Source organism: Peromyscus eremicus, chromosome 6 (genome assembly GCF_949786415.1).
Source record: "Peromyscus eremicus chromosome 6, PerEre_H2_v1, whole genome shotgun sequence".
Lineage (NCBI taxonomy): Eukaryota > Metazoa > Chordata > Mammalia > Rodentia > Cricetidae > Peromyscus > Peromyscus eremicus.
In genome coordinates this window covers 94,448,215-94,520,303 of record NC_081421.1, presented here as the reverse complement: position 1 = coordinate 94,520,303, position 72,089 = coordinate 94,448,215, and the positions used below count along the sequence as shown (strand labels likewise).

Here is a 72,089-nt window from a genome sequence, read left to right as displayed (position 1 = left end):
AACACAATTCAACCTCAAAGATAGATATTACCTCATAGTAAAGGGTTTGGAAAAGATTTTCCAATCAAATGGACCTGAAAAACAAGCTGGTGTGGCTATCCTAATATCTAACAAAAGAGGCTCAAATTAAAATGAATCAAAAGAGATGGAGAAGGACATTTTATATTCATCACAGGAAAAAATCCATCAATAGGAAGTCTCAATTCTGAACATTTATGGCCCAAATACAAGAGCACCTACATTTGTAAAAGAAACATTGCTAAAGCTTAAATCACACATCAAACCCCACACACTAATAGTGGGAGACTTCAACACCCCACTGTCACTACTGGACAGGTCTGCCAGAGAGAAACATAACAGAGAAATAAGGGAACTAACAGATACTATGACTCAAATGGACCTAACAGACATCTATAGAACATTTCACCCAAACAAAAAAGAATATACCTTCTTCTCAGAACCCCATGAAACCTTCTCCAAAACTGACCACATACTTGGTAACAAAGCAAATCTCAGTAGATACAAAAAAAAAAAAAAAAAATGGAATAATCCCCTGTATCTTATCAGATCACCATGGCTTAAAGTTAGAATTTAACAACAATATAAATTGCAGAAAGCCTACAAACTCATGGAAACTGAACAATGCTCACTGAGTCAAAAAAAAAAAATAAAGAAAGAAATTAAAATCTTCCTAGAATTCTATGAAAATGAATGTACAACATACCCAAACTTATGGGACACCATGAAAGCAGTGCTAAGAGCAAAGTTCATAGCACTAAGTGCCCACATAAAGAAAGTGGAGAAATCTCACACTACTGACTTAACAGCACACCTGAAAGCTCTAGAACAAAAAGAAGCAAACTCACCCAGGAGGGGTAGACAACAGGAAATAATCAAATTGAGGGCGGAAATCAACGAAATAGAAAACAAGAGAACAATACAAAAAAATCAATGAAACAAAGAGTTGGTTCTTTAAGAAAATCAACAAGATAGACAAGCCCTTATTCAAGCTAACCAAAAGGCAGAGAGAGAATATCCAAGTTAATAAATTCGGAAATGAAAAGGTAGACATAATAACAGACACTGAAGAAATTTGGAGAATTATTAGTTCATACTTTGAAAACCTGTACTCCACAAAATTGGAAAATCTGAAAGAAATGGAAAATTTTCTAGATAGGTACCACATACCAAAGTTAAATCAAGACCAGATAAACTATTTAAATAACCCCTAAGGAAATAGAAACAGTCATTAAAATCTCCTAACCAAAAAAAAAAAAAAAAAAAAAAGGCCAGGGCCAGATGGTTTCAGTGCAGAATTCTACCAGAATTTCAAAGAAGAGCTAATACCAATACTCCTCAAATTGTTCCAAACAATAGAAACAGAAAGAATGTTGCCAAACTCTTTTTACAAGGCTACAGTTACCCTGATATCCAAAACACACAAAGATGCAACTAGGAAAGAGAACTACAGACCAATCTCCCTCGTGAACATTGACGCAAAAAATATTTAATGAAATACTGGCAAATCAATTCCAAGAACACATCAAAAAAATCATCCACTATGATCAAGTAGGCTTCATCCCAGAGATGCAGAGATAATTCAACATATGAAAATCTATCAATGTAATTCACCATATAAACAAACTTAAAAAAAAATACATGATCATCTCATTAGATGCTGAAAAAGCCTTCAACAAAATCCAATACCCCTTCATGATAAAAAGAGATCAGGGATACAAGGAACATACCTAAACATAATAAAGGCAATATACAGCAAACCAACAGCCAACATCAAACTAAATGGAAACTAAAAGCGACTCCACTAAAATCAAGAACAAGACAAGGCTGTCCACTATCTCCATATCTATTCAGTATAGTACTTGAAGTTCTAGCTAGAGCAATAAGACAACAAAAGGAGATCAAGAGGATACAAATCGAAAAGGAAGAAGTCAAACTTTTAGTATTTGCGGATGATATGATAGTATACATAAGTGACCCCAAAAATTCTGCCAGGGAATTCCTATAGCTGATAAATACCTTCAGTAATGAAGCAGGATACAAGATTAACTCAAAAAAATCAGTAGCCCTCCTATATACAAATGATAAACAGGCTGAGAAAGAAATTAGAGAAATATCACCCTTTACTATAGCCACAAATAACATAAAATATCTTAGGGTAACTCTAACCAAACAAGTGAAAGGCCTGTATGACAAGAATTTAAGTCCTTGAAGAAAGAAATTGAAGAAGATATCAGAAAATGGAAAGATCTCCCATGTTCATGGATAGGTAGGATTAACATAGTAAAAATGGCAATTCTACCAAAAGCAATCTACAGTTCAATGCAATCCCCATCAAAATCCCAACACAATTCTTCACTGACTTCGAAAGAACAAACTCAACTTCTTATGGAACAACAAAAAACCCAGGATAACTAAAACAATCCTATACAATAAAGAAAATTCTGGAGGCATCACCATCCCTGACTTCAAGCTCTACTATGGAGCTATAGTAATACAAACAGCTTGGTATTGGCATAATAACAGACACATGAATCATTGGAATAGAATTGAAGAACCTGACATTTATCCACACACCTATGAACTCCTAATTTTTGACAAAGAAGACAAAATTGTACAAGGAAAAAAGAAACCATCTTCAACAAATGGTGCTGGCATAACTGGATGTAGAAAAATGCAAATAGATTCATATCTATTACCATGCACAAAACTCAAGTCCAAGTGGATCAAAGACCTTAACATAAACCCAGTTACACTGACCTTGATAGACGAGAAAGTAGGAAGTAGCCTTGAACGCATTGGCACAGGAGACCACTTCCTGAATATAGCACCAGTAGCACAGACACTTAGAGCAACAATTAATAAATGGGGCCTCCTGAAATTTAGAAGCTTCTGTAAGGCAAAGGACATAGTAAAAAAGACAAAACAGCAGCCTACAGAATGGGAAAAGGTCTTCACCAACCCCACATCGGACAGAGGACTGATCTCCAAAATATATAAAGAACTCAAGAAACTAGACATCAAAATACCAAATAATCCAATTAAAAAATGGAGTGCAGATCTAAACAGAGAATTCTCAACAGAAGAATCTCAAATGGCCGAAGGACATTTAAGGAAGTGCTCAACATCCTTAGCCATCAGGGAAATGCAAATCAAAACAACTCTGGGATACCATCTTACACCTGTCAGAATGGCTAAGGTCAAAAACATGGATGACAGCTTGTGATGACAGAGGATATGGAGAAAGGGGAACACTCCTCTACTGTTGGTTGGAGTGCAAACTTATACAGCCACTCTGGAAATCAGTATGGCAGTATCTCAGAGAATTGGGAATCAACCTACCTCAAGATCCAGCAATACCACTCTTGAACATATGTGGTGAGCCACAAGAATATATTATAGAGATTCAGCTGTGTATTAAAACTATATTTTGACTGGCCAAGGGTCTGCCAAAAGGCAAGCCATTTATCATGAATATTTGGTGTTATCCAGCCTTTAATATTTCAGTTGACTTCTGCTATGAAATTCTTGTGTGCCCAAATATTTTCAGACCATTTGGCTCCCCAGACCTGCTGAACTTCTAGGTAACTAACTCCCTTGCTGAGTCTAGGAGACAAGCTGGCTGGAGACATATAGCTTTGCTTCTTGTGCAAATGATGCCTTGAGGCCTAGTGGCTCATCAGAGCAATTGACTGAGAACAAGAGAGGTTTTTACATGTCAGGGTGGAAGGTAGAGCAACATCCCTGAGGAGGCAGAGAACTGCATGACCAGGGAAAGAAAGGACAGGCATTTTTTGTAGAGATGGACAGAACAGCATGGGCAGAAAGAAGAGAGGAAGACAGAGGTAATGTAGATGGTAAGGCAGAACTCTTGTAGAGTCCATCAGTGCCAGGAGTAGAGAGTAATAGAGATGGAGAACGAGGAAACAGAGGACGAAGATGAGGCTGGAAGCATAAGAGCTTAGTCATTAGCAGGACTATGAGAGGGAACTGGACAGAACTGAAGCTCCGTAGACATGACTTCAGACCAGAGAAATAAAGTAGATAGATAAAGAGCTTGGTGCATCTATATTTATTCTTGTTCTGAATGCCTGACAGAGAGAGCTATAGCTATATTGATAGAATTTTGTCTTAGGGGAATAAAGTTAACAGACATAAGAGCATAGTAGTGTACATAGATTTTTTTTCACTCAGATATCCCATGCTGGACATAGAGAAATTCCCCAGGACCCCTGGGTAATCAATAGGCATATACTTAAAAGATACTCAACCATACCACAAGGACATTTGCTCAACTATGTTCATGGCAGCATTATTCATAATAGCCAGAACCTGGAAACAACCTAGATGCCCTTTAACCAAAGAATGGATAAAGAAAATGTGGTACATTTACACAATGGAGTATTACTCAGCTGTAAAAAACAAACAAACAAACAAAAACAAAAACAAAAACAAAACAATAACATCATGAAATTTGTAGGAAAATGGATAGAACTAGAAAAAATCATCCTGAGTGAGGTAACCCAGACCCAGAAAGACAAACATGGTATGTACTCACTCATAAGTGAATATTAGATGCAAAGCAATGGATAACCAGTATACAATCCACAATCCCAGAGAAGCTAGGTAAAGAGGAGGAGCCTAGGAGGGACATGCATGGATCACTCCAGGAAGGTGAAAGGATTAAGATCTCTTGGGTAAACTGGGAGGGGGGAGTAAAGGGGAGGAGATGGGTGGGTGGGGTAAGGGATCTAAATGACTGAGTTTGGGGAGGGAAGGAGAGGGAGAGCAATGAAAGAGATACCTTGACAGAGTAAGCCAGTATGGGGTTAGGAAGAAACCTGATGCTAGGGAAATCCCCAGGAACTCATAAGGATGTCTCCAGGTAAGACTGATAGCAATGGTGGAGAGGTGCCTTAACCAGCCTTCCCCTGTATTCAGACTGGTGACTACCCTAATTGTCATCATAGAACCTACATGCAGTGACTGATGGGAGCAGATGCAGAGACCCACAGCCAAGTACTTGGCCAAGATCCTGGGTTCAGTTGAAGAGAGGGAGGAGAGATTATAGGAGTAAGGGGGAGTCAAGATCATGATGGGAAAAACAACAGAGACAGCTGAATCAAGCTAATGAGAGCTCACGGACTCTGGACTGACAGCTGGGGAGCCTGCATGGGAGCAAACAAGGCCCTGTGAATGTGGGTGACAGTTGTGTGGCTTGATCTGTTTGTTGGGCCTCTGGCAATGGGACCAGGACCGTCCGGGATACATGAACTGGGTTTTAGAGCCCATTCCCTATGGTGGGATGCCTTACTAAGTCTTGATGCAGGGGGAAGGGGCTTAGTCCTGCCCTAACTTGGTATGCCAGACTTTGTTGACTACCCAAGTAAAACCTTACCCCATATAAGGAGTGAATGGGGGGTGGGATGAGGAGAGGTGGGGGTGGAACAAGAGAAGGGGAGCGGGGAGGAACAGTAGTTGCTTTCTAAATGAAAAAAAAATGTTTGAATAAATAAATAAATAAATAAATAAATAAATAAATAAATAAAAGAAACTTAGAAAATCAGGGGTGGGGTGGGGGATTGGTATTAAACAGTGTTACAGGGAAGGGGCCAGCAGAGACCTGGGAAAGTGGTCACATGACAGCAGCTGAGTTCCCATGCTGCTCAAGTCCACATGAACTGTTCTATAAAGTGTATCATGTATTACTGCACAGGTTGTTTCATTAATTTTAAGTAGATTGAAATTAGACACAATATCCTGTTTGACCACTAGCAAATGAAACTGGAAGTCAACAACAGAAGAGAAACTGAAAAATAACAAATACGTGAAAATCTGGCACCCTCATAAACAACCAGTGTGTCCAAAATGGAATGAGAAGAACTAGGTACCAGGTAAGTATTTCAGCAGATAAAAACATTTATAAGCCACAAGAGCCTGACTACCTTAGTAACACAGAACAGAAAGAGAACCAACTTCTAAAAATTGTCCTCTGGCTCCCACACATGCAGTGTGGTTCATATGTTCACATACACACGTCATATAATACTAATAAATATTATTATTTTATAATAATATTTAAATAATAGTATAATGATAATAATAAATATTATTTTTATTAGAAATAATTTAGAGAATACTTGGAGACAAGAGATAAGATGAAAGTCACATCCCAGGTAGACTAGATGTACTTTGGTAAGAATAGTGCTGCGGAGGAAATGTGTGTCTATAAATGAATAAAGAAAAGCCTGAGATTGCAGCCTTGAAAGGCAACATGGATTATCACCATAAAGAATTCCTTGAGGAAATTGAGGAGAACCAGTCATTTCAAAGGAAACAATAGAGCTGAGCAGAGGTAAAGGAACTCGTAACTAGAAAAACAAGACAAAATCAATGAAACCAAAGCTGGTTCTTGAAAAGATCAAGAGAGTGACAAATGTTTACACAGATCAATGAGGAAGAAATGGAAAAGAACCAGATGTAAGCCATGCAAGCCTGAAAGTGTCAATATTGCTCCCAGCCTCACAGAAATGGAGGATTGTAAGAGAATATTGTGTTTACCAACAAGTTTGATAACCACAGTGAAATGCACATATTCCCAGGACAATCACCTCAACTGACTAAGGAAGGAGAAATCTGAGTAGACCAATTAGAAGTAGTGTCTGAATCAGCAATCAAAACCTCTCAAAGTTGGGGACTGGACCTGCCTGGACTGAGTCTACCCGGTTGATCTCAGTCCGCGGGGGAGGCTTTGCCCTGGAGGAGGTGGGAATAGGGGGTGGGCTGGGGGGAAGGTGAGGGGGGCGGGAGGGGGGAGAACAAGGGAATCCATAGCTGATATATAGAACTGAACTGTATTGCAAAATAAAAAAAAAAAATTCTTAGAAGTAAAAGTTAAAAAAAAAAACTCTCAAAGTCAAGACAAAACCATTTTTGGGGTAAATTCTACTAAGATTTTTTTTTCTACCCAACAGGGTGTCATATATCCCAGGCTAGCCTCTGACTTGCTCTGTAGCCAAGGATGACCCTTCAACTTCTAGTCTTCCTGCATCCACCTCCTGAGACCTAGACTTCTAAGTCTGTCCCTCCACCTGGCTTTAAGCAATGTAAGGAAATAAAGTCAGCACCTCCTACAGGTCAGGCATGCTTTCTACCAACTCATCCCGTTCTACTAAACACTTACAGACACACAAATGTCGGTCCTTTTCAAGCTCTCCTTAAAAGAAAATAGAAGCAAGAGAACCCTTCCTGACTCATCCTGGGAAACCAGTACTCTGATAACGAAGCTAGATGACGACATCACAAGGAAAGCATAGGTACTTGTGTACCCGTGTTTAATTGCAGCTTTGCTCACAACAATCCAGTGTCTACCAAGACGAATGGACAAACAAAACGTGCTACATAGAAACAGAGGAAAACAGCCTCGAGGGATATCCTGTTCCCTTGCTACAGCTTGGATAAACATGGAAGACATTACGCCAGGTAAAATAAGCCAGTAACAAGAAGAGACATACTGTATAATCCTATTTAAATGAAGTATCACAGAAACAGTAAGGATAACGGTAGGGAGAGTTTGAAAGGGGAATGCTATGTAATGGGCTTAGAATCACAGATGTGCAAGACGAAAGTGTTCTGGAGACTTGTTTCCTCATAGTGTGAATATATTAGATACGACTAAACCGTGCAATGGAAAACAGTTAGTATGTAACATGTGTATTGTGCACTTCTACCACACTAAAATAGGCACTAACCAGTCTCAGGTATCATTTATTTATTATTATTGGTGTGTGTGTGTGTGTGTGTGTGTGTGTGTGTGTGTGTGTGTGCGGCATATACTCACATGCCATACATAGTACATGTGTAGAGATCAGAGGACAACATTAAGGAGCTGGTTCTCCCCTCCCGTCATGGGTTCTAGGGATTGAACTTAGGCTGTGAGACTTGCATAGCTTTAAAACTCCATTTCCTGTCCCTTTTGGCAGTCTCAGGTGCTTTACTAACTGGGACTCTCGAGACTCCATTCACTCTGATCATTTTGTCTTAATGGAATTCCTTTGCGTCTTAATATGTGAACTTTTGAAATGCTGAAACAATTAGGGTGGGAAAGCTGGGAGACATGGGATCTTGGAAGGTGGAGGACTGCAAACCCTTCTAGCCCCCATGCTCAAATTTAGAGCTGCAGACATAGTTCTCAAGATGAAAGCAGGAGGCTGAGGACCCATGGCTAGACCTCAAGAGGGCATCTATGTGTTTGGATCTGATGGAAGAAGCTCAGCTGCTGCTTCAGGTAACACCTGTGCTAGTTTAGGAAATGCTTCTCTCTTACTGTCTGAAAAGCTGGTGGACCAGAAGAGCTAAGTGCTCTTGGACTGGATTAAGAAAGAGCTAGTAAACCTTGACCCAAGGACACTGAATGGAGTGAAGAGTGTATAGACTGCTAGGATCCAGGAGGATTTCATGTGAAAAAATATACTCTTTCATGTTAGAAATAAGTCAAAAGCTGAGTGTGGTGACTCATGTCTGTGATCCCAACAACTGAGGGGGATACAGCAGGAGAACTGTTGTGGGTTTGAGGCAAGCCTGACCCAGCGTAAGTCACAAAGTGAGGTCTTGTCTCCACGGCTTTTAACATCAACCAATTTACAGTGTTCTCAGACTTCAGAAGGCAAACAACAAACACTCCCTTCTTATACACAGTGTGGATGGGTGGACAGACAGGACTACGTTCACTTCAGGTGGAGCAGTGCATCTCTGTTGTCAAAGTTGGAAAGATGTTTCTTGGTCTTCAAAAATACATGAGAGGCAGACAACGACACTAAAAATGGACTCAATGAATTTGTAGACCTGGGTATAGGTTTCTGGTTTAACAATGAACAGACCTAGAAATTGCTTTAGCAGCCTTTAGCTTCTCTTTGCTTTAACATTTCCATGTAAACCAATAACTGTCCTAACAACTTTCCTTTCCTCAGTGACTTTTCCCTCGAGATAAAGGGTCCTCCCTAGAAGACTGAGAGTCTTACTTAGGTTTCTGTTGCTGGGATAAAGACCATGACCAAAAACAACTTGGACAGGGAAGAGTTTACTTAGCTTAAATATCCTGGGTCTATTGAGGGAAACCAAGACAGGAACTGAAGGAGAAGCTGCTTAAAGGCTGGTTCCCTTTGGCTTGTTCAGACTACTTTTTTTGGATCACCTAGGACCACCTTTTCAGGGATGGTGTCACCTATTGTGAGCTGGGCCTTCCCACGTCAATCATCAGTCAAGAAAATGTCTCCACAGACATACACCGGGCTTGTGCATATTGTCCTAACCACAATGACTTCATATGTGCAGCTGCCCTGTTGTGTCTGGAGAACATAGTTCCCTTGTATTAATCACTGCCTCTGGCTCTCCCAGGCTTCCCTACCTCTCTTCAGCAATGATCCATGCCCCTTGGAAGAGAGGGTGCAGCATAGATGTTTCATTTGGGACACAGCACTCAGCAGGCCCTTATTCTATGCACCTTGGCCAGTTTGTGGGTTACTATCTACTGCAATTTTTTCTGAAGAGGGTTGAGAGATACATTAATCTGTGACTCCATGCCATGTGGGCAGTAGAGCTGTTTGTTTTTGAGACACATTTAGAGAGGTGAAAGGGTACCACGTAGATGACATTTGCACAATAATCTAAAAGAAGTAAGGGAATGAGCTATTCTCAGTCTGCTCTGTACGACATCAGTTAGAGGGTTATGATAGTAAGAGGAGTCATGGGCTCATGACAATTTTAAAACTATCCTAACGTTATATTGAGTGAGATTCTAGGTTCTGTAAAATATAAATATATCGACTAATACTGTCTATGCAGTGTGGGAGCTGTAGATGTGTGTAATAGAACACGTTTATGAAACAAATCACTTTGTTTATTTTTCTTTTTAAAAATTTATTGAATTGTATGTGATGATTCACAACAAATTCCAGCATGGAGATGGACGTGAGCATTAAGTCCCATCTGCAGTTAAGGAACTAAGGGCAAATGATAGCTCCTCGAAGGAGGTAAGTCACATATCCAAGAATAAATGGACACCACAAATGGGACTGTGTTCTTTTCTGTTTGTTTTTAAGAGGACACAAAGTCAGGAAGAGGGCTTTGGTCTGGGAGAAGTTGGGTAGGGGTTGAATACGGTCAAAATTAATTGCACAAAAATTTCAAAGTACTAATAAGAAAAAGAATTTTCAGGCCACGCTTGGGGAAGGGTGTGGTGGTATTGTGTTCCCCAAAATATTGTGTACCCTAATAAACTTATCTGGGGTCAGAGAACAGAAAAGCCACTAGATATTTAGGATAGGCAGTGGTAGCACACGCTTTTAATCCTAGCGTTCCAGAGGCAGAAATCGATGTGATCAAGGATACAGCCAGGCATGGTGACTCATCACGCCTTTAATCCTAGGGAGTGGTGGTAGTAAGCAGAAAGGTATATAAGGCGTGAGGACCAGAAACTAGAAGCATTTGGCCTGGTTAAGCATTTGGCAGGTTAAGCTTTTAGGCTTTGAACAGCAGTTCAGCTGAGAGCCATTGGGATGAGGACACAGAGGCTTCCAGTCTGAGGAAACAAGATCAGCTGAGAAGTTGACCAGGTGAGGTTAGCTATGCCTTGTTCTGGCTCTCTGATCTTCCAGTATTCACCCCAATACCTGGCTCAGGTTTGATTTTATTAATAAGACTCTCTAAGATTCCTGCTACAGAAGGGGGATCAAAGAAAATCAAAGAAGTGAAAAACTCCTAGTTTCAACGGGACTGAAGTACATCTGAACTCACAGACTATGGCATGCATAAGACCGCCATAGGTTGAAGTCAGAGGGGTCCCAGCCCTGAGAGGAGAAGGGGACATGGGGTCCCACCCATAACCAAGAGGATAATTTATACCCACCGGCAAAGGGAAATCAGCTTTCTCCCCTGGAGTCTAACTGCTCAGATCCAACACACCAAAGGAGACTTCATGTCCAGGAGTACAAAAAATAAAGTCCATGGGCCTGTGTGTGTGTGTGTGTGTGTGTGTGTGTGTGTGTGTGTGTGTGTATGTGTGTGTGTGTGTGGTTTTCACAGTTTTAAAAATTATTTTTATTGGCCTTTTGCTTACTTTGACTTTTGGTTCTGTAGTTTTGCAGGGATGGGAGGGTGTTTGGGGTTTTTTGAAAGAGAAAGTTGCATGGGTAGGGAGGTGGGGAGGATCTGGGAGGAGTGGAGAGGACAAAAACATGATCAAAATACATTGTGTGAAAAATTAACTAAACAAATAAACAGAAAAAAAAAGAGGTGAAAAGCTATGCTATGGAGCACAAAGGACAAACACTTCTCTGGGCTGGAGTGTGAACTGTGCTCACTCATTCTTTCTGCTCAAATAATTTGATAAAGAAGAAAAATGCTGTGCCACACTTATGCCCTTCAACATCCTTGTTCAAATACTATTGTTACATTATCTAGCTGTGAAGCAGGAGTGGCGTGAATTGTGTGCTCCTTTACACAAAGAAGTGTTTTTCTAAATTCAGGAAGAGGTCTGTTCTTTAAGACTAAGGGAATTTGGCCAGGCATTGGTGGCTCATGCCTTTAATCCCAGCACTCGGGAGGCAGAGCCAGGCGGATCTCTGTGAGTTCGAGGCCAGCCTGGGCTACCAAGTGAGTTCCAGGAAAAGGCGCAAAGCTACACAGAGAAACCCTGTCTCGAAAAAAACAAAAACAAACAAACAAAAAAAAAAGACTAAGGGAATATGTAAGTGGTGTGTGTCTGTGTGTCTGTGTCTGTGAGTGTGTCTCTTTGTGTGTTCATGTATTTGTGTGTGAGTGCGCATGTGTTTGGAAATAAGACTTGAGGATATGGCCTTGAAACAGTGCTCAGACTCAGGAGAACTAAGGCATCTCCCTGGAGCAGGCTTTCTTTTTGGTCCACCAACCAGCTAACAAATCAAGACATGAGACTTCTGATTAGTTATCAATGCTCAGCTTTATCTTAGCTCTTATTTTAATCTGTTTCTCTTTATCTATGTTTTGCCTCAGGGCTTTTTACCTTTTTTTCTTTCTGGATGTCTTACTTTTCCTAATATCTCCATGTGTGGCTGGCTCCTGCCTGGCTTATGGTCCCTGGCATGTCCCTCTTTTTTTTTCACATTCTCTTTGTTCTTCTCCCCTGTGCCTGAAGCCTAGATTTCTCCTCCTACTTATTCTCTGTGTCCACCAGTCCCACCTATCCCTCTCCTGCCTAGCTATTGGCAGTTCAGCTTTTTATTAGATCAATCAGGTGCCTTAGGCAAGGTGAAACAAATGCAGCACATCTTTACATAATAAACAAATGCAGCATAAACAAATGGAACTCATCCTTACATCATTAAACAAATGTAGCATAACAAATGTAACACATCTTTACGTAAATATTCTGCAGCATAAACAAATGTTAACATATCTTTACAGAGTTAAAATAATATTCCACAACATTTCCCTTCTGATTTCTACTAATCTTCCACCTTCTCACAGTCCTAGACACTGACTACCAGATTGAGATTTTCCATTCCCTCTTTGATTCTTGGGAATCTGGATTCTATACCAGGGGGCCTTCTGTAACCCTGTATTCTAATGGAATCCTCAGTGAGGACAGGTGAACTGAGACACCCTCTGGAATGGTTCCTTACCATGACTCCTGATGTGCTCCATGCCTCCTGATATTCTCAGCTGCCATTCTCTTGCTGACTCTTCCCTTCCATTCAGTTCTCCAATAAAGCCAATTGTGTCACTAGCCTGAATGTTGACTGCTGGGTTCCAGCAAAGCAGACATAAACTGCCCTGTGTGTTAGCAAACGTGGTGTAACTACCCCCATTTCAAGATGGTAGTGCTACTTTGGGTACTCTGACTCAGAACTAAGATAACCCTGCATAAACTGTTAATGATGTTTCTGTTTAGTAAATGAAAGCAGCTTTGGGAAATTGATTCTGCAGGAAGAAGAAATGAACATCTGTGTTAGTTTTGTTTGTACGGAATTTGCAGCCACATAAGCATTTAATATCATTTTCAACTTTAGAACACAGTATGTCAGATGTCTTTGCAGCACAAATTTTCCAAAACACAAATGGAAATAGTCCATGTCCTTGACCAGTAGGTGGCACTCCTACACTCTAACGAAAGCAAGTATCAACATAAGGTAAACACCCATTTCATAATTGGACTATCCATCCTGCCTCCCATCCCCACAAAACCTCCTCTAGCTTCCGTTCTATATCAAGCAGCTACCTTACCTACCCATTTAGGTCTTCAAGTGCCTGTGAATGTCTTGCTGGCATTGTCTAGTTGTTCTTTTGAGAACACTTTTTGTACTTATGAACAATCAGCTTATAGGGATAGGACTGGCTAAGTAGTTTGCAGGGCCTGAATTAATATAAAGGGAACGGATATCGGATATAGCTCAGTGGGTAAAGCGCTTTCACAACAAATGAGGGGGCCTGAGTTGTGATCCCTAGCACCCACATAAAACCTGGGCATAGTGGTACATGTCTGTAACCCCAATGCTGAGAGGGCAGTAGATACAGGAGGGTCCCCAGAGATTTCTGGCCTGTGAATCACTGATGGATGAGCTCTGGATTCAGTAAGAGATCCCATACCCCAAAATGTGGTGAAGAGCAATAAAGATATTCAGTGTCAACTTCTGGCCTCCATACACACCCCCCACACACATGTATAAGCACTGCCGTACATGAACACATACATACATAAACATGTACACACACACACACACACACACATACACACACACACACATAAGCACATACACATACACACACACACACATACACACACACACATACACACACACACACACACACACACACACACACACACACGAAAGGAAGGAAGAAAAAGAAAATACAAGGGCTCCTTGATATTGAGAATCTAAGACAGTAACAGCAAGACATTGAAACAAACGTAGGGCATTTCTGAACCAGAATGGATGGTGAGCCCATGAAGGTAGCCATATTTCACAGCGTAGGATTATATTTCTCTCTCCCACTCCATGCTCTCTAACATCCAAACACTTTCTCCCCTGTGGCACATTCCCAGATGGTTGCTTAAGAAAGGGAGAGTTACTGGCTGTTGTTGTTAGTATTTTATATATATATATATATATATATATATATATATATATATATATATATATATATAAATATATATATATATAAATATATATAAATATATATATGTTGTATTATGAGAGGAGTTTAGAAATCCAGTCTGATCACCCCATTTTAAAGGTGCCTGAACTACATCCCAAAAAGATGAAGTGACTTTCTCAAGTTCACAGTAGTTAGCCTAAGACTGTGCCGTAACCAAGAGTTCTCATTAGCATGGCAAGACTGGCTCACAGGCCCAGGGATAGAGAACTGAAGAGAATTTCCATTCACTCAAAGGAAAGTTTTCAATCTACCTCTTGGACCATTTTCTGTAGAATAAAGGACACATGATTCTCTTCTATACATTTTTTGAGGACCAACTACATATAAGGGACCACTCAAGATGTTTTATGTGTGATGCATCAATTCAAAACTGTTCAGAAAAATTACAACTCAGTACCCACACACAAATAAAACATTTAAAATATAGTCATCACCAGCCACACTAGTGGAAACCCATGAACTGTGGACTGGTGGCTGTGGAGCCCCCATGGGACTGGACTAGGCCCTCTGGATATGGAAGACAGTTATTTGGATCGAACTGTTTGGGGGGCACCCAGGCAGGGGGATCGGGATCTGTCCCTGGTCCATGGGCAGGCTTTTGGAACCCGGTGCCTGTGGTGTGACACCTTGCACAGCCTTGGTGCAGTGGGAAGGGGCTTGGACCTGCCTAGGCTCAGTGTGCTGGGCTCTGCTGACTCCCCATGGGAGACCTCAATTTGGGGGATGTGGGGTTGCAGAGTGGCTTGGGAAAGAGGGATGGGGGGTGGGAGGAGGGAGGAGGGGGGAATCTGTGGATAGTATGTGGAGTGAGTAGAAAATTTCTTAATAAACAAAAATGAAAGAAAAAAAATAAAGAGCAAAAAAAAAAAACTACAGTCATCAATACATATGCCAAAAGGCTTTTTTTTTTTTAAGGAAACACTACTTATAAAGCAATGTGAGAACAATATTTATTTTCTTTTAAAATAACAGTTCATGTATATCTTAAGGAACATAAAATAGAAGAAGTCCTAATTAGCTTTTCCATGTTAGACTATGAGAAGACTGGAAATCTAGCAATGCTCATGAAAGGATGAATCTTCCTGGCATTACCACGATGGAGAGAGAAGTCTGACAACAGTGTAGCTCTTCAGTGTTGTTCTAGGCTCCAAGAAGCTTGCCTACTCCTTCTTAAAGATCCGCTTGGCTTCGACTCCTTCATATATGTAGGTCTGAAAGACGTTAATAAACATAAAAAATGTACCATTAATATAAAATCCCAAATTAAGAAAAATAATAATAGTTAGAGGCTGTCCTACCATGTCCTTGTATTTGATAGAAGCAGTTTATGAAGCTATAGGATAGAACCGTTAAAATTACATTTTGCGTTGTAGATATTTATGTCTTTTTGTTAGAATGGGAATTAATTTATGTATATATGATGTTTACTCTCCTCAATAAATAAATGTCACACACAGATATGAAATGAGTAACAGTTTAGTTATTAAAGCTGTGTCTTAGGGTTTTATTGCTATGAAGAGCTACCATGACCATGGCAACTCTTATGAAGGAAAACATCTAATTGCGTCTAGCTTGAAGTTTCAGAGTTTCCACTATCATCATGGTGAGATTTAGAGGCATACAGGCATACATGGTGCTGGAGAATAGTTGAGAGTTCTACATCTCGATCCTTAGGCAGCAGAAGTGGACTCTGCCACACTGGGCATAGCTTGAGCATAGGAGACCTCAAACCTACCCCCCTCAAGAGTGACATACTTCCTCCAACAAGGCCATAGATACTTCAACAAAGCCACACCTCCTAATAGTGACACTCCCTATTTGGGACATTTTTTATTTCAAACCACCATGTTTCACTCCTTGGCTCCCATAGGCTTGTAACCATATCTCAATGCAAAAACACATTCAGTCCAACTTCAAAAATCCTCATAGACTATAACAGTCTCAAACTTAGTTAAAAGTCTAAAGTTCAATGTCTCTTCTGAGATTCATGCAATCTCTTAACTGTAATTGCCTGTAAAATCAAAATAAAAAGCAGATCACGTACATCCAACATATAATGGCACCAGATATTCATCACCTTCAAAATCTACAGAAGGGACCATAATGGGGAAATACTTGATCAAAGCAAGACTGAAAACCAGCTGCGCAAACTCCAAACTCTGCATCTCCATGTCTAATGTCAAAATCCTCTTCAAATCTCCAACTCTGTTTAGCTTTATTGACTGCAACACACTTCTTTTTTCTTGGGCTGGTTCCAATCCCTGTTAGCAGCTCTCTTCAGGAAGAATTCCATGGCTCTGGCATCATTGACATCTTGGAGTCTCCAGGGAAACCACATAGTCACTTTCACAGCTTCACACAATGGTCTCTCTGGGACTCCATGCTGGGAAACTCCTGACACAATCCTGGCCCCAGAGGCTTTCCTTAGTCTCTGAGGAAGATTCCATAATCCTTTTCTTCTGTTCTTGACTCTAAAGCTAGAACCACGTGGCCAAAGCTACCAAATTCTGCTGCTTGCTGGGCTGGAACATGGTCCCCTTGTTCAGTTGCATCTGCATGAGCTTTCTGATTTTGATGGTTTCCTTCACTGCTTAAGCTTGGCTGTCTTGTCCTACAACTTGCTCTGTAGACTAGACAGCTGTGAACTCAGAGATCTTCAGTTACATCTTCACCAGCTTTCTGTTTCTGATGGTTTCCTTCACTGCCTAACCTTGGGTGTCCTAGAACTTGCTCTGTAGACCAGGCTGGCCTCAAACTCAGGAATCTGCCAGCCTCTGCCTTCCCAGTATGGTGATTAAAGGCATGTACCACCACACTGGAGCTAAGCTTTTCCTTAATTCCTTTTTACAACTTGGAAACTTAGTTGGGTGGGATCTTGCCCTAAGGTCACCACTCCTTTTATTACATTTCTGAATCTGTTTATCTCTTTGAACACAAAACTTAGCTCCATTGTTCCTCCTGGTGCTCATTTTCTCCCCAATCTGTTCATTTTGTATTTTTACCTGCTCATCTTGCTCTCTTGGTTTATAAATCTTCATCAGAATTAACACTAATAACCATAAGACAGAGTCCATACTAGGCTGTCTTGAGATTCCCTCTGGTAATGGAAAATTAATCCAAAACTCTTCACTTTAGTCTTAGACAGACTTTTCAAACAAGGCAAGAAGCAGTAACATTCATCACCATTATATCACAAGAATGATCTCTAGCCAACATACTAAAATTCTTCTCCTCCAAAAGCGCTTGACTTAGGCCTCCACAGTTCAAATTATCCTCATCACTATTGTCTTCCAGGTTCCTAGTTGTACAGCCCATTAAGCAGCACTTAAAGCATCCACTGCACTCCTAACCCAAACTTCCAAAGTCCAAGTTCTTCCAAACAAAAGCATGGTCAGTCCTATTACAGCAATGCCCCAGTCCTGGTACCAACTGTTGTCTTAGGGTTTTATTGCTGTGAACACCATGACCATGCATTTATTATAAAGGAAACATTTAATTGGGGCTAACTTAAGCATTTCAGAGTTTCCATTATCATCACGGTGGGACATGAAGGCATGCAGGCAGACATGGTGCTAGAGAAGAAGATAAGAATTCGACATCTTGATCCACAGACAACAGAAGTGGACTCTGTGTTACACTGGTCATAGCTGGAGCATCAGAGACCTCAAACCCACCCCCATGTGACACACTTCCTCCAGTAAGGTCATACATACTCTACCAAAAAAGCCATACCTCTTAATAGTGCCACTCAATATGGGGGCCATTTTCTTTCAAAGCACTACAAGGAGTTACTCACAGTGACAAAATTCTTGTTCATAATCATTTTTGTCTTTGGAACATAGTTAGAAATCTTTCTTACAACTTACCTGAATTAGTTCATCACCAGAAATTTCACAGATATCAATTAGCTCCTTTCCATTATCAACACGTTTGAATTTTCCAATGAGTTTATTTCCCTCGAGGCTCCAGGTCCCCTGGGTCACAATAACAAGTCAGCATTTTTATGGTCTTGCATGTCTCTAACACCATTTCCAGTTTTACAGACCCACATCTTCACTCAGTGACCCTCTGCACTCTATGAAGTAATACATTTCCTCCATTTTACATCTACAGAGGCTGTGGAATGACAGAGCGATTCCTCGAAAGTCAGAAAGAGGATTGGACATGAGCTGTGGGAGTCAAGGCTGTACTGGGAACTACTAGGCACACTCCACTGACAATGGCTATAGGCTGAATTCTACTGCAGAGGAGTAGTGATAACATTAGTATTTAAATACTCAGCATAAACTGTCATTGCAGGGCTGACGAGATGGCTCAGCTGCTGAGAGAACTTACAACACAAGCCTGAGGACCTGAATTCAAGTCCCCAGAATCCATGTGAAAAGCCAGGTGTGCTCACATATGCCCGTGACACTGATGCTGTAGAGACCAGAGGCTCATGGGGGCTTTGTGGCCACCAGCCTACCTCCAGGTTCAGTGAGACACCCTGTTTCAAGGAAGTAAGATGTACAGCAGTGGAGCAGGGCACTTGATGTCCTCCTCTGACCTCTCCATGTGCACGTGGGCATGGGCACACACACACACACACACACACACACACACACACACACACCACTGCAAACATACTTGACTAGAAAAAACCCTGAGGCAAAAAACTCTTTTTTCTTTCAGTTTTTCAAGAGAAGTTTCTGTTTAGCCCTGGTCATCCTGGAGCTCACTGTGTAGCCCAGGCTGCCATCAAACTCAGAGATCCACCTGCCTCTGCCTCCCAAGTGCTGGGATTCATGGCATGTGCCACCAACAACCAGGTTTTTTTTTTTTTAACATCCTGACCAAAGATTCCCCACCTTGGATCCTCCTGATGCACCCCACCTCCCCTCTGCCACCCGCCCCCTACCCTGCATCCACGTCTCCTCTGTTTCTATTCAGAAAAGGGCAGGCCTCCCATTGATGTCAACCAAGCATGGCATATCAAGTTGCAGTAAGTCTAGGCACCTCCCCTCTTATTAAGGCTGAAGAAGGCAACCCAGTAGTAGTAGAAGTGTCCCAAAAGTAGGCAAAAGAGCTGGAGACAGCCCCTGCTCCCACTGTTAGGAGTCCCATAAGAAGACGAAGCTACACAACTGTCACATATATGCAGAGGGCCAAGGTCAGTCCCATGCAGCCTCCCTAGTTGTTAGTTCTGTCTCTGTGAGCCCCTATGAAGCAAGGTTAGTTGATTCTGTGGTTTCTTGTGGTGTCCTTGACCCCTCTGGCTCCTACTATCCTTCCCGCTCTTCTGCAGAATTCCCTGAGCTCCACCTAATGGTTGGCGAAAGGGACATTCTTAATGACCTTACATGAATTAGACTTTCACATTTCGCTACTCACCCATTCATTAATTTTTTAATCAATGTTTATTGAGATGAGATCTCATGTATCCCACACTGGCCTCAAACTTACTCTGTATGTGAGGAAAAGCTTGACTTTATGATCCTATTGACTCTAGTTCTTGAGTCCTGGAATTATGGGCATGTGTGTCCATGCCTAGGTTTTATACAGTGCTAGAAACACAACCCAAGGTTTTGTGCTTGCTGCGCTCTCCTGATTCAATTACATTTTTGGCCTCTCAGTTTATTGTCCATATACATTTATAAACAGTTATTGTGTTTGAATATCATAATCACTAAAAGCTTGTGGTCTCTAGCATGATGAGTTAAAAATACAGAATTTTAGATTTCCTTGTTCTCAGTCCATTTAAGAGGATTACTATGAATCTGTTCATCATAGCATTTTCATAGATGCATATCATAACAAAATATTATATTTAAACACTTTGACAATGATGTTTGTAAAATAAAATATGAACAGACTTTGTTGGCCTCTTCAATAAATGAAGGAAGTTTGCATTAGTTGAACCATTCCATGAGATAAACTACTTTGTATTTGTAAAAAATGAAGAATACATTGCTTTAAAAAAAAACAAAGTCTTACTTTGAGTTCCGTTCCATCTGCTAGACTATAGTCAAAGTCGACACCGAGTTCAAACACAACGTCAATGGTTCGAAACCTGCAAGATTCTTTAATAGTGAATTTATTCCCTTCTTGCCTGATGGTCAATTTCAAATTGTCATGAGCTGCAAGCTTTCTTTTCACCAAGTTAATGCCTGCAAGAGGAGAGATTGGGAGGAACATGAAATGAAAATGCCACAGAAAGTGTTTCCCTTTCTTAGCTCTGCTTTGGTTTGCTCGTCTTTATTTTGTGGGTGGAGAAGAAAGAGCAAATAGTGTCGTGTGTGCACAGCAACACTGAGATGCTGTTAGAGAAAGGGGAAGCTCTGGCAGATGCAGAGAAATGGTTCAAACAGCTTTTCTACACTAAGAAAATGTAAATGAAGCAGCAAACTGTAGCACCTCAGCCCTGGGTCATTTTAGCAATCTAAACAAACTTTTGCTTCAGTGTTTAGTCAAATTGCAGCAATGTCAAATGAAGCATTAAGAGAGGTATTCATTTATTAAAGGAACACAAGTCCAGTTCGGGATATTTATTCATTTCCAACACTACTTTGCTTTCAAAGTGAATTTATTTATTGTTTGGTTGTTATTTGAAACTGGATCTTGGTATGAAACCCAGGCAGGCTCCAAACTTGCTGCATAGGCCAGGCTAGCCTTAATTCAAAATTCTCTGATTTCCCTCTCAAAGTGTTAAGATCACAGGCATATAACACCATGCTTTCCTTGTTTCACAATTATATTTATTTTTGTGGCATTTTTGATTGCCCCAAGCCAGAAAAATTTGAGATTTTATGATTAAATTTATTATAATATGAATGTACAAATTTTATAAACTGAAATTTGGAATCTCTAAAGTATGAGACATAACTATGCAGATTTTATTTTGGGAAATGATATACATTTTTGCCCAACTTTTAGTGTAGGTTGCCAGAATATTAGTAGACATTTTTAATATAGTCAAATTAGACCTCTAAAAAGAATACACAGCTTTTTGTGGTTATTCTTAAAGTTACATAACAAAGAGAAAAGAATTAGAGTTTATTCAAGCTGAGTTTTGATAAAAATTATATTCTTACTTTATTAAAAGTCCTTTGTTCCTTTACCTCCTATAACCCAGCATTATTTTAAACTCTGGAAATTATCATAACTCAATACAATTGTCTTTCTTCTAATGAACACAAACATGTCAGTTTTCAGTTACATAGGTATAATTAACAGGCAACGGAAGAAAACACAGGAGCTCTAACACTTGCCCTAGGGACAAGATGTCTTCCTAAAGCAGGAAGTGTGGACATGGATTTCCAGACTCTGTACAATCACACCTGGAGCCTTACACATCACCAGTTGTTCCCTAACACACAGAGAGAAGAAAGCAAACATGAACTGCCCAGGTAGAAACCAGTCCTTACCCATTTTCTCCATGAACTTATCATAGTTCTCATTGCGATCTACTTTCCAACTGCCGTCAAATGCCATGATCTCAGCTGTGTGTGCCTCTGGAAAAGCAGAGATTCAGTCCTGTCCACAAGAGAGAATTTATTCTATGTCTTATCTTCGAACCAATTCATACTGTGATGTGGAAGTTTAAAGTTCAAGAGATTGCCTGACTACTATACATGCCATGCCCCTTTGGTTTCTCTTTCCAAGCTTTCATTGAATCTATATCTGAGATTCAATGGAAATTTGAATAATAACACCTATTATAACAATAAATTTGATAATCACACCTACTCTGTGTTCAACTACACACGTGGGCATTTTTATCTCAAGAATTAGGGCCGAGGATGGTAGCACACACCTTTAATCCCAGCCCTCAGGAGGCAGAAGCAGGCAGAGCTCTATGAGTTCTAGCCAAGGCTACATAGGGAGTTCCACTCCAGCCAAAACCAAACAAAAATTAACTAGACCAAAAAACCCAAGATAGTCTTCTATTCATGAGTTAAAAGTTCACACTATATAGCAGTTAATTTAATTTGTAACATACATCAAACAACAGGGACATGAGACTTAATAACCCAAACAGTAGCAGTTGCTATATGAGACTATGTGAAACACAATTGAAAAGTTGAACTTGGAATGATTATTGTAACTAAAAATGTACTTTCATTTTTCTTTGTTCCTAAGATTACTTGAGATGAAATTAACCTAAAATTTAATACATTACTATTTGCTCAAATACCATGATAATTGTATTCTGGAACAGTGTCATTACCCTGAAAAGAAACTGCACACACGTTAAGCAGTGGGTTTTCATTTCCCCGTTTTTAGAGCCTTAAGTTCTCATCCACTTTCTACCTCTATAGACATTTCCTACAAATAGAATTATATAATAGTTGGTGTGGCGCGCATATACCCCGGTTACAGAGGAGGAATAATCACTCTTGATTCAGACTTGGTATAACACTCATTTATTTACACAATAAGATTACAAGCAATATTTATCCCATCTTCCAAGTGGAAGTGGGAATACCTCTCCAGGTGTACAGGTCCGAACTCGCCACGTCCGTTCCTCTGGATCTCGGGTCAGCCTTCCTATGGTCAACCTCGTCTGCACTGAGGACAGGATCTCAGTCTCTGGTGGAGGAGACCACCCTCAGGAGAAGGTCTGACCAGCTCTGTTGGTCGTGTCTGAGGCTTCCTCTTTTATACCCCTTTCCGTCTAGGTTTCTAGACTTATCCCCACTTCCACACATAGCTTATCGCACTCCATTTGTGGTTTATTTATGTCATTCTATTGCTTATCATTCCTGACCAGGGTTCTTCACCCTAGGTCTTACTTGTTTCTTACACATGGACTACTTACGTTTGAATCTTTTCACTGAATGTGTTTTAAATATTTGTATATCAGTTCTTTATTCTTTTAAACATTTTATTCTTATTACTATGATTAAATTATATAAATTAAAGAATTCAGTATGACATTTCAATATATGAATAATCAAATTCAGTTTTCCTCCATTCCTCCTCCCATGTCAACCTCCAGCAAAATACTCAGATCAATGTTTATTAGTTGAAATTATGCATTCTAATGTGCCTTTTTGTATTGTATTTAGGGTTAGCAGAGGTTTGTATAAATATCTGTGGTAGTTTGAATGTAATTGGCCCCCATAATCTCATTGGGAGTGGCACTATTAGGAGATGTGGCCTTGTCTGAGTGGGTATGTCCTTGTTAGAGGCAATGTTTGACTGTGGGGGCAGGGTTTGAGGGTTCCAATGCTCAGGATACTGCTGAGTGTTTCAGTCAATTTCTTGTGGCCTGTATAGCAAGACGTAGCCAGCACCACATCTGCCTGCATACCACCATGCTCCCCACCATGATAATAATAGATTGAAACTCTGTAAGTGAGCCACCCCGGTTAAATGTTTTCTTTATAAGAATTGTTGTGGTCATGATGTCTCTTTGCAGCATTAGAAAACTCTAACAAGTCTGAAGTTGGTACCAGAGACTGCCTTATTGCTGTGATAGGCCTGACAATGTATTTGTTTGAAGGAATATGGACCATGGGACTTGAGATTAGGAAAGCAGTGGAATGTTCTAAGTGCTGCTTTATGTGCCAAACTAGTAGGAGCATGGAAGACAGTGGGTTAAACGTGATTTGATCTATGTGAGGCTTGTTCAAGAGATTGCAGAGGAGAACTAGCATGTTGCCTAGAGATCTTTCTTGTGGTATTTTGGTGAAGAAAGTGGCTACCTTGTGCCTGATCCAAAGAGTTAGGGATTAATTCTCTTGGCAGAAGAAATCTCAAAACAGCCTAGTATAGACTCTTGCCATGTGGTTAAAAATGTTCATGCTTATAAAGATTTATAATGAAAAGGAGCAAGCTGAGCAGGATAAATTAAATATATAAATTTTGAGGAGAAGAAGAGCACCAGGAAGTGGAGTGGAACTAAATCCTGTGTTCAAGGAGATAAACAGATTAAGAAATGGAATATAGGTGGGGGATCCCATGACAAGAGCCCATCCCACTAAGTTTCCAACTTGTGAAAGGAATTAAAGAAAAGCTTAGATCTAGATGTGGTGGGGCATGCCTTTAATCCCCACACTGGGAAGGCAGAGGGTGGCAGTTCTCTGAGTTTGAGGCCAGCCTGGTCTACATAGCAAGTTCTAGGACAGTCAAGCTTAGCTAGCAAAGGAAACCATCAAAACCGGAAAGCTGGTGAAGATGTAACTGAACAAGGGCCATGTTTCAGCCTCAGAAACCAGCAGAAATTGGTAGCTTTGTCTATGTGGTTCTAGCTTTAGGGTCAAGAACAGAAGAAAAGGATTATGGAATTTTCCTCAGAGACTAAAGAAGGCCTCTGGGGCCAGGCATATGTCAGGAATTTTCCAGCATGGAGTCCCAGAGAGGCCATTGTGTGAAACTGTGAAGGTTACTGTTTGGTTTCCTTGGAGACCCCAAGATGTTAGAGATTCCAGAGCCATGGGATACCTGCTGAGGAAAGCTGCTAACAGAGAGTGGAAAAAGCCAAAGAGAAAGAAGTGTGCTGCAGTCAACAAAGCTGAACAGAGTTGAAAATCTGAACTTCTCAAAGCTTTTCAACATGAGACATGGAGATGCAGACTTTGGAGTTTCCCCAGCTGGTTTTCAATCTTGCTTTGGTCCAGTATTTCTTCAGTATGCTCCCTTTCCTATGTTTTGGAATGGTAATATATATCCTGTGCCATTATATGTTGGAAGTATGTAATCTGTTTTTTATTTTTGTTTTATAGAGGACTATAGTTCAGAGATTGCATGAATATCTCAGAAGAGACTTTGAACTTTGGGCTTCTAAACATTGTTGAGACTGTTAAAGACTATGGGGACTTTTGAAGTTGGATAAATACACTTTGCATTATGGTATTGTTACAAGTTAAATGGGGGCTAGGAAGTGGAATGACATAATTTGAATGTAAGTGTTCCCCATAATCTCATATGGAGTGGCATTATTAGGAGGTGTGGCTTTGTTAGAGTGGGTGTGGCCTTATTGAGGAAGTGTATCACAATGGGGACAGGCTTTGGGGTACACTATGCTCAAAATACCACCTGCTGTCTCAGTCTACTTCTTGATGACTGCATATCAAGATGTATCGAGTACCAAGTTTGCCTGCATGCTACCATGATTTCCACCATGAAGATAATGGACTGAACCTCTGAACCTGTAAGCAAGCCACACAAATTAAATGTTTTCTTTATAAGAGTTGCTGTGGTCATGGTGTCTCTTCACAGCACTAGAAAAACCTGGGACAGTATCCCTGGTTCTTGGCATACAGTCTGACACCCTGGAAACCATAAGCAAAGTCTTAAGAGGTAGAAATGTAGATATATCACGGAAAACTCTCAGGATCAGTGTTTACCATCTGCCATGCGAACAGAGTAAAAACCAGATGTTATGTATGCTATTAAATAAGATTGTTTTCCTCTCTTTCTGTTACGCTCAAACTAGGTAGAAGTCATAACCCATATGACTTCTGAGTCAGAAGCCATAGCCCAGTATGGGGAAGGGAGCAAGCAAGAGAGAATAGCTAGAGTCCACATCTGTCCCTTCTTTCCTGCTGTCTCCAGCTCATAGAAAGCCTGTGCTGGAAGAGGAAAAACTTGCAACATGAAGTAAGAAGTCTTGTTAACAAGTCTTAAGATGTTAATTACTGAAAAGAGACTATTATTATGAATGAATGTGCTCAGAGAACCTCTCATTAACTTACAGAGAAGTTGGAAGTCCTGTTAAGATTTAATAACGGATCAAGAGAAGAGGATTCCAACAAATCTGAACACTACATAGGACAACAGAATCATTTTAGAATTTTCATTGTTGTCCATTGGGCACCATGTTTTTGTGAAGCTGTGCTGTATTTGATCTTTTTTAATGAGTGCATTACAAAGAAAACAGCCTTCTATTCTTTCATTCTTTCTTTTGAAAAGAAGAAAATGTCAGAACACAAGCAGGGATGGGGGAAGACTCTATAATGGAAAGTTCTCATTCATAAGCCAGATTTAATAAGACCAGCAGTGTCACCTTTGTGTTCCCAAAGATTATAAAACCTTATCACTTCCAAATCATCAAAAACCTAGCATACTTTTAATGTAGAAGGAAATTTAAAAGTTCATGGTTGTTTTACAAGGTGTGTAGTGAGGTTGTGTCTCAAACAAACAAACAAAACCCCCACATACTGCTCTTACAGAGGACTCAGTTTGATTTCTAGCACCCACACAGATTGACTCTCAACAACCTGTAACACCAGTTGGGGGGGGGGGGGCAAATGATGCCTTCTTCTAGATTCTGTGAGCACCTTGCTCATGCATACACAAACCCTCACACAGACACATATATGTATATAATTTTAAAAATATAATAAATATTTTTAAGCTTATATGTGATAGATCCAATCTTTATTACAAAAATAAGGACAATCTCAAGCCAATGAAGTATAAACATGGTATATTAAAAAAGAAGAATGTGTATTGAAAAAGAAACAAGTTTAATATTGCAATCATGACACCTGCTACCATGCATGGCCTCTTATTATTCAACATTCCTGTGTTGCACAAATCCTAAATGGTCTTATAATAAAAATCCAGAGCCAGATATTGGGGTAAAGGCTGGAAGATCAGAGAGACAAAGGAACAAGCCACTGCCACTTCTCACTTCATCAGCTCCACAAATCCTCTGACTTTATGCTCCTGAGTCCCTCAGCCAAAAAGCTCTCAGTTCCTGTCTCCTCCAGCCTTATATGTCTTTCTCTGCCCAGCCATATCATTTCTCAACTTTCCTAGTGTTGGGATTAACAGCATGTGTGCTTTCCAAATACTGGTGGCAAAGGCATGAAATCTCAATGCTGGGATTGAGTCCCCAGTGCCTGGCTCTATTTCTATTAGACTGGATTAATCTCCTGTAGTCCACGGCGGCTTTGAGCTCACAGAGACCCAGATGGATCTCTGCCTCTGGAGTGCTAGGATTAAAGGTGTGTGCCACCACTGCCTGACCTTTATGGCTAATTCTGTAGCTAGTTCTGTCCTCTAATCTTCAGGCAAGATTTATTAGAGTACAACAAAATATCACCACATTCCTGAGCCTCAGTTTCCACACATATAAAAGAAATACAATAGTACCTTATATATAGTTGTTTTTTTTTTAAGTATTGCATAAAACCGCTAAACTGAACAACCTGCGGACATCAGGTATTCAATAAACCTTAGGTTCCATCCTCATTGTCTGAGAAAGAAAGCTGCCAAGTTTCCTGCCATTATGATAATGGACTAAAGCTCTCAACAGTAAGCGAGTCACAATTAAAAATTTTTTGTAAGAGTTTCCCTGGTCATGGTGTCTCTTCACAGCAATAGAAACCCTAAGGAAGACACCCATGGATGTAGATCTACCTATTGGAGTATGTGTAACCTACTATCAAGTCCCCAAAGGATAATGACTCTCCTTCTCTCAACGGCCATCACCATCCATAGGCTTCTAAATCCATGACTCTCTGTAAGTTTCACACAATACCTCTATCCCCTTTACTATTTTGTGAAGAAAATTCATATTCATATTTTTGGTGTTTATTGGAAAGTGATTTTAGTATTTAATGGCTGGTACAAGTGACCCTTTGGGCCAGGTGTGCCTTGGATTTGCCAGGTAAGGACAATGTGTGGTCTGGTCATGTATGTTTCCACTCTGATCTCATGGCCACTGAAATAGCACATAGCTCAAGAAAGAGGTCTGGAAAGAAGACACTAGAGTGGTTTCTAACCATTGGTCACCTAATAGTGTTTCCACACTAGGACTCCCTGCTCTGTCTGTGGCCACTTTCAACTACTAAGAAGGAGTAAATGGCTTGGTTATAAGAGAATCCTATTTGCTTTCACACATGCTGCTAACAGACGGGCATATGAAACTTGATCTTCCACTTATCAGCTTGGAAAATGCATTTTCTCTGTATTGTAGCATCACTAAATGTTTAATGCCCACTCAATTTTACAACATTATGGATATTTTCTAGTTTTCCCCCATATAATTACTCAACTCTTACAACTTACTAGATTCAATCTAGAAAATGAAAATTATGCAAGACCTGTGGGAGGTCTTGGCTTTGAATTACAGACTTTTCCTGTTGATAATACTGAGTTGACTAACTTAGTATGGACCTAGCCTATTCACTTCCTGTTCTTATGGAACCCTAAGACTATGGTGATATTTTATTTGAGTTGAAATGTAATTTTATTTGTATGATAATAAATAAAGTTACCTGGGGGTCAGAGCTAATAGCAAGCCATAGCAGAAGTCTAGCAGTGGTAGCACATACCCTTAATCCTGATCACATGACAGGCAGATCTCTATGTGTTCAAGGACACCACCAGCATGGAGACACATGCCTTTAATCTCAATACCAACCATAGAGACCTAGAGGTCTGTATGGACAGGCAGTGACTAGGAGGTCATGTGGTTGGGTTTACAACCAATGAGAAGGCAGAACAGAAAGTCAATAAAATGGCAGATACACAGGAAGTAGGTCTCTTTCTCAGGGGAAGGACGGCAGTGGCAGCAAAGGGTAAGAAGGTGGTTTTAAGTCTCAGCTCTTAGCTACTGCTCTGACCTCTTGGACTTTTACTCTGCATTTGGCTCTGTGTTTCTTATTTAATAAGACTGTTACATCTACACCAAAACCTAGCCTCTTAGGGTTTGGGGAAGTGTGGGAATGTGGCTGCTGGTGCTGTGGATACTATGGAATTCAGCCTCCCTCCCCTTGGCTCTGCAGTCCTCAGCCTCCTGAGTGAGTGGTCTGGAAGAAGTGGTAATTAGCAAAAGCTCCTGCTGATTCACACCATGTCTCCAAAGGAAAGCAGAAAGCACATTCTTTAGCACAGTTTCCATCAGCTGCTTGTACAGCGATTCTCCATTCCTCAGTGTGTACTGCAAGGTGTTTTGAAGTGTACTGTGTTCTCCAAGGTCTGACTGCTCTACTGAGCCTGCTCTGAACTGTCAAGGGTGAGTCTGATATCCCTCCTTCACCTGGGAATAAAGGTCACAGTATAGTCCAAAGGACAAGTAATAGATCCATGATAAAGGTTTAATATTATTATCATGATAGAGATATCGGTAACAAGGAAAAGAGGTTAAATATTTAATATTATTATCATGATAGAAATGTCAGTAACAAGAGAAAGAGGTTAAATATTTAATATTATTATCATTATAGAGATGTCAGTAACAAGGGAAAGAGGTTGCCCCAAGTTTATCTCAGAGGACCGACATTTAGAAGCTCACATTTGCCTCATTGAATGATGAGCAAGAATATTTCTAGGTTATTATTTTGAATATATCATAAGAAGAAAAAGCACCTTGTAAGACATGATGTTTCACCTCCACATTTATGAATGTTGTTCAGCTTTTACATATCCAAAGGCCAACAGATATGTAGAAATGAGACTGAATGAAGATAAGCACTGGGGGCAGTGCCCTAGGTTGCCACCCTGGGTGACAATGGGTGCTGCTTAGGCCTGGAAACTATGGCTCCATCTGAGGTAAACCACCTCTTTGGTTTACCTCATCTACATTAGGGGTCAACCTTTGAAACAGTCGGTCAGTTAGAGGTTGAAAAATGCTCCCACTGTCTCTGCCCTTTCAGTCAGAATTTGCCTCTTCAGCCATTTTTCTGCTAGGAGAACACATTTAACAGGAACTAATTTAAATGGAAATACTTTCCTTATTAATTTAAATTGACCTTTCACTGTTTATTCATCCATCAATAAACTAATCCATTCTCTAATTATAAGTTGAACAAATGCAATTTATGAAGTTCAATGGAAATGCAAATTAATGTTTGCTTATTCTTTCTAGTATTGTATGTACACTTGTGTGTATTTCGTGTGTACATGAGTTTGTGCACATTTGTGCCTGTGAATGTTTGCACAAGTGTGCCATGACACCTATTTTGAAGTCAAAATGCAACCTTGGGTATGATCCTCACCTTCCACCTTGTTTGAGAGAGTCTCTTGTTCTGCAGCTAGCCTGTGTAAGTCAGGCTAGGTGACCCATAAGTGTCTCCATGTCCTCCTGTTACCACCTTCCATTTTACTATAGGAGTGAAGAGATTACACATGCCTGCTGCTGTGCTTGACTCTGTGTGGGTTCTGGGGACTTGAACTCAGTTCCTGACATTTGCATGGCAAGCACATTACACATTGAGCTATTGCTAATCCCACCAGGCAAGAATAAGACCACAGCCAGACTTTTGAACCAAATTTTAAAAAGCTTTAATTAAATACTGGCCAGGATGATGAACTCTGGCCAGTTTATTCTGGAGTTCCCAGAAAATGGCCATGAACTGTGTTGACCATGTCCTTTAAAGGCAAATCCACAAGGCTAGGTACTTAATGCCTTCATCCAATTGGGGGCAAGCATACATCCTCACGTACTTCTTACCCACATACTGCCTACCTACATGTAATCATGCACATCTGGTGCAGATGGGTCAAGCAAACTGGTTTGGAGAAGTGAAAACATGTGACTCGTTGTCTTATATGAACAACAGCCTCCATCATCTCAGGAAGTATCTGTCCTTGTGTAAGGGGCTTCCAGGACAGAGGCATTTTTCTTTTATGGATCAACAATTTTATGGCACAATGTTTAAACCTTAGAACATAAGATTGGCCCTCACATTCCCCTCTTGAGCTGTATCCTGAGTCAAATATTTGACTCTGTGATGGCTACATGTTTATATTGGGATCTAATGACCATCAGCTGAATGGTACTCAGACAAAGAGTGTCATCTTGCAAGGCATGAATGATGCAAGAGTAACTAGCAGAAACAGAAGTGTCAAAGCCCCTGCAATATTTGAAATATTTAATAGGTAGGAGGAGCCTGCAAATGAGAATGGGGACCAGTCATATATTTCATCTCAGGTCCCCTTTTTTGCAATTTCTTTTTAGTATAGCCAGATTCTTTCTAATGATTCCCAAATGGTTTGTATAGAAACAACATTTTCTCCTTAAAGCTATACAATAACATCTCTGTTTTACGTAGAACAGGTTGAGTGCCTTATATTGTAGAACTATTTCAGCTAATGAATATACCTGTTGATAGGTCTGGGTCTATTTGGTTTTTAACAGCTACCTTTCCTGGTATAACAATAGGCACTATAGGCAGCCATGTTGTTCTCCTATGACAGGGAGTTTCCTTTGATCTACCATTTCAGCATGTTGAGGACAAAGAATAATGTGCTCTCCTGTGTAACTACTTCCTGCTGAAACCAGGGTGTTGTTGTCAGGTCCCATGAATCCTGGAATGTTAGTCAAAAGCTGGGAGGAGATTCAGGCAATAGTGACCAGAAGTGCACTTATCATAAATATGAGAAATGTCAATATACTTACAACAGTTATGTCTAGAAAATAGAATAACTATGATTAGATTTTTAGAAGTAATTTGTACTTTCTAAATAAAAATTCATTGACTATAAATTAGGTGTTTTTTAAAGAAAAATTAGAAAATAAAAGTTATCTAAAACCAAATTATTTAAGTATTTCTTATATTGGGTTTACTGGCACTAGAGACAGACATGACAAATATCAAAGATTTTTAGGGAGTTTTAACTTGCCTTTAACTTTAGTTAAATGTTAAATTCCCTTTAACTTTAACAACTTTTACTGGATAGAAACTTAGTTAGGAAAGCAGGGGTGGGGGTGGAGGTGGGGGATGGGTATGAACCAGTGTTACAGTGAAGCTGGCAAAAGAGATGTGGGAAAGTGGTCACATGACAGCAGCTGAGTTCCCATGCTACTCAAGTCCACATGAACTGTTCTATAAAGTGTATCATGTATTACTGCGCAGGTTGTTTCATTAATTTTAAGTAGATTGAAATTAGACACAATATGCTGTTTGACCACTAGCAAATGAAACCGAAAGTCAACAACAGAAGAGAAACTGAAAAATAACAAAATACGTGAAAATCTGGTACCCTCATAAACAACCAGGATGTCCAAAATGAAATAAGAAGAACTAGGCACCAGGTAAGTGCTCAGCAGATAAAAACATTTGCAAATATTTAAATAATAATAAAATGATAATAATTAAATACTATTTTTTATTAGAAAGAACTTAGAGAATACTTGGAGACAAGAGATAAGATGAAAGTCACATCCCAGGTAGACTAGATGTACTTTGGTAAGAATAGTGCTGCGGAGGAAATGTGTGTCTATAAATGAATAAAGAAAAGCCTGAGATTGTGGCATTGAAAGGCAACATGGATTATCACCATAAAGAATTCCTTGAGGAAACTAAGGAGAACCAGTCGTTTCAAAGGAAACAATAGAGCTGGAGAGGTAAAGGAACTGTGACTAGAAAAACAAGAGGAAATCAATGAAACCAAAGCTGATTCTTGAAAAGATCAAGAGAGTGACAAACGTTTACACAGATCAGTGAGGAAGAAATGGAAAAGAACCAGATATAAGCCATGCAAGCCTGAAAGTGGCAATATTGCTCCCACCCTCACAGAAATGGAAGATTGTAAGAGAATATTCTGTATAGTGTATACAGTGTATAGACTGCTGGGATCCAGGAGGATTTCATGTGAAAAAAATGATACTCTTTTATATTAGAGTGTGGTGACTCATGTCTGCAATCCCAATAGCTGAGGGGTCTAAAGCAGGAGGGTGGCTGTGGGTTTGAGGCAAGCCTGGACCAGTGTAAGTCACAAAGTGAGATCTCCACTGCCTTTAGCAATCTACAAACTTAGAGTGTTCTCAGAATTCAGAAGGAAAACAAACACACTTCCTCCTTATTCACAGTGTGGACAGGTGGACAACAGAACTGTGTGTACTTCAGTTGGAGCACTGCATCTGTTTCCAAGGTTGGAAAGGTTTTTCATTGTCATTAAAAAAAAAAAAAAACCTAAGAGACAGACAATGACACTAAAATTGGACTCTAAATGAATTTATAGACATAGGTACAGGTTTCTGGTTTAACACTGAGCAGAGCTGTAAAATTGTTTCAGTAGCTTCTCTTTGCTTTACCATTTCCATGTAAACTAGTAGCTATCCTAACAACTTTCTTTTCATAGTGTTACTCTTCTCTCAGGATGAAGCATCTTGCCTTGAAGACTGAGTACTAGTTACGTTTCTATCACTGCTCTGAAGATCATGACCAAAAGCAACTTGGACAGCATCTTAGGGTTTCTATTGCTGTGAAGAGACACCATGACCAAGGCAGCTCTTATAAAGAAAACATTTAATTTGAGGTGGCTCGCTTACATTTTCAGAAGTTCAGTCCATTATCATTATGACAGGGAGCATGGCGGCATGCAGGCAGATGTGGTGCTGGAGGAATAGCTGAGAGTCCTACATCTTGCAGGCAACAGGAAGTCAACTGAGACACTGGGCAGTATCCTGAGCATAGGAAACCTCAAAGCCAACCTCCACAGTGACACACTGCCTCTAACAAAGACATCCCTACTCCAGCAAAGCCACACCTCCTAAGTGTGCCATTCCCCATGAGATTATGGGGCCAATTACATTCAAACTACCTCATTCTATTTCTTGGCCCCATAAGCTTGTAACAATATCATAATGCAAAATGTATTTAGTCAAATTGCAGAAGTCCCCATAGTCTATAACAGTTTCAACATGTTTAAAAGTCCAAAGTTTAAAATCTCTTCTGAGATATTCATGCAATCTCTTAACTGTAATCCCTTATAAAATAAAATTTAAAAAAAACCAGATCACATACTTCCAACATATAATGGCCCAGGATATACATTACCATTCCAAAACATAGGAAAGGGAGCATACTGAGGAAATACTGGATCAAAGCAAGATTGAAAACCAGCTGGGGAAACTCCAAAGTCTACATCTGCATGTCTATTGTCAAAATGCTCTTCAAATCCCCAACTCTGTTCAGCTTTGTTGACTGCAACACACTTTTTTCTCCTGGTGTGGTTCCACTCCCTATTAGCAGCTTTCCTTAGCAGGTATCCCAGGAGTCTGGCATCTCTAACATCTTGGGGTCCTCAAGGCAACCCAAGCTTCACCTTCACAGCTTCACACAATGGCCTCTCTACTGGGCCTTTATTCAGGGACACCCCTGACACATGCCTGGCCTCAATAGCTTTCTTTAATCATGGAGGAAAATTCCATAACCTGGTTCTTCTATCTCCAACTCTAAAGCCAGAATTACATTACCAAAGCTCCAAGTTCTGCTGCTTCCTTAGGCTGAAATATGGCCCCCTTATTCAATTACATTTTAACTGGCTTTCTGTCCTTCAGTGCCTAAGTTTGGCTGTCCTAAAACTGGATCTGTAGAGCAGACTGGCCTCAAACTCAGCCAGCTTCTGCCTTCCCAATGCAGTGATTAAAGGCATGTACCATTATACCTGGATCTAAGCTTTTTTTTTAACTCCTTTTCACAGGTTGGAAACTCAGCTGGGTGGGATCTTGCCCTGAGGTCACCACTCCCTTTATTACACTTCTGAATCTGTTTATCTCCTTGAACAGGACTTAGCTCCATTTTTCTTCCTGGTGCTCCTTTTTCATTAACTTGTACATTTTGTATTTTTCCTTGCTCAGCTTGCCCCCTTTCTTTATAAATCTTCATTACAGTTAACACTAATAACTACACAATCCAGTCTATACTAGGCTGTTTTGAGATTTCCTCTGCCAACAGAATTAACCCAAAACTCTTCATAATAGTCTCAGCCCAACTTTCCAAACAAGGCAAAAAGCAGTCACATTCTTCACCAAACTATCACAAGAATGATCTCTAGGCAACATACTAAAATTCTTCTCCTCCATAACCACATGAGTGAGGCCTCCACAGTTCAAATCACTCTCCACACCACTATCTTCCATATTTTTACTTCTATGGCCCATTAAATAGCACTTAAAGCATCCAATGCACTCCTAACCCAAACTCCCAAAGTCCAAATTTTTCCAAACAAAAGCATGGTCAGGCCTATTACAGCAGTACCCTATTCGTGGTACCAACTTTTATCTTAGGGTTTTATTGCTGTGAAGAGACACAACGACCATGACAATTCTTATAAAGGAAACATTTAATTGGGGCTATCTTATGGTTTCAGAGTTTCCATTACATAAATGGACCCCAAAAAATTCTACCAGGAAACTCCTACTGCTGATAAGCCCCTTCATCAAAATAGCTGGATACAAGATTAAATAAAAAAAAAATCAGTAGCCCTTCTGTAACCCCCTTGAAGCACACAAGTGGCCAAGCCCCTCCCCCAAGAACCTCCAGCTGCCAGGTTCCACCTATAGAACTCTAACTGATCTAATGACTGGAGCCAGCCCCCATCCTTCAGAGTAAAAAGCTCAACTCCGGAATTGAAATTCCACCAATTTTCATCTGGACAGCTTTACCCTGAAAAGTCCCACCGCCTCAACACAGAAGAAGCTCTATATAAGCCCTGCCTTCTACTCAGTTCCCTGTTGTTTCTCACCCAAGCAGAGGCAGCCACCCTCCTGGTTTTTTCCCTCCCAACAAATCTGTGTGAGGTTTGTTGTGAGGTATGACTTTGTGGTATTCCTTGGCTCCCAACTGCCAGGATACCTTTCCACCTGAGCTATAACACATGTGGTGCCAAAACCCAGGATAGACTTTCCTCGTGCCTGCATTGCCCCTCAGGGGCCTTGGCTGCACTGGGACCCTATCCCTCATCTCCAGTTCACCAGCAACAGACTCACCTTCCAGCTCAGTAATTGCCCAGTACTCCATCCACCAAGAGTAATGAGGTAAGTTTCTCCTTTAGTTGGTGTAAACGTTTCCGTGAGTCCAAGGAAGTGACCACTGAATGTCTGGCACCCCCTGGTACTCTTGGAGGTGGTATGCTCAGTCACGCCATTTAAGACTACAGCTGGCCCTCTTCACCCGACCTCATCCCCCAACCCTTGGAGCTGCAATCCTGCGGTTTCCTTAGGCCCAACCAGACTGTTATGTCACCTCTTGCCTACTTCTCCTGTCTTCCCTTAGGAGCTGCCTCTAATCCCACAGCTCCTGTAGGCCCTCATGGCTTTTGTGAACTCCATTCTTCAACCTTTTCCTGTGGTTGAGACCCCCTCAGAGCTCAGTTTTTGTCCTTGCCATCTTGCCTCTACAAAAGCCCTGGTACCAGGCACTGAGTCCCTCCTCTGGCTTAGCCAACTAAGCCCTGCCCCCTGAAAACTGTGTTAATGACCCACTGAATGGCTTGGTCCTCATTTGGTCCTCTCTGAGTCCTGGGGATGCCCACAACTATAGGCTTCAGTGACTTTTTTTTCCCCCTCTCTTATCCACAGGAATGGTGTCCTCCATACTCTCTCATTCCCCCTTAGGATGCCTCTTAGAAAACCTTCAGCCTCTCCATCTGACACCCGATCTGAAGGGCCCTAAATTTATTTGCTTTTGCAATTGAGTTTGGCCTCAATACTCCTTAGATAAGCAACACAAAGGGCTGCCTAACAGCACTCTAGATCCTAATGTTACTTGGGACCTTTACAAATACTGCCAGCAATCTGGGAAATGGAAAGAGGTCCTGATGCCCAACGTGGTGGCAAGAGTTTCCAACTAAAACCTGAGAAAAAAGATTCTAAAACGGAGCTAAAAACAGTTCCTAGTTGTCTTTCTCAAGTTAGCAGCAGCCTGCGTGTTTGAGCTACTATGGCAGGTTCCTGGCGTGCGTGCTCAACCTGCAGTATGGCGGGAATGAGGCCTCTACAAGTGGCACATTAAGCTGGGCCTCTGCAAGTGGCACATTAAGCTGCATGGTGGATTTAGCCTTTGCTAGTACAAAACAAAAAAAAAGAGGTTTCTGGGCTACACACTGCTTGGATAAAAGCATAGACCCACTATTTCTGAGAGTTGATGGCTCCCAGAGCTGGCAAAAAATGAACCACCGCCATGTTGGGAAGCTGAAGTGGGCGGAGCCAGCAGCCACAGCACAATTTCAGTCTTAAAATGCTGCAGTTTAAAGCAATAGGCTCAAGGTAATATAAAAAATAAGCCACGTAAAGATGGCTACCACACAGAGAATCTGGATTATGTTGTCTTTGATATTTGTAACTGAAGAAAAACATTTGATTGTAAAAGCTGTTGAGTTATGCCAAAATGTATATTTTAAAGGTGCCTTGACTTCAAAATTTGGAAGTAAGGATATGTTGCTTTGGAAAGGAGGCTCTGCTTTTGTTTCCACAGAAAGCCAGAGGCTATGGATTTGTTCCAGATTAAGACATATCAGGTTTGACCAGCCAAGACCACCTGAAAGGTCTCTGATGACACCATGGCCCAGATGATCCAACATCCAGAATCGTTTCAAGGCAACTGGCTCAGACGATACAGCCTCACGGACTAATCCATGATCCTTAAATTTTCTTTGTGTCCCCATAAGATACAGCACCCCCCTCCAGCAGGAAGTAGTAAGAGAAGCTACGCCCAAATTCCCAAATATACCAAGCTGGCTTTGGAGATGTGTAAAAGTTAAAACCTTCCTTTTTAAAAAAGAAAAGAGGAAGTGCTGTGGGATGATCTGTATGTCAAATGTGTTGCTGATTGGTCAATAAATAAATCACTGATTGGCCAGTAGCCAGGCAGGAAGTATAGGCGGGACTAACAGAGAGGAGAATTAAGGGAACAGGAAGGGAAAGGGAGTCACTGCAAGCCGCCACCATGACAAGCTGCCACCATGACAAGCTGCATGTGAAGATGCCGGTAAGCCACGAGCCATGTGGCAAGGTATAGATTTATGGAAATGGATTAATTTAAGCTGTAAGAACAGTTAGCAAGAAGCCTGCCACGGCCATACAGTTTGTAAGCAATATAAGTCTCTGTGTTTACTTGGTTGAGTCTGAGCAGCTGTGGGACTGGCGGGTGACAGAGATTTGTCCTGACTATGGGCCAGGCAAGAAAACTCAAACTACAAGGTCCCCTGTTCCCTATTTCCTTTTTCTGCACTTCAAGCCCTGTTTATTTTTAGTCCCCCTCACCTCTCGTGGTGTAAATGTTCTGCCTTTTAAGTTAGCAAATGATTGGTCTGTAAGTTTGTTACAAAATGGAAGCCAGGAGCTCGACCTAGCAGGAGGGGGAGAAGGCAAAGGAGTAAGCCAGTTTCACTCCCTGCGCACACTCTGGCTGTTGTGTCTCTCGGCTCCCCTCTGCAGGACCCTCTGTCCACAGCCAGAGCTCACAAATTTCCTATCTCTAAGCCGTTTTTGTGCTCAGCTTACTGGATTCAGTTTTACAGGGATTCAGGTGTCTTTTAGGTACGGTTGCCGTTAGACAGTTGTTTTATGCCATCCCACTTCAATTAAAGGCTGGTTCTGGAGGTGAGACATGGCTCCCCCTCCTCTAGACCCAAGCATGCTTGTTTAAAGGTTTCTTCCACAATATCTATCCCATATCAGGAGAGCCACTTGACTGTGTGACAGAGAAACATAAGCCCCCAGTAGGGGTCATTGCTATTCATCTCACACGCTCTTGGTTCGGTTTAACTCCCTGAAACTTTTTGCTAAGATATAAATCTTGTCTTATAAGGTTTGTAAACCTATTTGTGTAAATTTTCTGTACCTCAAGATTTGTAAGCATGTTGGGTATGATTAAAACAATGTAAAATCAGTAACAAAGGGGTTAACTTAAAACTCATAACATCGAGTTGATAGTTAAAAGTCTACACATATGTAATCTTAAAGGAAACATGGGACTTGGTGCCACTGTACCTGCCGTCCCCTCACTGGGATGGAGATGGCCATGTGGCTGACAACTATCTTTGCTAGGGTTGGAAAGAGTGGGCTTTGTCATGTGACCTCACTCTCATCTTGATTAAAAGGGACCACATGGCATAAGACAATCAAGAGAAAAAAACAACTCCTATCTGTGAGGCCCAAACCAGATGATTCCTCCACTATTTTCAGTCACACTAAGGAGCCTTCCTCTTATCAGCCTCAACCCACAGGTTCTTATCTTCCTCTCCAGGCTCTCTGGTTTCCCTTTCCCCATCCTCAGTGACAGGCTGCCCACACAGTCAGGGCTAAGGCTGTCTACCAATCAGGACCCTGAATGGAATTAAAATATTCCAGGGAGCATCCTTGCTAAGGATCAATTTGTAACTTGCCTCCCAGCTTGTCTTCACAAGGCCACCCTTAGAGTGGTAAATTATGAAAAAATCCAAGAGGTTATTTAGGACAAACATGATAACCCACCTCAATTCCTAGACTCCCTCACAAAGGCCCTCTTACAATATACCAATCTAAATCCCAAGACCCCAGATGGAAAACAATGCCTTATGACCTACTTCTTTTCCCAGAGTTTCTGTGTTATTAAGGCAAAACTTAAATGCCTAGAGAAAGAGCCCCTGACTCCACAGGCAAAAGTCTTCTAACAGTGGCCTTTAACATGTACCATGGGAGAGATGAAAAAGCCTGAAAACAAAAATACATGAAGCTAGTGAAGGCCTTTCCACTGGCCACAGCAACTGCCCAGGCTCCCTGGCCTCCCAAAGCCTGAGACCCTTCATGCCCCTAAGCCCAAACAACCAAAATGCCTCAAGTCTCTGTGGCACTCAAGTTAATCACTACCTACCTGCTGGGTGGTCTGGGACTTGTGCCATGGCGTTCCTTTCTTAAACTAGGGGCTGGGACCTGGTGAACAGCCCTTGCTGATTGCCATCACAGGGTTTATAGCAGCATGGCATGAAAAACAAGCTGTTAGGGTCATAACAGTCCTGGGTATGACCACTGACATCACCACCGGGGCAGTGGGACTGACTCCTTCCCTAGCTATTGACCATCAGTTTTTATCTAAGTTCATCCAGGATCTCCAACGGGTGGCTCAGGCCATCCTCATCCTGCAGGGCCAGATAGACTCACTGGCCACCATAGTGCTACAAAATCAGTGAGGATTAGATTTACTAACAGCAGAAAGAGGTGGTCTTTGTCTCTTCTTCAGAAAGCAATGCTGCTTCTATGTCAACCAGTCAGGTATAGTAAAAGACCAGATCTGACAACTCCAGATGGATCTCCAAAAATGTAAGAAGTAGCTGGATGCCTCTGGCCAGTGGCCCATAGACAGTCTAATGTGGAACTGGATACTACCCTTTTTAATCCCCTTTCTCCTTCTTTTCTTAATCCTACTAGTCACACTCTGCCTTATAAACTTCTTGTCTAGATTTCTTCAACAACAGAGTCAAAAGATGTCTAATCAGACTTTAAATCAATTGCTATTACAGGATTACTGGCCCCTAGCTACAAAGTCAGAGGCCAGGGACTCCTGATTATACCATGACAGTGAAGATCAACTTCACCCAAAGGACTTTGCTGCTCCAATTCCACAGGAAGTAGTTTATAATGAGAACATCACCCTCCTTTGCTATAAACCTGATTGTTTATCAATAATAAACAAAAAGGGAAAATGGAAACACCTTGCTGCACACCAGAGGACAGGCCTCTCCACTGAGGTCCTCCAACTACCAGATTCTACCCACAGCTGGATGTAGCATGAATCCTAATTGGTCTTAATAAAAACCCAGAGCCAATATTTGGGTAAATGCTGAAAGAGCAGAGAAAGAAACAAACAAAGGAAAAAGCCACAGCCACCTCTCACCTCACCAACTCCTCAGCTGGAAGGACTGAGCTCCTTTCTCCTCCTGCCTTACATTCCTTTCTCTGCCCAGCCATATCACTTCCTGTCTCAACCTCCCTAGTGCTGGGATTAAAGGCCTCCCAAGTACTGGGAGCAAAGGCATGAGATCTCCAGTGCTGGTATTAAAGGTGTGTGCTACCACTGCCTGGCCTCTATGGCTAACTGGTGTCTGGCTTTGTCCTCTGATCTTCAGGCAAGCTTTATTTGTTAGATCATACACAAAACATCACCACATTTCTCCTTTTTGTCTAAAGTAAAAAAGATTATAACTAATATAAGAAAAACTATATTCAATAAGTACAATAACTATATACATGCAAGAATTACATCAGTAATGTCCAGTCCATTAACATTTGACAAATTCAGAGAAAATACTCCATTATTTGTCTTATTTTTGTGAGTCCAAAGTGTTGTACCTAATTCACTTTCTATCCTAACTTGTATTACTAACAGAAACTATGTTTTGATGTCTCTCAAACTTATATGCTTTATACCTCTTTAGTGAGTTTCTTTTCTGAATTTGTTAACAAGGAAAACAATAACTATAACTATCTAGTCTTCAAATCCAGATACCCAAAAAGGAAATAATATTAGATGAGTAAGCAGGAAGTGCAAGCAAGCGACTCCCAAAAATTGTGAGAAATGACAGAAACAGCTGGCTGCCTGGCTGCTGTGGAATAATTCTTTTGCACACTGTAAAGATTTGTCATTCTGATTGACTTAATAAAACAATGATTGACCAGTAGCCAGGCAGGAAGTATAGGTGGGGCAAACAAACTAAGAATGCTGGGAAGAGGAAGGGCAGAGTCAGGAGTCCCCGGCCAGATGCAGAGGAAGCAAGATGGGAATGCTACACTGAGAAAAGGTACCAAGTCATGTGGCTAAACATAGATAAGAATTATGGGTTAATTTAAGTGTAAGAGCTAGTCAGTAATGAACCTGAGCAATAGGCCAAATAGCTTGTTATTAATATCAAGCCTCTGAGTCAAATATTTGGGAAGCAGCTGCTGGGTATTTGGGATTTGCTGGTGAAACACAGAAACTTCTGTTTACAGCTGAATCCAGAGTAAAAAGCCCAAGCTTTAGAATTGAAATCCCACCCTGGAAAACTTCACCCTGAAAAGTTCCACCTCCCAACACAGAAGAAACTGCTTAATCTCTGCCTTGTGATCAGTTCTCTTCTGTTCTTGACCAAGCAGAAGCAGTCACCTGGCAGGGTCCAGCACTGGCTGGGGTTCAGGTCCTGAGACAGGAAAAGGGTATCAGCACAAGGAAAATTTCTGACCACCAAGTGGGTTGCACTTCAGTGGCACTGAACATCTCAGGCCATTTTTAATTATACTTAAAGATTTTCTTACCAGAGTTACATGAACAGCTTTATTATTAGCTTCTATTTTTGACTTTAAGGAATACATCACAATTTAAGGGATACATTGTCATCATTATGAAAGCCCATTTTTCTGCTCTATGCTTCCCCAAATATACCTTCCCACCCCCACATAACCTTATTCTAGACATAGAGTTCAGCATTTTTGCAGGTTTAACTAAATATCCAGCCAGAAACAACCTACTTTCACAGCACTTATGTCAACTGGCAGCTGCTCATGGTTACCAAGAGTAATAGACACAGGTGAAATGCTTTAAGGACAACAATATTCAAACCCAGACCATTCTTTCATGTCTGCAAGATATATTTTTACATAGTTCCTTTTTCTACAGGAGGGTCCCATGTCTCAATCTCTCTGTAAAAGGCAGACCTTGATAAAGCACTCTTTTCCTATCTCACTACACCATACTTCTTCCACCAATATAAGCTCCTATGTATGGTACAGATAGATCTATCCATCCCACATTTTGCATTGTATTTTTTTCTCTTGGAGCATACCAGATCCTACAAATGATTCTATGCTTGGTGTCCAGGGAACTTACTCTCAACAGTTGGCACCATGTATATTCCTGAAACTTTCTTCCCAATCTGTGTATGCATGTCCTGCTCTCCTGTCCTGAACTGTGAAACATGGTTAATGTTTCAAGTGTTATTTTCTCATATGTACCTAACTATTCTAAGAGACTTAAGAAGCATTAACGTGCTGATTCTTAGGAAAAAAAATTTGAAAAGGAACAGAATTTTCAGAGAAAATTACAGTTGTTACATGTATGACTGACAAAGTATAATGAGAGAAAAAAGAGCCTACGAGCTGCACAAATTCTGAAAATTCCTTCACTGTCCCATGGACTACTGGTCCTTGCCAAGTGAGAGTCTGTTTCCACAAGTGCCTTGCCCCAAGTAAACCTGTTGGACAGGTAGTCATATGCTGATCTGGGACTAGGCTACACGGCCCCCAACGTCTACCACTTTTTAATTTTTTTAAATAATGAATCGGATGTCATGGGTCACAGCATGCAAGGCAGAACTCAACTGTTTGATGATGACTGGAAAAAAGGATAACAAGGATCAAAAATAATCCTACTGTAATGCCCAGATTAACAATAAAAGACCTAAAGTCCTCAGCAGGAATATAAGACTGGATAGAAGAAAAGGAGGCAACAATCCCTTCTGGAGAAAACATTGTAAGTGAGCATGTGAGATCGTAGAAATCTGATGATGTAAATCATGAATATTAATAGCTAAGTTATAACTATTCCAAATTCCCTTAATATTTGCCTGAATCTGCTTCCAAGTAAAATCAGTGCCATTATATGGCAAAGGAATAACACAAATCCATCTATATGCTGCATGACAAGAGACAGTAAGTCTGACCTTTATATTTTGAATTTGAGGGCCCATCTATAACATAGCCTCTTTTAAAACACTAACACATCCACTAGTCCTTTACGTATACTCTCCTGTGTCACAAGCACCAGGGAAACATTGTTGATAAATTATTAACATGATCAGCTTTATGTACTTGTTGTACCAGAGCAGTGGTAGAGGCTGCCACAGAAGCCACACTAGATATCAGGGCAGTAATGCCCCAAATCAAAGCTGCAACAAATTACTTTGGATGAGAAAGCATGGAAAACAGTCTCTAAGGCATAAAAACCAGGATCATCAAACCAAGACAAAGATAAGTTTACAAGCAGCAAAACAAACAGAGGTTGTGTAATAATCAGGAAATTACCTATGGTAAAAGTACTATCAATACAGTTAGTAATAACACAATTAATACAGGAAATATCATAAGTAGAATATGATTTTACAATATGCAAAGACTCAAAATCTCCACCTCTCAGCCCAGCAAAAGGAGCAGTAACACAGACCTGAAGGCCACTTATGATTATGGAGGATTGTAGAGGCTCTTTAATACAAGTATAATTGGTGGCTATATATAACTTGAATAAATGTCTTTGAAGAACAAAATGAGGTGAATATTTGGCCAGAAACATAGGGAAAACCCATCCAGGTGAAAACCAATACAGATTGTCCTACTATTAAAAATTGTTTGTTCCACTGAGGAAATCCCTGTTTATTGGTATTCAGATATTGTGTATAATGATGAGCTGGACTAGAAACAGATGAGTCATAAATTTTATCTTGGACATCCTTAGGGAAATCAATATCATCTCTATCAGAAAAAACACAAGGAAACTAACATAACAGGACTAACAGACTCCCATAAGTGATTGTAATTACGCTGGGGTAAGCAATCAGGAACCCCTTGGGGAGGTCTCCCTTTAGTAGTAGCCAATTGAGTGGGAAGGGTTCCATCAGCCCCCGAGACAAAAGATAAAAACCAAAGTTCCCTTTTATTATCCTTAGTTCCTCTAGGGGAGGCAGCCACCAATGTCCCATAAGAGAGGGAAGCACATCCAGGTTCAGGAGTGATATCAGCTAATAAGCAGATAGGCAAGGCATTGGCATGTCCTGTATAGTTTAGAAGACCAGAAATCTTATAATGGAAAAAAAAAAGCATCTCTATCTCCCCCCACCAGCCTAGAAACATTAACCACCACTCTCACTTCCTCAAAATCCCAAGTCACAGAGAGAAACAATGGCTGCTCTGGGATACAAGTCCAAAACTGTTCCTGAGCAGTACCTGCCCAGAGAGAAGAGTAATCAGAGCAAAACGGAAGAGGGAGGAGTGACTTCACTGCCTTGACCAATGGCAAGATCCTCAGTCATATGTCCCAGGTTTGGAGCTTAACATCTCAGCCATTTTGTTGAATGAGTGACAAGGGGTTATGTAATCATCCATGACTACTTCCTATTGACACTGGGGCATCACTGGGGACCCCAAAGCCTGGAATATTGACTAAGTCTGGGAAGTGCAAGCTGCTTCATTCACTGTCCAGGTTCTGTAAGACCATCTGCGGGTAGGGACGTACAGGCAGCAGTTGGAGCAATCTTTAGTCTTTAATTGGAAATCTCCTTGAACAAATGTATATTAAGGGTAGGAAACAAAATTAAGGACTTCGGGGGGCCAGATTTTTTATTAAGTATACATTTGAAACTTCAAGGGCCATGGTCCTGGAAGCTGGGGGAGGGGGTATCTCAAAATCAAGGAAAGGGGAAGAGGTCCCATCCCCTCAGGAATAGGCAAGTGGTAAAATAGGTTTGTTGATTGGCAATACTTATCTGGAGACTGTTTTGACCTGTAAGAGGTGGATCCCAGTCAATCTACTGAAACTTGTAAGAACCCCCTTTTGTTTTAAGAGCCAAAAGGTTTAGATACATTAGCATTATCATTGTTTGCAGTCTATACTGAAATTCACATTGTAGAAAAGGCAGTAGACTCATGCCTTTGAGTCATAGTAAAAGTTTGTGAACCTAAAAATAATTTTGGTTAAAAGCATTGACATTTTTTCTAGAAGACTGGGTGTATATAGATTAGACAAATGTTTTAGTATAATCAGAAGTATTTTTTCACTCTATATTTAAAAAATAACCAAAGGGAAGTTTAAAATCTTGAGCTTGTGTCTATGATAATAACAGTGTTTACCAGAATTAGATAAATAGATTATCAGAACTTTATTGATTAATGTTAGAACTTTGAACCTTTGAAGTTTTAATATAATAATAGCATAGTGAGGAAAAGATATCAGAAACATTTTTATATACCTTAAGCCATCTTTATATACCCTCACAAATTATATCCACATACTTCAAAACATCTTTTCAGGCCCTCATCACCCAAATCTTCATGTCCTTAGACCTCCATTGTAGCACGGATCCTAATCCTAATTCATACTACATCTGGCATCCAACTTGTGGGATATGAATTCACAAAAAGTTGCTTGCCTGTGGCTTTCCAGCCACCAGGTCAGGCCAGAGCTATATGAGGCCAGAGTTACTACCCCTATGGCTAGATTTTCCTTTTCTTCACCAAGCCCTCTAAGGGAGTCTGGGATTTTTTTCTGTTATAGTAGCAGACTCCCCAGGTTTTTGGCCTCCAAAAGCTACAGGAGTGAGCTGCTTCCATACTGTGTTGACAGCTGGCTCTTTGGCTTCTTCCCTCTCCCAGTGGGTTGTTTCTTTTCCTGGACCCCTCCTCAGGCCGCTGCCACACTAGGTAGCTGCCTCACTTCACCGTCATCTGAATCATTGTCAGCAAATTCGGTGAGTCAATTGGGATTTCTTAAAGGAGGAGTTAATTTTTTTATAAAAGACAGAAAGAGAGTTTTTCCCACATTAAAAAATGGGAAACATTATTACAATGGAGGGAGTTAGGTCTCTGTTTGATAATATGCTAGACAGTTTGAAAATGAAGCAATTAAGTGAGAGGATAATTAATGTAGATGGAATTTATGTAATGTCAATTATAAGTATTATTTGTTTGATCATTTTTGTTTTATCATTAAAAAAGTTGGTTAATATGAGTGCCAAGATCAAAGTTTGTTAAAAAAAAAGAAAAAGAAAAAAAAACTTGTTACAACAGATCATAGAGATATTCAGACCCAGAAAGAGGAATTTAAAGGAGAACCAATTTCAACATTGCATTATAAGGTTACAGAGAAACACCCTAAGGCTTTTAAACAACTAACATTAATTTATCCAGTAACCTTTTAGGAATTACCAAATGATATGTTTCTCTCAGACTGTGTAAGAGCTAAATGGACTTCTGTACAAATGTTAGATTTGAGGAGATTCAAGGAAGTGATAGTTCCATATGGCATGCATTCACCTTTTGTGAAGCAGATGTTAAACTCATGGTCAACTTGTAATAGAATTATCACTCAAGACTGGAGAGATTTGGTTACAACAGTCTTGGAGGCTGGTCCTCAATTACAATGGAATATCTAGTGAAAAGATGAAGCTAAGACCATTTAACAATGAAGTACAGCTAGAGTTATAGAAATCTCCCAAGACTAACTTCTTGGAGAGGGAGATTATGTTAATGTAGAAAGGTAATCTCTGTATGATGACCACACCCTGACTTTAGGCCATACAGCAGCCTTGAATGATTGGGACAGAATTGAAGAAGTAGGAAAGAAAATTGAGTCATTTACTAGAGTTATACAGGGCCCAAGAGAAACCTTCACTGATTCTTACAAAGATTGACTTCAGCAGTAAATAGAATGATATCGAATTTAGAAGCTAGATATATAATAATTGAATCTCTGGCTTTTGAAAATGCTAATGCACAATGCAAAAGGGTAATTAGGCCATTAAAGGCAAGATCAGCATCCTTGGAGGAATGGATCCAAAATACAATCAATATTGAATCTCATAACCATGATGATACTTAAATAGGAGAGGTGATTTCCAGAGGTTTGAAGAAAAATTGAAATGTCAATTGTTTCAATTGCAATAAACAAGATCACCTAAAAAGGGACTGTAAACAGGGTGTTCCTACAGACAATATTTTTGCTAAGAATAATCCCAGAAGAATGCCCCTCCCTTCTTGATTATGCAGGAGGTAAGGCAAAGGGAGACATTGGACTAATGAATGTAGATCAACAAGGGACAAACAAGATAACCCTTTGCCATCAGGAAATTCCTTGGGGGACCTCTTGCAGGCCCCCATATCAAATTCAGTTTAGTAATTTCCTGTCATCATGGAGGAAACTTCTTCCCAGATCAATTAAAGAACCTAAAGCATATTGTAAGAAACCATACTGCTGTGGATGATAGAACAGCTACAGAAGAGAGAAAAATTTCAAGAGAAGTCATAAAGCAAATATTTCGGCAAACTTCTATAAATAAACAAAGACCAAAACTAAAATTACAAATAAATGACATTGTCATTGAAGGTCTTGTAGACATAGGCGTGGATGTAACAATAATTGCACCAGAATCTCGGCACCAAATTGGCCTCTCCAGGAGGAAAATGTTCAGCCATCAGGGATTGGAATGTTATCTCAGGGTAAAACAAAGCATTTGATGGGTCAAATGTATAGAGCCAGAAGGACAGAGAGAAAAATTAAAGCCATATGTGGCTAAAATTGCAATGAATTTATGGAGACATGATTTGTTGCAGCAATGGAATACCCAGATTAACATTCCTCTGATCTCAGAAACAAACTATAAACTAACATATGTTTCTGGGAAAAATATTAAATGGTATTATAAAGAACAGTCACCAACCATTCAGGTTGTATAAGAACAAGGCACAACAGCTGCTGATCTTTCAAAGGCACCAACAGCCCTACCTCTAAAATGGTTAACAGGCAAACGTGTTTGTGTTCAGCAATGGCCTTTAACATCAGAGCAATGGCAGGCTTTGAAACAGTTAGTACAGGAGCACTTAAATGCTCAGCATATTGAAAAATCAACCAGCCCTTGTAATTCTCCTGTATTTGTTATTAAAAAGAAATCTGGAAAATGGAAAATGATAACAGACCTAAGAGCTGTTAATAAGGCTCTCTACAATCTGGAATTTCTTTGCCTTCTCTGTTACCTAAAGGATGTCCTCTTATAGTTATCAATTTAAGAAGCTGTTTTTTACTATACCTTTACAAAAAAAGACAGAGAAAAAACTGCCTTCATGGTGCCTACTTACAATAATTCTCAGCCTGTTAAGAGATATCAGTGGAAGGGATAACATTCCCATAGGGAATGTTAAATAGCCTCACCTTGTGTCAATATTTTGTATGACAGCCATTAAAAATGATCCATAAGTAATTTCCTCAACCTATAATTTACCATTACATGGAAGACATCTTACTGGCTGATTCAAATGTAGATACTTTAGAAAGAATGTTGGAATAAGTAAAGAAAAATTTGCCTCATTGGGGATTGCAAATTGCTCCTATAAAAATACAAAGAGGAGATTCTATTAGTTATTTAGGATATAAAATAGGTCTACAAAAAATTAGACCCCAAAAGGTGCAAACTAGGAGAGAATGATTACAGATTCTTAATGACTTTCAAAGATTGCTAGGAAATATTTCCTATCTATGGCCCACTATTGTAGTAGAAAATCAAGAACTGATTATTTTGTTCAAAACCTTAGATGGTTACAAGGACATAAATAGTCCAAAAGATTTATCAGCTGAATCTGTGAGAGAACTGGCTTTGGTGGAAAAGAAATTACAGGATGCACATGTGAATCATTTGGATCCAGAGCTTGATTGTATTCTGATTATTTTACCCTTTACACATTCTCCTACAGGAATATTTATGCAGAAGGAAGATGTTATCTTAGAATGGATTTTAATACATTAATACATTTATATACATTAATACATTTAATACATTAAAACAGAGTAAAAAATTAAAAACTTATGTGGAAAAGGTCTCTGAGTTGATTCTAAAAGGAAAATTGAGACTTGATCAATTAGCAGGAATAGACCCAGTACAAATTGTAATACTGTTTACTGACGATGAAATTGACAAGTTATGGGAAGAAAGTGAACCTTGGCAAAGAGCTTGCAGTAATTTTTTGGGAAAGGTTAACAACAAATATCCCCAAAGCAAGAGATTTAAATTTATAAAGAGAACTAACTGGATCCTTCCTTGCATTGTATGGAAAACATCAATATTTGGAGCCCCTACATTTTATACTGATGCAAACAAATCAGGAAAGCAGGTTACAAATCAGAAAATTTAATTAAAGTGATCCAAAGCCCTTATGATTATGTCCTAAAGTCAGAATTATATGCTATTCTGATGGTATTAATGGATTTTTTTGGAACCTCTTAACATAATTACTGACTTTCAGTATGCAGAAAAATTTATTTTACACATTGAAACTGCTCAATTTATTCCTGGTGAGTCAGAATTAAATTTGTTATTTATTTAGTTACAATAAATAATCAGGAATAGGAATCATCCCTTATATATAACACACATCTAATCCCATATGGGTCTGCCAGGCCCTCTAGCACAATGTAATTATGAAATTAATCAACTATTGATAGGAAATGTGCTGAATGCCTCAGAATTTCATAAAAAACATCATGTCAATTGTAAGGGTTTGAAAAAGGATTTTTCTATTACTTGGCAGTAAGCCAAGGAAATTATAAGGAAATGTCCTACTTGTTCTTTATACAACCAAACTCCACTACCTGCAGGAAGTAGGCCAAAGGGTACTCAAAGGAATGAAATCTGGCAGATAGATGTGTTTCATTTTGTAGAATTTGGAAAATTAAAATATGTACACTACACCATTGATACCCATTCAGGATTTCAATGGGCAACTGCTCTGAGTTCTGAAAAGGCTGATTCTATAATCACACATTTGCTAGAAGTTATGGCCATCATAGGTATACCTGTACAAATTAAGGCTGACAATGCTCCAGCATATGTCTCTAGTAAAATGAAACAGTTTTTTGCTTATTACAATATAAAGCATATTACAGGTATATCACACAATCCCACAGGGCAAGCAATCATAAAAAGATCAAATCAAACTTTAAAGGATATGCTAAATAAACAGAAAGGGGTAATGAAGACCCCTGAGAAATAGATTTCATAATGCTCTATTAACTTTGAATTTTCTCAATGCTAATGATAAAGGAACAACAGCTGCAGAGAGACATTGGATAATAGAAAAAAAACTACAGAATTAAATCAACCTATATACTTTAAGGATGTGCTGACCTCAGAATGGAAACCAGGATATGTGTTATGTTGGGCAAGAGGTTTTGCTTTTGTTTCCTCAGGAGAAGAAGAGCTATGGATACCATCAAAATTGATAAAGGTTTGATTTGAACAAGAGAGATCTCTTGATTAGAAGAGGTGATAGATAGTTCATCAACCAGCATGACCATTCATTTTAAACTATCTTATATGACTAATAAATGCTTTTCATTTGATCAGATATAACTTGCCATAAGGGAACCTTCCCAAATCAGTGTTGAGAAAAAGAGTAAATTGGCCTACAGAAATATCACATTTTCAACAGGATAAAATTTCATAAATCTTCCTACATGTTTGCTTCTGCTGTCTTCTCCAGACACATAATGCAAATGGTCTTTTTGTAGTCTCAGTTCAATTGAAAATTAAAGCTGGCTTTGGAGTTGTAGTGTGGCTCTCTCCTTCTCTAAACCCAAGCATGCTATTAAAGTAAAATCCAAAATCTCTGTCTCATGTCAGAAGAGCCACCTGATATGGAACAGAAGAAAAACAAAAAATTAGGGACTATTTTATTGCCACTAATTTCATAATCCTTTGGTTTTAGTCTTAACTCTTCAGTGCTTTTCTTAAAGTATAAATATTATCCCAAAACTTCTAAAATTAATATCTATACATATATTTTAAACTTTTTGTCATGATATTAGTGGTCATATAGAGTACTAACTAATTCTAGAAAAGGGCTTCATCTAGCTTCATGTGCATGATTTCAGGTTTGAGTCTTTATTGGGTAACTAAGAATTAAGTTTTTGTACTCTGAATGTACATAATAAAGATTGATCCTTTAAACTCTTTGAGATCTGCTGCATATGATATTTAAAATGTTTAAGTTCTGCAATGAACCATGACCATGTCTAACAGCAACCTTTGAAGTCTCCAAAAGAATGATGGGGTCCCACAAAGATGATTTCACCTGCACTATAATAATGTCACTAGGCTGACAAACAACACTCAAAGATGGACTTTGGACTACATATTGCTCAGGATAATTTCAAGGTGGCTAGCTGAGATGATCCAACCTCACAGACTGCTCTAGCCAGGACTTGAGACAAGCCCTAAACTTTCCTATTACACAAAAACTGGACAACAAATGATACAACTATCTCTCCCAGGACTTGACAATTAACCTGGATTTTTCTTTTCAGGATCCCCTAAAAATGCCATTGCTCCCAGACAGCAGGAAGTAAACTTAAGAACACAATGCCCATATTCCCAAGAGGTGGGTTGGGTGGTTTTTGGTTGTTCAATGGGCTATGGATATTTGTCATTTTTTAGGGGTGTTGGTTACAAGTTGGTATTGGTAATGGTCAAGAAAAAAAGCTGAAAATGGAGTTTAGATTCAGGGTTCTTGTTTTGGAAAGAAAAAAGGGAGACTATAGATATGATAGGATAAGGATAAATTATTGAATCTACTTTTAAACCAAAAAAGCAACTAATAGTTTTAAATACTTTACACTGATGTGGATCTTTGTATATTGATACAAAATTGAAATTATTTTTATTAGAATATGCTATACATATATTTCTAAGCTTGTTCAAGGTATTGTATTGTACCTATACATCTCACTTAACAATGTAATGCAAATTGCTAATCCCTGAAAGTTATTCAAACTATTTAGGATGATAAAGAAATGCAAGTTAGCAGTTAGTCACCTATTACAATTAAACTTGTCATATTAGGTATGTTTTTAAGGTCAAACAGATATATTTTAGGTAGACAGGTGGCCACTAAACACTTCAGAGATCTACAGGATATGGCATTTAAGATGTTTTAATAACATAGGTTCTTTTTTTTTTATGACAATGAGACATGTCTGCCCCTGGCAGCACCAATCTACTTCAGAGAAGATGATGGGCATCCACATGGAGTTTACTTTTTTGTGTGGCAATAGTTAGCCACTGGGCAAGAAAGTGCCCTTGCCTTGACTGTTGACAGAATGCTGTCCAAAATGGACAAGCAGGACACAAAACAAAGGACTGGTAAACTTTGCCAATATAAGGTAAAATAGTCCTTCAGAAAATCCTGTTTCACAGATAAGTCTGTCATATATGCTAGGCCTGTAGGCCAAAGATGGATGCCCCAATGTTACAGAGGAATCTTGGGTGACTATCCAGGCAGTAAGCTGTTTCTGTCATTTGTCATATTTTTTGGAGGTCGCTTGCTTGCACTTCCTGCTTACTCAGGTAATATTATTTCCTTCTCAGGTCTCTGATGGAGTTTAATACTTTATAGTTGTAGTTATAGTTTTTCTTGTTACAAGATTCAGAAAAGAAATTCACTAAAGAGGTGTAAAGTATATAAGGTTGAGAGTCATTAAAAGATAATTTTGTTAATGCAAGTTAGAATAGAAAGTGAATTAGATGCAACCTTTTGGACTCCAAGATAGGATAGATATGGAGTATTTTCTCTGACTTTGTCAAATATTAACAGACTGGACATTGTTAATGTAATTCTTGACTGTGAATATTGTATATAGTTATTGTACTTACTGTATATAATTTTTCTTATATTAATTATAACCTTCTTTTTAAATTTTAGACAAAAAAGGGGAAATGTGGTGATATTTTGTGTAGGATCTAACAAATAAGTTTGCCTGAAGATCAGAGGGCAAAGCCAGTCACTAGTGAGCCATAGAGGCCAGGCAGTGATGGCACACACCTTTAATCAAAGCACGTGGGATCTCATGCCTTTGCTCCCTGTACTTGGGAGGCACACACGCCTTTAATGCCAGCACTAGGGAGGCTGAGACAGAAAGTGATATGGCTGGGCGGTGGAGAAAAGGAATATAAGGCAGGAGGAGACAGGAGCTCAGTCCTTCCAGCTGAGGAGTTGGTGAGGTGAGAGGTGGCTGTGGCTTGTTTCTGTGTCTCTCTGATCTTTCAGCATTTACCCCGATATCTGGCTCTGAGTTTTTATTAAGACCAATTGGGATTCATGCTATACTCCATAAGCTATATTTTTTTAACCTTAAGACAATTTTTTTTTCAGATCCTTATAGCTTATGTTTGTATCTTTGGACATTGTATAAGATTTTCACCCTTTTTTTAAATCCAGTTGTTTACCATGAGACATAGGTGGTTAATTATTAAAGCACTTATTGTAAAGCATATTACTTGAAATAAAAGAATGATAAAAAGTTATTTTGAAACCTTTTTGTTATATTTATCCCTTTTTGGAATCTGGTAGCAAAGGAAACTGCTTTTAGACCTAGTAGTAGCTTTAGGGAAGTGAGGCCTGTGGCCTGATTTTTACGCAAGAACAGAATTGAGAAGGCAGCTAAAGTCTTTCAAAAGGAACTGGGTGCTTGTTGCTCTTAAAGCTACAGCCAGTGAATATCCTCAGAGATCTGAAAAGGACAAATTATAACTGGAAATACGATCTAAATGGTCTGTGTATCAATTAAACTGACAGAGACCCACTACCTAGACAGGTTACCCCAGGCTCTGGTGACCTACATGGCTTCATTAGAGGCAGTGTTTGTAGGTCTTTGGCTGTCATGCAAGACAACATTTAATATTTAGTTGTTGTACAGGGCAGCACAGGCCTTCAATTGTTAGAACCAGGTCTGAGTTTTTTTTTTCTGTGGAGGATTGACCTCAACTTAACCAGGTAAAGTATGCTGATTGATGCAAAAGTGTCCACAGTTTGAGCAAAGCTCTGGCAACAAGTGAGGCCTGGGGCAGTTTCGTCTACTATTGGGAACTTAAACATTTTAAATGTCCTATTTTATAGATCTCTGGAGCATATATCTTAACAGAAACTTTGTTTATTTTTAACTACTTGTTTTAGGCTTAACTTTGAAAACTTATATAGAGGGTTAAGTAAGGCTTATTTTTATAATTAATTACATTAGCCTTTACTAAGACTATAAGCATGATTTTGAACATATTAAAGAATTTGATCATTGATTAGGTATTTTAAATCATCCTTAACAATTTACAATAAATTAATAGCTTTTGTAAGACTAAGACTTTATGTTCCATCTCTGTTAGGGTTAGTCTTTAAAAATAATTACTTTGAGTTGAAGCTCTTTTGTATCAGAATAAAACTTTTAATCATAGAGATAGTCCAGAGAGAGACTGGCAACTTTACTGACCCTTTATAGTGCACCATGAAGGAAAATGGGCTCAGCACAGACATCGAAGTAGCCACCCCGTGGGTGGAAAGGGGAGAAGTTCATTCCAAACTTACCAAGGCTGTCTCTCCAGAAAGCAAGAAGAAATGACAAGGGAAAGGTTTTTTTATGGTTAAATGAGAATTGGAGAGTACAGACAGCTCTTGGGGGGAAGTGAAGGAGTTCCGGGAAAGAGCTGGGAATAGTTATGAAGAAGCAGAGGATGCAAGTGTCATCCTAACGAGAATTTCAATCTCAGACGTCTCCAAAGGAACCGAGAGCCCAGTCAGAGAGAAATGTCCCAAATCACAGAGGAAAGGCATTTCTTTCCACATGACGGAAGCCCAGTAGGTTGAGAGAAAGCTTCCTGGCATACCAGTATGACTTTCACAGTATAAGTAAACAAAGCAAGGAGCTCCCTAGTGACACCCATCCAGTAGGAGGGGACAGACAAGTGCTCAGAGCAGGAAGGGGAGGAAACTAGGGAGAGAAGAAGTAAAACTGTCCCAAGTGCTGGGATTAAAGCAGGTTGGGGATCGCCTTTCGGGATTTCCAATTTAGTGTCAGGGGCCTGGCATTGCACCGTAGACACTATCAGCGAGGCTTCCTTTGTTAATTTCAGCCAAGGGGCCATCCCAATCCATTTCCCCACACCCATAAGCATTTCATAAGTTAACTCTTTCTTTTCTTTCCCCAGTGAATCACCCTGCTAGTGGGCCTGAGGCACAGCACAGCAGCAGCCAATCCCAGTGCCCCTTTTTATGTTTTTCAGGTGCTCGTGTGGGGTGACTTATAGTCAGGTACTACAGGGAGTGCCAGTCAGGATTATGATACTTTGCTGCCTCTTTTTCAGATATTAAATAAGATAATAACAAGGGTGTTTCCTCCATAGAAAACCAAGGACAAACTTTCTGCATATACCATAAAAACTCTGACTCGACTAGTAGAAACTTTTAAACCTTTGCTTTAACCATGTGCTTAATAATATATATATAAAGAGCAGGTTCCTTTGAACCACACTGCCCCATTTCTGTTGAAATAGGGCACTCACTTCTTTGACTACCTGTCCCTCCCTAAACCAAGGGCTCTCCTGGAGGGTCTGCAGCACCCTTAGACAGGATCCTATCTACCCTTCAGTCCCGATACATACGGACTTGAGGTTCCTGTTCGTGGCACCGCTCTGCCAGGGTCCAGCCTCGGCTTGGCTTCAGATCCTGAGATGGGGAAGGGGCATCAGCTCCAAGGAAAACTGACCATCAAGTGAGTTGCACTCCAGTGTCTCCGAATAGCTCAGTCTGTCTTTATTTATAGCTAAACAGAGTTTTTCTTACCAGGGTTACGTGAACAGCTTTATTATTAGCCTCTGTTTTTGACTTTAAGAAATGCATTACAATTTAAAGGATACATTGTCATCATTATGAAAGTCCTCATTGTTCCCCTTTATGCTTCCTCAAATACACTTCCCCACCCCCTGCATAACCTTATTCTAGATATAGAGTTCAGCATTTTTGCAGATTTAACTAAATATCCAGCCAGACACATCCTGCTCTCACAGAACTTACATCAGCTGGCAGCTACTCATGGTTACCAAGTTAAAGAGTAATAGACACAGGCAAAATGCTCTAAGGACAACAATATTCAGACCTAGACAATTCTTTCATGTCTGCAAGATATATTTTTACACAGTTTCCTTTTCTACAGGAGGGTCCCATGTCTCAATCTCTCTGTAAAAGCAGACCTTGATAAAGCACTCTTTTCCTATCTCACTATACCATACATACTTCTTCCACCAATATTCCTATGTATGGTACAGATGGATCTATCCATCCCACATTTTGCATTGTATTTTTTTCTCTTGGACCATACCAGATCCTACAAATGATTCTATGCTTGGTGTCCAGGGAACTTACTCTCAACAGTTGGCACCATGTGTATTCCTGAGGCTTTCTTCCTAGTCTGTGAATGCATGTCCTGCTCTCCTGTCCTGAACTGTGAAACATGGTTAATGTTTCAAGTGTTATTTTCTCATATGTACCTAACTATCTCCATTGAGTCAGAAAAGTTCCTAGGGTTGGGAGTTGTAGTTAGTAATTCAGGATAAGAGATTTAAGAAGCATTAACCCCTGCTGATTCTTAGGGAAAATATTTGAAAAAGAACAGAATTTCCAGACAAAATTACAACTGTTGCATGTGTGACTGACAAAGTATAATGAGAGAGAAAAGAGTCTGCAAGCTGCAGGAATTCTGAAAATTCCTTCACTGTCCCATGGACTACCGGCCCTTGCCAAGTGAGAGTCATTTCTACAGGTGCCTGAGTAAACCTGTTGGACAGGTAGTCATATACTGATCTGAGACTAGGCTGTATAGCTGCTGACAGCCACTCTCCTGGTTTTCTCCCTCCCAATAAATCTCTTGTGTGAGGTTTGTTGTACAGTGTGACTTTGTGGTATTCCTTGGCTCCCAACTGCCAGGATACCTTTCCATCTGAGCTGTAATGATTACTTACACCTCCTATAATACAAATGGCACATGGGTTAAGAAAGAAATCAGGGAAACAACACCCTTCACAATAGCCATAAATAATATAAAATATCTTGGGGTGACTCTAACCAAGCAAGTGAAAGACCTGTAAGATAAAAAAATTTTCTTTGAAGAAAGAAGTCAGTGAAGATATCAGAAGGTGTAATGACCTCCTATGCTCATCGACAGGTAGGACTGACACATTAAAAATGGCTGTCCTACCAAAGGGAATGCACAGAGTCAATGCAATCCCTATCAAAATTCCAGCCCAATTCTTTACAGACCTGGAAAGAGCAATACTCAACTTCATAGGGAAAAACAACAAACCCAGGATAGGTAAAACAATCCTACGCAAGAAAAGAACTTTTGGGGGTATAACCATACCTGATTTTAAGCTGGACTACAGAGGAATAATAATAAAAAGATGGATGATATTGGCATAAAAATAGACATAATGATCAATGTAACTGAATCAAAGACTTAGAGGTTAATCCACACACCTATGGACATCTGATTTTTGATAAAGAAGTCAGAAATATACAATATATAAAAGCATCTTCAACAAATGATGCTGGTCTAACCAGATGTCTGTATGTAGGAGAATGCAAATAGATCCATATCACTCAAGTCCAAGTGGATAAAAGACCTCAACATAAAACCAGAAACACTAAACTTGATAGAAGAGAAAGTCGGGGATAGCCTTGAATGCATTGGCACAGGAGACAACTTCCTGAATAGAACAACAATAGCACAGGGACCTCATGAAACTGAAAAGCTTCTATATGGCAAAGGACACAGTCAATAAGACAAAAATGCCAGCTTACAGAATGGGAAAAGATTTTCACCAACTTCAAATCTGACAGAGGTCTAATATCCAAAATATATAAAGAACTCAAGAAACTAGACATCAACAAACTAAATAATTAAAAATGGGCTACAGATCTGAACAGAGATTCTCAACAGAGGAAATCAATATGGCTGAGAAATACTTAAAGAAATGTTTAACATCCTTGGCCCATCAGGGAAATGCTAATTAAAATGATTTTGAGATTCCATCTTACATCTGTCAGAATGGCTAAGGTCAAAAACACAAGTGACAGTTCATGCAGGAGAGGATGTGGAGCAAGGGGAACACTCTTCCATTGCTGGTGGAATGCAAACTTGTCCAGCCACTTTGGAAATCAATATGGGTTTTCTCAGAAAATTGGAAATCAATCTAACTCAAGACCCAGCTATACCACTTCAGGGCATATACCCAAAGGATGTTTCATCCTCTCAGAAGGACATTTGCTCAACTATGTTCATAGCAGCTTTATGCATAATAGCCAGAAACTAGAAACAACCTAAATGCCCCTCAACCAGAGAACAGATAAAGAAAATGTGGAGCATTTAACAATGGAGTCTTACTCAGCTGTAAAAAATGAGAAGAATGAGATCATGAAATTTGCAGGCAAATGGATGGAACTTGAAAAACATCATCCTAAATGAGTTAACAAAAACCTATAAAGACAAATGTGATATGTATCCACTTATGAGTGGATATTAGCTGTAAAGTAAAAGATAATCATGCTGCAGTCCATAGACCCAGAGAGGCAAAGTAACAAGGAGAGCTTAAGAGCAGATGCAAGGATCTCCCTGGGAAGGGAAATAGAATAGATTTTTGTGGGTGAACTCAAGGTGGGTATGAATGGGAAAAGAAGGGATCAAGTGGGCAGGGAGGGAGGGAGAAAATACTGAGAGAAATGACTGGAATTGGGGGCATTTCAGGGCTGAGGTGGAAACCTAGTACAATGGAATCTATGAGATTAGATTCCATTGTGGGGGACATGGAGACTGAACATCTTCTATAACCAGGCAAGGCCCCAGGTGGAGGGATTGGGACACCAATCCAGGAACAAAACCTTTGACCTACAGTTTGTCCTGCCTGTAGAATGTTCTGGGACCAGAGCCTAGCAGAATCTTCATCAAAGAGACCAGAAAGACTTCCTCCAGCAATTGATGGGAGCAGATGCAAGAGTCCCACAGCCAAATATTAGGCAGCGCTCGAGGAGTATTGAGGAGGAGGTGGGGGAAGGATCCGAGGAACCAGAGGCATTGGGGACACCATGAGAACATGGCCCTCAGATTCAAGGTTTGCAGAGATCAGGGAGCCTATAGGGGTCCGATCTAGGTCCTCTGCATATGTGTTATGGCTGAGTAGCTTGGTGTTCCTGTGGGTAACAGTGGGAGCAGGGACAGTCTCTGACTCTTTTACCTGCTTATGGGACCCTTTTACTCCTACTGGGTTTCCTCATGCAGCCTTGATATGATGGTCTTATTGTAGCATGCAATGCCATGTTTGGTTGAAAAGAGGCCTGCTCTTTTCTAAGAGGAGATGGAGGGGGTATGGATATGGACGAAAGAGGAGGTGAGGTGGGGAGAGACTGGACGAGAGGAAGGATGGGAAATTGTGGTTGAGAATAATAAATAAGTAAACAAACAAATAAATAAAATATTTTATCTTATGTGGTGGGTCAAAACAAATCCTAGTATTTGGAAAGGGAAGTGAACAAGAAGTCCCATCCATTCCCAATGAGCTATTTGCAATTGATAGTTACTGGAAGGAGGTAAGTCAGTTTTCTTTAAGAATGTTGCCACTAGTAAGTAGGTCAACCATACTCCAGTGAAAGGCCACACACTAAGAATATATGGAGAGGGAATCTGTATTCTTTTTACTTTTGTTTTTAAGAGGACACAAAGTTGGGTAAGTAGGAAAGAGGGGTTGGATCTGGGAGAAGTTGGGTAGGGGTTGTTATGGTCAAAATTAATTGTACAAAAATTTCAAAGATGTAATAAAAGAAAAAAAAAGAATTTTCAGTCCACACCTGGGTGGTGGTGGTGAATCAAACAAAATTAAAGAGGTGAAAAACTTCTAGATTCAACGGGACTGAAGTACATCTGAACTCACAGACATGCATAAGACCTCCATAGGTTGAAGTCAGAGGAGCCCCAGCACTGAGAGGAGAAGGGGATATGGGGTCCCACCCATAACCAAGAGGATAATTTATACCCACTGGCAAAGGGAAATCAGCTTTCTCCACTGGAGTCTAACTGCTCAGATCAAACACACACCAAGGAAAACCTCATGTCCAGGAGTAGTTGGCCAACACAAAATGAACTACATGTGTGTGTGTGTCTGTGGGTGAGTGTGTGTATGAGTGTGTATGTGTATGTCTGTGTCTGTGTGTGTGTGAGAGAGAGAGAATTGTTTGGAAAGGAGACTTGAAGATATGGCCTTGAAACTGGACTTGAGACTCAGGAGAACTCAGGCCTCTCCCTTCTAATTTCAACTAATCTTCACCTTCTCACAGTCCTAGACACTGACTTCCAGATTGAAATTTTACGTTCCCTCTTTGATTCTTGGGAATCTGGATTCTATACCAGGGGGCCTTCTGTAACCCTGTACTGTAATGGAATCCTCAGTGAGGACAGGTGACTGAGACACCCTCTGGAATGGTTCCTTACCATGACTCCTGATGTGCTCCATGCCTCCTGTACTTAAAAGAACAGTCAGCTCCTAGGAATAGGACTACACAAGTATTTTGCAGGATCTGTATAAATACAAAAGGAGTTGAGATCTGAGAGGGCTCAGGGGGTAAATCACTTGCTGCACAATGTAGGTACCTGAGTTATGGTCCCTAGCACTCACATAAAATCTGGGCATAGAGGTGCATCTCTGTAACCCCAAAGCTGAGAGGGCAGTAAATACAGGAGGGTCCCCAGATTTTCTGGCCTGCCAGTCACTGATGGATGAGCTTCAAGTTCAGTTAGAAATCCTGTTCCCCAAAATACGGTGAAGAACAATAGAAAAAGATATCCAATGAAAACTTCTGGTCTCCATACACACCCAAACACACACATGTACAAGCACTACCATACATGAACATGTTCATACATAAACAAGTACACACACACAAAATAAAAACAAAAGGAAGGAAGAAAAAGAAAATACAAGGGCTCCTTGATATTGAGAATCTTAAGACAGTAACATCAAGACATTAAAACAAACATAGGGCCTTTCTAAGTCAAAATGGGTTGTGAGCCCATGAAGGCAGCCATATTTCACAACGTAGGTGATATTTCTCTCTCCCTACTCCATGTTCTCTAACACCCTAACACTCTCGCCGTCCGGTGGTGGTGGCACACGCCTTTAATCCCAGCACTCGGGAGGCAGAGCCAGGCGGATCTCTCTGAGTTCAAGGCCAGCTTGGTCTACAGAGCGAGATCCAGGACAGGCACCAAAACTATACAGAGAAACCCTGTCTTGAAAAACAAAACAAAACAACAACAACAACAAAACCCACCCCAACACTCTCTCCCCCGTGGCATATTCTCAAATGGTTGCTTAAGAAAGGGAGAGTTACTGACTGTTGTTTGAACGCTATTATATATATACATATAATATATATATATTATATTATTATTATTATTATTATTATTGTGAAAGGAGTTTAGAAATCCAGTCTAATCATTTTAAAGATACCTGAAGTACATTCCAAAGAGATGAGTTGGCATTCTCAAGTTCCCACTAGTAAACCTAAGACTGGGCAGGAACTAAGAGATCTCATCAGCCAGAGCAAGGCTCACTCACACACAGGCTCAAGGAGAGAGAAGAGAAGAGATTTTCCATCCACTCAAAGGAAAGTTTCAATCTACATTTTGGTCCATTTTCTGTAGAAGAAAAGGACACACTAGTCTATTATATACATTTTTTAATTTTTTTATTTGTTTTACATACCAACCACAGTTTCCCCTCCCTCCTCTCCTCCTGTACTCTCCCCCCACCTCCTTCCTGTCCCCTCCCCCCATCCATTCCTCAGAAAGGGTAAATAAAGCCTCCCATGGGAGTCAACAAAACATGGCGTATCAAGTTGAGGCAGGACCCAAGCTCCCCTCAACCCATCAAGGCTGAGCAAGGCATCCCGCAATAGGGAATAGGTTCCAAAAAGCAAGCTCATGTGCCAGGGACAGATCTTGGTCCCACTTCTAGGGACCCCACAAACAGACCAAGCTACACAACTGCTACCCACATGCTGAAGTACCTAGGTCTGTCCCACGCAGGCTTCCTAATTGAGAGTCTGAGCTCCCATGAGTTCCGGTCAGCTGTCCCTATGGGTTTCCCTTTGAGGACCAGCTATATAGAGGGACCACTCAAGATGTTTTTATGTGTGATGCATCAATTCAAATATGTTCAGAAAAATCATAACTCAGTGTACACACAAATATAATATTGAATAAACAGTCATCAATGCTATGCCAATAGCTTTTTTGTTTTGTTTTGTTTTGTTTTTTAAGGAAACACTACTTACAAAGCAATGTGAGAACATTATTTATTTTCTTTAAAACTCCGGTTAATGTATATCTGAAGGAACGTAAAAGAAATGAAGTCCTAATTAGCTTCTCTGGCTCTGAGAAGACTGGAAATCTAGCAATGCTCATGAAAGGAAGAATCTTCCTGGCGTTGACACGATGGAGAGAGAAGTCTGACAACAGTGTAGCTCTTCAGTGTTGCTCTAGGCTCCAAGAAGCTTGCCTATTCCTTCTTAAAGATCCGCTTGGCTTCGACTCCTTCATATGTGTAGGTCTGAAAGATGTTTACAAACATAAAAGAACGTGTCAATTAAGTTAATAACCCAAATTAAGAAAAATAATAATGTTAAAGCCTGTCCTAGCATTTTCTTGTATTTGATAGAAGCATTTTAGGAAGATATAGGATAGAACCACTAAAATTACATTTTGGGTTGAGGCATTTATGTTTTTTTGTTATTAAAATAAGAATTGATGTAGATATATATGCAAACTCTCCTCAATAAATAGATGTCTCATATATATGTGTGTGTTGTATATATATATATATATATATATAAATATTTACAAGAGAGAAGTAACAGTTTACTTATTAAAGACGTAACTCAAGTGACAAAATTCTTGTTCATCATCATTTTTGTCTTTGAAATGTAGTTAGAAATCTTTCTTACAACTTACCTGGATGAGTTCACCACCAGAAATTTCTCGGACAGCAATCAGCTCCTTTCCATTGTCTACGCGTTTGAATTTTCCAATGAGTTTATTTCCCTCAAGGCTCCAGGTCCCCTGGGTCACAATAACCAGTCAGCATTTTTATGGTCTTGCATGTCTCTAACACCATTTCCAGTTTTACAGACCCACATCTTCACTCAGTGACCCTCTGCACTCTATGAAGCAATACATTTCCTCCATTTTATGTCTACAGAGGCTGTGGAATGACAGAGCGATTCCTCGAAAGTCAGAAAGAGGATTGGACATGAGCTGTGGGAGTCAAGGCTGTACTGGGAACTACTAGGCACCACTCCACTGACAATTGCCATAGGCTGAATTCTACTGCAGAGGAGTAGTGATAACATTAGTATTTAAATACTCAGCATAAACTGTCATTGCAGGGCTGATGAGATGGCTCAGCTGCTGAGAGAACTTACAACACAAGCCTGAGGACCTGAATTCAAGTCCCCAGAATCCATGTGAAAAGCCAGGTGTGCTCACATATGCCTGTGACACTGATGCTGTAGAGACCAGAGGCTCATGGGGGCTTTGTGGCCACCAGCCTACCTCCAGGTTCAGTGAGACACCCTGTTTCAAGGGAGTAAGATGTACAGCAGCGGAGCAGGGCACTTGATGTCCTCCTCTGACCTCTCCATGTGCACATGGGCACGGGCACACACACACACACACACACACACACACACACACACACACACTTCACTTCCAATATACTCTGAGGCTAAAAACACTTTTGAAAAATTAATTGGATGGAGTGAGTCCCTAAAATTTTTTTTTATCTTGTCCATTGAAAAGGACATTCTTAAGTACCTATAATGCATTAAACTTTCACATTTGGCTACTCACCCATTCATTAATTTTTTAATCAATGTTTATTTGAGATGAGATCTCATGTAGCTCACACTGGCCTCAAACTTACTCTGTGTGTGAGGAAAAGCTTGACTTTATGATCCTCCTGACTCCAGTTCCCAAGTCCTGAGATTACAGGAAGGTGTGACCATGTCCAGTTTTTATGCAGCATTGGAAACACAACCCAGGGTTTTATGCTTGCTACAGTCTCCTGATTCAACTACATTTCCAGCTTTTCACTTTATTGTTCAAGTACATTTATAAACAGTTACTGTGTTTGAATATCTTAAACACTATAACTTGTGTTCTCCCAGCAGGAAGAGTTGAAAATGCAGAACTTTACATTTCCTTGTGTGGTGGTTTGAAAGAAAGTGGCCCCCATAGAGAGTGGCACCATTAGGAGGTGTGACTTTGCTGTAGTAGGTGTGGCTTTGTTGGAGGAAGTGTTTCACTGTTGGGGTGGGCTTTGAGGTCTCCTATGCTCAAGCTATGCCCAGTGACACAGTTCATGTCCTGTTGCCTATTGATCAAGATGTATTAACTCTCAGCTCCTCCTTCAGCACCACGTTTGCCTGCATGCCACTATGTCTCACCATGATGATAATGGGCTAAACCTCTGAAACTGTAAGCCACCCACTTAAATATTTTACATTATAAAAATTGCTGTGGTCATGGTGTCTGTTCAGAGCAATCGAAACCCTAAGTAAGACATCTTGTGACTATCCCTATACTCAGTTCATCTAAGAGGATTATTCTAAACCTTATTGCTCAGTATAGCTTTTTTCACAGATGTATATCACAATAAAATATTATACTTAAACATTTATCAATGTGTGTGATATAAAATATGAACAGATTTTGTTGGCCACTTCAATAAATGAATGAATTTGCATTAGCTGAACCATTACATGAGATAAAGTACTTTATATTGGTAAAAAAAAAATGAAGAATGAATTGTCTATAAAAAATGTCTTACATTGAGTTCCGTTCCATCTGCTAGACTATAGGTAAAGTTGACATCAAGTTCAAACACAATGTCAATGTTGCGAAAGGTGCTTGATTCTTTAACTGTGAATTTATTCCCTTCTTGTGTGATGGTCAATTTCAAATTGTCATGAGCTGCAAGCTTCCTTTTCACCACATTAATGCCTGCAAGAGGAGAGATTGGGAGGAACATGAAATGAAAATGCCACAGAAAGTGTTTCCCTTTCCTAGCTCTGCTTTGGTTTGCTCGTCTTTATTTTGTGGGTGGAGAAGAAAGAGCAAATAGTGTTGTGTGTGCACAAGCACACTGAATTGCTTTTAGAGAAAGGGGAAGCTCTGGCAGATCCAGAAAAATGGTTCAAGTAGCTTTTCTACACTAAAAAAATGTAAATGAAGCAACAAACTGTAGCACCTCAGCCCTGGGTCATTTTAGCAAGCTAAACAAACTTTTGCTTCAGTCAAATTGCAGCAATGTCAAATGAAGCATTAAGAGGGGTATTCATTTATTAAGGGAACACAAGTTCAGTTCGGGATATTTATTAATTTTCAATACTACTTTGCTTTCCAAGTGAATTTATTTATTTTGTTGTTGTCATTTGAAACTGGTTCTTGGCATAAAACCCAGGCAGGCTCCAAACTTGCTGCATAGCTCAGGCTAGCCATTTCCCTCTCAAAGTGTTAAGATCACAGGCATATGGCACCATGCTTTGCTTGTTTTATAGTTGTATTCATTTTTGCGGCATTTCTGATTGGTCCCAAGCCAGAAAAATTAGAGATTTTATGATTAAGTTCATTATAGTATGAATGTACAAATTTCATAAACTTAAATTCAGAATCCCTAAAGTATAAGCTATAATTTATGCAGGTTTTGTTTTGGGAAATGACACATAATTTTTGCCCAATTTTGTAGTGTAGGTTGCCAGAACATTAGTAGACATTTATAATATAGTCAAAGTACATCTCCACAAAGGAAAAACGACTTTCTGTAGCTGTTCCTAAAGTTAGGCAAGTCAGAGAAGAGAATTACATAGAATTTATTCAAGCTGGGTTTTGATAAAATTATTTTCTTACTTTGTTAAAAGTTCCTTGTTCTTTTACCCCCTATAATCCAGCATTATTTTAAACTCTGGAAATTATCATAACTCAATACAATTGTCTTTCTTCTAATGAACACAAACATGTCAGTTTTCAGTTACACAGGTGTAATTAACAGGCAACGGAAGAAAACACAGGGGCTCTAACACTTGCCCTAGGGGACAAGATGTCTTCCTAAAGCAGGAAATGTGGACATGGATTTCCAGACTCTGTACAATCACACCTGGAGCCTTACACATCACCAGTCATTCCCTAACACACAGAGAGAAGAAAGCAAACATGAACCGCCCAGGTAGAAACCAGTCCTTACCCATTTTCTCCATGAACTTATCATAGTTCTCACTCCGGTCTACTTTCCAACTGCCGTCAAATGCCATGATCTCAGCTGTGTGTGCCTCTGGAAAAACAGAGATTCAGCCCTGTCCACAAGAGAGAATTTATTCTACGTCTTATCTTCGAACCAATTCATACTGTGATGTGGAAGTTTAAAGTTCAAGAGATTGCCTGACTACTATACATGCCATGCCCCTTTGGCTTCTCTTTATGTGCTTTCTTTGAATCTATTTCTGTGATTCTTTTTGAAAAGTTGATCGTCCAGTTCTCCTTCATAAACTTTAGAAGTGACATCATATAGTCTTGTTGCAATGTCAAATTATTGACCTAGGTGCTAAAGCCTACACATCAGCATCTCAGGCAATACACTTACAGAGAGCTAGGAATTTAGAAGCCTGTGGATGGTGGTGGCTGTTGAGGGAGGGAGAGTCACTGTCCTTTGGGGACTTGATAGTAGGTTTCCCATGCTCCAATAGGTAGACAACATTCATGGGGACATGGGCAACAGTTACTATAACAACAACCAAGGAGGACATGAAGTTGGGAGGATGATGGGATAGGGGCCATTAAGGGAGTTGGAAGGAGACGATGGTGGAATGTTATGATCAAATTGTATAAAAGTATGAAATTTTCAAAGGATAAATTAAAATGTTTTTAAGAAGCCACAGGTTGGAGATTGCTCAGTGGTTATAAGCACATGCTGTAAATGGGTGTGATGGCACACCCCTGTAATCTCAACACTCGGGAGGCAGAGACAGATGGATCTCTGAAGTTTGAGGGCAGCCTGATCTACAGTGAGTTCCCGCACTGCTGGGACTGTGTAATGAGACTATGTCCCAAACAAACAAACAATCAACAGCAAAAAAACAAACAAGTAAAAAAAAACCACATAGTGCTCTTACAGAGGATTCAGTTTGATTCCTAGCACCCATGTGGGCTGACTCTCAATTGCCTGTAACACCAGCTCTGGGGCATCTGATACCCTCCTCTAGATTCTGTGAGCACCTTACTCATGTCTTCTACAGCTCTCTATAAGGGGTGTTTTTGGGGGGTTGTTTTTATTTTTTGTTTTGTTATTTGTCAGGTCTCTCAATGAACCTAAAGGCTATTGATCAACTATACTGCACAGCCAGCAAGTCCCAAGGATTCTCCTGAACCCCTCTTTTTAGTACTGAGATTACAGGTGCCTGCTGCAGGTCCAGCTCTTTAAGTGCATGCTCAGTGATCAGTGAACTATGGCTCATTGACAGTTTACCAGTCTTCTCAACTGAGTTTTTAACCTTCTTTTTCCTTTTTCTCCTGCTCTACTGGGGACTAACCAAGGACCACTATGTGCTAGACAAGCATTCTACTCCTCAGCAAACACTCCTCGCCCTCCAACCGATTTTTTTATTATTTAAATTTTTCATACAGTATATTTTGATGATAGTCCTTCCCATCACAAACCTTCACACAGACACATATATGCACATAATTTTAAAATATAATAAATCTTTTTTTAAAGCTTATAGGTAATAGATCCAATATTTATTACAAAAGTAAGGCCAATCTCTGGCCAAGGGAATAGAAATATGGTATATTTAAAAGAAGCATGTGTTTTAGAAATGAACCAACAAGTTTAGTATTTCATAACACCCACTACCATCCATGATCTCAGATTGTTCAACCTACCTGAGCCTCAGTTCCCTCACATATAAAGAAAGACAGCAGTGCCTCATAAGTAGGGCATTTTTTTAAAAAGCATTGTGTAAAAGCACCAACCTGAACAACTAGTAGACATCAAGTACTTAAACGTTAGTTTCTGTCCTCATTGTCTGAGAAGAGAAGTTTCACACCATTACAGCAGGAGCACCCCAGGCCTTGATCCACTTTACTATTTTGTGAAGAGAATTCATATTTTTGGTGTTTATTAGAAAGTGACTTTCGGTATTTAGTGTCTGGTACAGGTCACTTCTTGTGCCAGTGTGCTTTGCATTTGCCAGGTAAGGACAATGTGTGGTCTGGCCATGTATGTTTCCACTCTGATCTCATGGCCACTGAAATAGCACATAGCTCAAGAAAGAGGTCTGGAAGGAAGACACTAGAGTGGTTTCTAACCATTGGTCACCTAATAGTGTTTCCACACTAGGACTCCCTGCTCTGTCTGGGGTCACTTTCAACTACTAAGAAGGAGCAAATGGCTTGGTTGTAAGAGAATCCTGCTTTTGTTCACACGCGCTGCTAACAGACAGGCATATGAAACCTGATCTTCCATTTATCAGCTTGGAAAATGCATTTTCTCTGTATTGTAGCATCACTAAATGTTTAATGCCCACTCAATTTTACAACATTATAGTTCCTCTCTAGTTTTCCCTTCATACAACTCTTACTACTTACTAGATTCAATCTAGAAGATGAAAATTGTGCCAGAACTGTGGGCAGCACGACCTTTGGCTTACAGACTTTTCCTGTTGGTAATACTGAGTCGACTAACTTAGTATGGACCTAGCCCATTCACTTCCTGTTCTTATGGAACCCTAAGACTTAGCGTCTCAGGGTTTGGGGAAGTGTGGGAATGCGGCTGCTGGTGCTGTGGATACTATGGAATTCAGCCTCCCTCCCCTTGGCTCTGCAGTCCTCATCCCCCTGAGTGAGTGGTCTGGAAGAAGTGGTAATTAGCAAAAGCTCCTGCTGATTCACACCATGTCTCCAAAGGAAAGCAGAATGCACATTCTTTAGCACAGTTTCCATCAGCTGCTTGTACAGCCATTCTCCATTCCTCAGTGTGTACTGCAAGGTGTTTCAAAGTGTACTGTGTTCTCCGAGGTCTGACTGCTCTACTGAGCCTGCTCTGAACTGCCAAGGGTGAGTCTGGTATCCCTCCTTCGTCTGGGAAAAAAGGTCACAGTATAGTCCAAAGGACAAACAGTAGATGCATGATAAGGAGTGAATATTATTATCATGATATTCAGAGATGTCAGCAACAAGGGGAAGAGGATGTCAGAGGATCGACCTTCAGAAGCTCACAGAAATCCCCTTTCCGTCATCAAATAATGGGAAAGAACATTTCTAGATTGTTATTTTGTACATATCCTAAAGAGAAAAAGAGCATTGTAAAGCATGGTATTTTACTTCAGAATTTATGGATTCTGCTTTTTATCCCAAGTTGTTCAGCTTTTACATATCAAAGACCAACAAATATGTGGAAAAGAATTGGATTGACAGAAAAGTTTTAAGATTACTGTGCATTCTTGGCCAAAAAAAAAAAGAAAAGAGGAAGAAGAAGAAGAAGAAGAAGAAGAAGAAGAAGAAGAAGAAGAAGAAGAAGAAGAATGGGGAGTTTTCTAAAGTTTGCCAACAAGCTTTACCAAACTGTGTTCATGAACTGTTAAGGCTTGCTTGCTTAGGCTTCAGAGTTTGAAATGATTGGTTGGCTTTCTTTCAAAGACCATAGGTTTGGCAGCATGCAGAGGCTGTCTAAACATAATTGAAAGTATGTTTTCCTGATTCTTGATAACAAAAGAGTGATTTTGAAGAATTTATCATACTTGTCATTCACAATTTATCAACCTTTTTTTTTTTTCTTTTTTCCTGTTTTGTTTTTCTAAAACAGGGCTTTGCTTTGTAGCACAAATAGGCCTTGGACCTGAATCCTCTTGCCTCCCTCTGCAAAGGCATAGAATTCCAGGTATGTCCAACAAGTTGAATGACTATGCCTGAGGAAGTGTGACTCCTCCATTTCGAGAGTCTCACACACACACACACACACACACACACGAAAACCTCTTGCTTTGTGTCCACTTCAATTTGGCTCTAATGTCTTCCAGCCCATCTCAGCATTGCTATCTACCATCTTGTCTCATTTATCTTGGATACATATCTACCAGATAGCAGTACCCAGAGTTATCAGCTATCCACTCCTATCTACTTTTATCTGCCTCCTATTACTGAAAACCCTGGTGTGCCACCATCTCGAGTGACCTCAAGTCCATGTGGATAAGCCACAGCTCTCTGGCCTTACACTTCCTTAACTCCTTGCAGTCACAGTCCATCTTTGCTTCATTGCTTTACCTACTTAAACCGATGCTATGTTCTGTGATGCGCCATCATTCTGGCATACCTTCCAGAGCACAACACTACGGCCATGGCATTCATTCTTTGTTCCTTTGTTTTTCCCACAGTATCAGCTCTTGGTCTTTCAAGAGAAATTTTGTTTCGTTTTCTATTAAAGGTATTTCCATTTCCTCTATCAAAGGTAATTATATATATATTTTGTCTATCAAAGGTAATCAGTCCAGCCAGGACTCATATTTCCTGAGCCTTCCTCTTTGTTGGTTTTAAATGTGGAGCTTTTACTCTGTGAGGAAAGGTCATGAGGCACTACAAAACCCAGTATCAGAGCTTTATTAGGAGGGGTGGGGGTGGGGGTGGCAGAAGAGAGTAACCAGGCCTGTGAGAGTGAGAGACACATACGGGGGGGGGGGGGGGGGGGAGAGCAGAAGAGAAGGGAGGAGACGTGACCGAATTTTTAAGGATTTCCCTGCACATGCTCATGTGGGCTTACAGAGCTACGACACGCATGTGCAGATTGCGGGACCACACTGCACACGGATGACATAAGAAAGACAAAAGGCCCCTTTCTTGGCTACTGAACTGCGCATGTGCGGTCATGCAGCTGAAGGACCAGAAGAATCCTAACACCCCTCCCCTCCAACCGAGGCAGATTGTAAAGTCAAGCTCTCACCAATGGGACGATGGAGTCACCCCCTAGATTAGGGATAAAAGATGGCAGTCATCTTGGCCCTGTGTGCTTGCTAGCCAGGTTTGGGCTCTGGCACACCCTTTTTACAAATAGAATTGCACTGAGAGCCACTTTTACATTGTTTAATTTGTTCATATGTTACTTCCTGTGACTCAAGATTATTCGTTGTTTTTTTAACAGTCTGAAGAGAAAGTCGGTCAGCTGTTGTCCCTCAAGCTGAAGCCCCTGCTTGGTTTAGCTGTCTTCTCTATCCTGATCAGTGTTGCGGTAGCGCCCAGCGCTACCACTACCCATTCACCATGTTCCAGCGAGGGGCTGTGGATTAAAAAATAGAGACAAAAGACAGCGGGTCATTTGCCTCAGCAGAATGCCGAATGCCATTTATTGAAGGAGGGAGAAGGCCTTAAATACAGGCTTACAGCACAATGGAGGAGGGCAGAAGTTCGCTACCAATGTTCTACATTCTTGCATCTAAGCTGTTTACACCAAATGCAGGATACACAAACAACCTCCGGTGAGCCTTCAGGAAGAAGGAAACTGGCAGGGAATCAGCATAGGGAGGACATCTGGTCAAG

General features: G+C 40.2%; 2 protein-coding genes across 2 annotated transcripts; both read right to left on the bottom strand.

The window, feature by feature from the left end:
• Positions 1-19,851: 19,851 nt before the first annotated feature.
• LOC131913858 (fatty acid-binding protein, intestinal-like) lies at positions 19,852-56,200 on the bottom strand. Its single transcript, XM_059266614.1, has 4 exons — positions 56,068-56,200; positions 21,615-21,723; positions 20,185-20,357; positions 19,852-19,893 (listed from the first exon to the last, which is right to left on the bottom strand). Exons 2-4 carry the CDS (start codon positions 21,679-21,681, stop codon positions 19,852-19,854), a joined length of 282 nt encoding a protein of 93 aa, XP_059122597.1. The 5' UTR covers positions 21,682-21,723; positions 56,068-56,200.
• Positions 56,201-63,009: 6,809 nt separating this feature from the next.
• On the bottom strand, positions 63,010-66,817 carry LOC131912685 (fatty acid-binding protein, intestinal). The gene is made up of 4 exons (XM_059264996.1): positions 66,751-66,817; positions 65,338-65,510; positions 63,462-63,569; positions 63,010-63,060 (listed from the first exon to the last, which is right to left on the bottom strand). Exons 1-4 carry the CDS (start codon positions 66,815-66,817, stop codon positions 63,010-63,012), a joined length of 399 nt encoding a protein of 132 aa, XP_059120979.1.
• Between the last annotated feature and the right edge of the window lie 5,272 nt (positions 66,818-72,089).

Coding starts and splice junctions, on each gene's coding strand:
- LOC131913858 (XM_059266614.1), bottom strand. CDS start 21,681: ATGGCATTTGACGGCAGTTGGAAAGTAGATCGCAATGAGAACTATGAT. Junction 20,358..21,614: donor TAAGTTCATGGAGAAAATGG/GTAAGGACTGGT, acceptor CTCCTCTTGCAG/GCATTAACTTGGTGAAAAGA. Junction 19,894..20,184: donor CAGATGGAACGGAACTCAAA/GTAAGACTTTGT, acceptor TCATCATGCTAG/AGACCACAAGCTTTTAGTGA.
- LOC131912685 (XM_059264996.1), bottom strand. CDS start 66,817: ATGGCATTTGACGGCAGTTGGAAAGTAGACCGGAGTGAGAACTATGAT. Junction 63,570..65,337: donor CAGATGGAACGGAACTCAAT/GTAAGACATTTT, acceptor ATTGTGACCCAG/GGGACCTGGAGCCTTGAGGG. Junction 63,061..63,461: donor CTGGTGGTGAACTCATCCAG/GTAAGTTGTAAG, acceptor AACATCTTTCAG/ACCTACACATATGAAGGAGT.